The sequence below is a fragment of the Podarcis muralis genome, chromosome 13, assembly GCF_964188315.1.
Source record: "Podarcis muralis chromosome 13, rPodMur119.hap1.1, whole genome shotgun sequence".
Taxonomy (NCBI): domain Eukaryota; kingdom Metazoa; phylum Chordata; class Lepidosauria; order Squamata; family Lacertidae; genus Podarcis; species Podarcis muralis.
This window is the reverse complement of record NC_135667.1, coordinates 25,560,503-25,631,105: the sequence shown is the minus strand read 5'-3', so window position 1 is coordinate 25,631,105 and position 70,603 is coordinate 25,560,503. Positions and strand designations below refer to the sequence as shown.

At 40.5% G+C, this 70,603-nt stretch overlaps 9 protein-coding genes across 9 annotated transcripts in view; 5 read left to right on the top strand and 4 right to left on the bottom strand.

The window, feature by feature from the left end:
- Window positions 1–7,517, top strand: part of LOC114582952 (vomeronasal type-2 receptor 26-like) — a 7,638-nt gene extending 121 nt beyond the window's left edge. Inside the window, exons 1-6 of the mRNA XM_028704299.2 lie at window positions 1–22; window positions 1,013–1,301; window positions 2,565–3,374; window positions 4,169–4,381; window positions 5,575–5,701; window positions 6,613–7,517. The exon at window positions 1–22 is cut by the window's left edge and continues 121 nt beyond it. Coding sequence (XP_028560132.2) covers window positions 1–22; window positions 1,013–1,301; window positions 2,565–3,374; window positions 4,169–4,381; window positions 5,575–5,701; window positions 6,613–7,517 — 2,366 coding nt within the window. The remainder of the gene's footprint in view (window positions 23–1,012; window positions 1,302–2,564; window positions 3,375–4,168; window positions 4,382–5,574; window positions 5,702–6,612) is intronic.
- A 4,347-nt stretch (window positions 7,518–11,864) lies between these two features.
- LOC114582953 (olfactory receptor 10A2-like) lies at window positions 11,865–12,809 on the top strand. Its single transcript, XM_028704300.2, has one exon. It carries the CDS (start codon window positions 11,865–11,867, stop codon window positions 12,807–12,809), a length of 945 nt encoding a protein of 314 aa, XP_028560133.2.
- Window positions 12,810–15,523: 2,714 nt separating this feature from the next.
- On the bottom strand, window positions 15,524–16,390 carry LOC114582954 (olfactory receptor 10R2-like). Its single transcript, XM_028704301.2, has one exon. It carries the CDS (start codon window positions 16,388–16,390, stop codon window positions 15,524–15,526), a length of 867 nt encoding a protein of 288 aa, XP_028560134.2.
- A 7,318-nt stretch (window positions 16,391–23,708) lies between these two features.
- LOC114582119 (olfactory receptor 6F1-like) lies at window positions 23,709–25,593 on the top strand. Its single transcript, XM_077918252.1, has 2 exons — window positions 23,709–24,323; window positions 25,267–25,593. The coding sequence occupies exons 1-2, from the start codon at window positions 23,709–23,711 to the stop codon at window positions 25,591–25,593; spliced, it is 942 nt and encodes a 313-aa protein (XP_077774378.1).
- A 1,890-nt stretch (window positions 25,594–27,483) lies between these two features.
- On the top strand, window positions 27,484–34,356 carry LOC114582955 (vomeronasal type-2 receptor 26-like). Its single transcript, XM_077918251.1, has 7 exons — window positions 27,484–27,659; window positions 27,951–28,242; window positions 28,486–28,548; window positions 29,291–30,148; window positions 30,891–31,118; window positions 32,611–32,737; window positions 33,446–34,356. Exons 1-7 carry the CDS (start codon window positions 27,484–27,486, stop codon window positions 34,354–34,356), a joined length of 2,655 nt encoding a protein of 884 aa, XP_077774377.1.
- Window positions 34,357–37,746: 3,390 nt separating this feature from the next.
- On the bottom strand, window positions 37,747–38,646 carry LOC114582956 (vomeronasal type-2 receptor 26-like). The gene has a single exon (XM_077918250.1). The coding sequence runs from the start codon at window positions 38,644–38,646 to the stop codon at window positions 37,747–37,749; it is 900 nt and encodes a 299-aa protein (XP_077774376.1).
- A 7,286-nt stretch (window positions 38,647–45,932) lies between these two features.
- LOC114582957 (vomeronasal type-2 receptor 26-like) lies at window positions 45,933–52,804 on the bottom strand. The gene is made up of 7 exons (XM_077918249.1): window positions 52,629–52,804; window positions 52,046–52,337; window positions 51,723–51,785; window positions 50,139–50,876; window positions 49,172–49,399; window positions 47,580–47,706; window positions 45,933–46,843 (listed from the first exon to the last, which is right to left on the bottom strand). Exons 1-7 carry the CDS (start codon window positions 52,802–52,804, stop codon window positions 45,933–45,935), a joined length of 2,535 nt encoding a protein of 844 aa, XP_077774375.1.
- Window positions 52,805–54,294: 1,490 nt separating this feature from the next.
- On the bottom strand, window positions 54,295–56,918 carry LOC114582958 (olfactory receptor 6F1-like). The gene is made up of 2 exons (XM_077918248.1): window positions 56,891–56,918; window positions 54,295–55,244 (listed from the first exon to the last, which is right to left on the bottom strand). Exons 1-2 carry the CDS (start codon window positions 56,916–56,918, stop codon window positions 54,295–54,297), a joined length of 978 nt encoding a protein of 325 aa, XP_077774374.1.
- Window positions 56,919–66,690: 9,772 nt separating this feature from the next.
- LOC114582959 (vomeronasal type-2 receptor 26-like) lies at window positions 66,691–67,602 on the top strand. Its single transcript, XM_028704305.2, has one exon. It carries the CDS (start codon window positions 66,700–66,702, stop codon window positions 67,600–67,602), a length of 903 nt encoding a protein of 300 aa, XP_028560138.2. The 5' UTR covers window positions 66,691–66,699.
- The last annotated feature ends 3,001 nt before the right edge of the window (window positions 67,603–70,603 follow it).

Here is a 70,603-nt window from a genome sequence, read left to right as displayed (position 1 = left end):
ATAGCAATCATGATGGTGCTGTGTAAGATTTGTACAGTAGTTACTAGTAATCAGTTTTGCCAGATGGTATTAGATTTGTTATCAATTTAAACTGCTGAACTTCAAGAAGTGCTTTTCATATTGTATTACTGAAGTTAATGGGAAAGCTGTAGCATTAAAATTTGTTCTTGTAATAGATTTATTAAAGGTCCAGAAGCTGCCAAAGATCTTTGAAGAGCTACCCACTCAAACACATTAAACTATAGATCAAAAGCCCACCCCTTGTTTTCCTAAAGAAATGGAAGGGGAGCCTGTTCACTGTAATCCTACTACAGTGGACACTCGGGTTGTGAACATGATCCATGCAGGAAGCACGTCCGCAACCCACAGCGCTGCGTTTGCGCACGCACAGGTTGCAATTTGGCACATCTGTGCATGCGCAAAGCGCGATTTGGTGCTTCTGCACATGCGCCAAAACCCAGAAGTAACCCGTTCTGGTGGTTCCGGGTTCGGCGCGGTGCACAACCCAAAATCACGCAACCCAAAGTGTCTGTAACCCGAGGTATGACTGTATATGATAAACATAATAAGCATGGGACTGGGGTGGGAGAGAGAAAGCAGTGCAGGGTTCATGAAGAAAGTATCCTGCCCAGCCCCACTCCCCCCCATCTCAGTGTGAGAGTTCCACATCTACTGTAACAAATCTTCTGTTACAAATTTTAACTCCAGCTGATCCCAAGGACAGAGTGCTGAATTTTGGTTGCATCTGCCCCAGATTTAGAATGAAATATTCTCCTCCTTCCCCTCCATTGAACAACTCTACTCACACATGCTGTTTCAAAATACATTCCCCTGACTCACAGTTATTTTCTGATCTTAACCCTCATTTATGAAGCTAGAGTGTTTTGTTTTGTTTGGCTTTGCTTTTAGGAGCAGGAGGTCTGACAGCTCTTCTTTTATACCTGTGCTATTAATTGCAATTTATGTTCTCTCTAATTGATGTTTCTAAATCTCACTGTCGACCTCATTGCAGCGTAAAGTTGAAACGTTATCAACATGTCTTTGCCTTGATTTTTGCCATCCATGAGATCAATGACAACCCAGGGCTCCTGCCCAACATCACACTGGGGTTCGATATCTATGACAACCTATTTAACTCCATAAGAACATACAAGGTCATCCTGGATCTACTTTTCAAGCAGAGAAAGAATATGCCGAATTACAAGTGTGACAGAAAAGATGTGTTGTCTGTTATTGGGGGATTCAGTTCAGAACACTCTATGCAGATGGCCATCATCTTAAGTAACTACAAGTTTCCACAGGTATATGCATATCAATATATATATGAATGAATTCAGCAGTGTTTAGTTTGCTTTTCATTGTTAGTATGTTAGTGTTGTAAATATTGTTTTGTCGATTATAAGTACTGTAATGCTTTGTGAATGTTATAATATGACTTTTCTTGTGGTTGTTTTATCTGTTCAATCTATTTTTAAAGTGGTTCTGTTAATAGTGTTTTATAGAAGTGCTTATTTTATTTATAATTTGTCAATTGTTTTATATCATTTATGTTGCAATTGTGATGTTCTACTCTGTTACTATTTATTGTATGTAAACTGCTTTGTGACTCATGTGAGTGAAAAGCAGCATAGAAATATAATAAATGAAAATGAAATGAATGGTGTCCATTTGCTGTTCAATTATATTCTTTCAATTTTCCCTTTATTATAAATAAAATTGAAGAAAGGAGTAGTTGGTTCTCAAAAGTGCCAATTATTAATACTTATTGAAGCTGAATGTCTTTGAGAACTGCAGTTTCTTCTTCAGGAGCAATCTAGAGATAAATAAATAAAGTAAAAATCAACTATTGACATACGTACAAAATACAAATTTTGTAGAATATTCAATGCTTAGATTTATCAAATAGAGAAATGCTACCTTATTTATTTATTTATTTATTTATTTATTTATTTATTTATTTATTTATTTATTTAAAATGCAGCCTTTATTTGGGATCAGTATATAGCACTCACCCTGTGGAATGCCCTCCCATCAGATGTCAGGGAGATTAAGAACCACACAACTTTTAGAAGAAATCTTAAGGCAGCCATGTATTGGGATTTTTTTAATGTTTGATGTTTTATTAAGGTGTGTGTGTGTGTGTGTGTGTGTGTGTGTGTGTTGGAAGCCACCCAGAGTGGCTGGCACAACCCAGCCAGATTTTTTTGGGGGGGGAGTAGAAAGAAAATTATTCTTACATTTACCGGTATATGTTTATATTGGTTAGAGTAGAGCCATTTAACCAATGGACTTTCATTATTTCATTTATTTCAATAGATCTACTCTGAGTATGGCTAAAACCCATTCGTTTTACACATGAACAATAAAAAAATAAAGAAGCTAGTATGTTTATGGGACCCTACAACAAATACCTTCGGCTATTTGTCAAGAAGCATAAGAAATTCTAAATATAAGAGATAATCTCCAGATTGTTAGCTTTTGGTGCAGTTTCCTATAATGGCAGAGTGGATTTATTATTATTATTATTCTTTAGAGTTTTAAAATCATATACCTCTGTTTCTTAGCTCACTTTTGGTTCATTTGAGGCTGCAGGAAGTGGGAAAAGTGATTTCCCTTTTTTGTACTGGATGGCACCAAGGGAAACTACGTACCATATGGGGATCATCCAGCTACTCTGGCATTTCAAATGGACATGGATTGGCCTGGTTGTATCTGATGATGATGCTGGGGAAAACTTCGTGCAGAAACTGACTCCTTTGTTTGCCCAGAACAACATATGTGTTGCCTTCTTGCAAAAGGGTACAGGAAATGACCTTGCTCTTAAACATAACATTAAAAGAATTATAGTGATGGCACAAACACTTATTTTAACTCATGCCAATGTGATTATTCTTGCAATGGACTCTCTCTTATTCCATATATTAGTGTTGTCCTTAGAAGGCATTGAATTAAAGAAGAAAGTCCTAATAGGGAAGGTCTGGATCATGCCACCGCAGTGGTATTTCAGTACCTCTCCCAATGGAGAATTGATTGGCAGGGACATTTTATTTGGTGCCTTTTCTTTCTCAGTCCACACAAATGTGGTGTCAGGATTCCAGGAATTTCTTCTGAACGTAAAGTTTGATAAAACACTAAGGACATTCCTCTGTTTAGTCTGGCAATTTCTAATAAATCAATGTGAAAGCTGTAGAGGAGTGGAGAATCTGGAGGATCTTCATTCAAATGTTTTTGAGATGGATATGTCTGGTGAGAGCCACAGTATCTACAATGCGGTCTATGCTGTGGCACATGCTTTGCATGCTGCATATTTTTCCAGACAAAGAATAATGTTGGATAAAGGCAAAGTGGAACATGTGAATTTTCACCCATGGAAGGTAAATAAATCACTCTGAGGATGGAATTTGACTATACATCATGGGATAATGGGCATATTTTGAATTTTGAGAATGAGTCTTGGCCACCAGTCACAAAATGGTTTCCATGGGTATTAGAGGACATACTTTTGGGTTCAATGGCATCCACAATGGCATCCAATTTTGGCTCCCTACTCCAGGGAATGTCCTTGTGTGGTTGTCGGAAGCTGCTGAGGGTTATGTGTCTATTTTTTTCTGTTTAGCAAATTGCTGTGGGGAAATTCTCTTAAGATGTTAAGTAAAGTATTGGGGGGGGTAGAATATATTTTTCTTCCTCCTCAACGCAATGAAAAATAAATGGAGAATATGGAATTTGCTAACTATTTTGTGACATTTTAGCTGCCCTTCTATCAATTTTGGATTTGCTTTTGTAGGCCAAGGTGACTACCTTACTTTTATAAATAAAATAAAACCAAATAACTGACACCAATGAATTCAAACTGAGAGGTTGTAAGTTGATAGGGAACTGAGGAAAATATTATTTCCATGTTTATGTTAACAGTAGTTTGTAGATGTCTGAATGGATGAGAGTAAGAAGATTCACTCCAGTTGATAATAATTGTTGTAGTTTCTCCCAATCAAGTTACACAACTAATTCACATTGCTATTCCCCTTTTTTGTGGAGGTAAAATGATAGAAATCTTCTGAATTTGTACTTTGGGTCCAGTTTTAAAATGCTTGTACATTGCAGAATTGAACAGGCAGAAACAATGGGTTCCATTTTATAAAATTTATTGCATTGTCTCCAAAACTAGCTCCATCCTTTCCTGGAAAACATCCACTTTAACAATGGAGCTGCCCAAGAAGTCTTGTTTGAGAACAAAGAATTGAGCATTGGATATGATATCATCAACTGGGTCACTTTCCCCAATCAGTCCTACCAAAAAGTCAGGGTTGGAAGAGTTTCATCAGGTCAAATGTTCAGCATTATCAATGATGCCATTGTGTGGAATAGAAGATTAAAGGAGGTAGGGACATGTTCCATATCTTAATAGAATGGTGTTACTCTTGGTTATCTGCATTGCTGATGTGAAACCTTCAGTCCATCATTTGTCTTGAATGATCATAGACTGGTGCACTATATCTAGATAAGTTCAGATAAGGTGTTTCTCTGCAACAGACCATGTTGAATTCTATGCAAGGCAGGTGGCAGGGAATTGTTTTGGACCCTGGCCAGTGGTGCTGGCAGTATTTGAGTCTCTGATGACCCCGGGAGACAATCAGCACCCATGACTGACTCCTAGGGGCAGAGCTGATGGAACACTGTACTTCCTTAGTTTGTACCATGACTGTAAAAGAAGAAGAAGCCTAGACTATGATAGCTTAAGTCCTGCTGTCATTGACTGATTCTCTCTCTCTCTCTCTCTCTCTCTCTCTCTCTCTCTCACACACACACACACACACACACACACCTTTGTCACAGCAAGGCTTTATTTCATAAGCCTGACTCACATATGTCACAACTCAGCCAGGGAGGAAATTGGGCAGAGTTTCCCAAACTGGTATTGTTTGAGGCATAGAGCTGGAAAACAAATGTCACACACTTAAGTTCCTGTGGGATCCATCTGATTCTGTGCTATTAGTCACATACACTTTTGCCTGAAGGGACGCAGGTGGCACTGTGGTCTAAACCACTGAGCCTCTAGGGCTTGCTGATCGGAAGGTCAGCGGTTCAAATCTGTGCAACGGTGGTGACCTCAGCTTCTGCCAATCTAGTAGTCACAAAACATACCAGTGCAAGTAGATTAATAGGTACCACTGCAGTGGGAAGGTAAACAGCATTTGTGAGCACTCTGGCACTCATCATATTGCCCTGTTGCACCAGAAGCGGTATAGTCATGCTGGCCACATGGCCCAGAAAGCTGTCTGTGGACAAACAGCAGCCCCCTCAGCCTGAAAAGTGAGATGAGCACCGCACCCCATAATCGCTTTTGACTGGACTTAACTGTCCAGAGGTCCTTTACCTTTTACTTTTTTACCCTTTTGATAGACACACCTCCTTCCTTTCTCAATGAACTGCAGGGTAAATCAGTACAGGAATGCATTTCTTAATGCCTGTTTAACCTGGAGATAGGCCATCTGAATTGTGCATTGCTTTGTAATGATTTGTTGGGTCTCTGGACCATAATAAAGATAGATAATGATATATTTTTATGAACAGATACCACCACGGTCTACATGTGTCAAAAGCTGCCATACTGGACACAGCAAAATAGTTCAAGAAGGAAAACCAGCCTGTTGCTATGACTGCACTCCGTGCTCAGAAAGCATGATTTCTAACAAGAAGGGTATGTAGCAATATAAAGATATGCACAGGGAAATTTGTTGCATATTGCAGCATACTTTGTATGGAGCACAGCACAGCAACAAAAGGGTTAAACACTGCTCCTTGTATAGTGTATTCCTAATCCTGATCAGGAAGACCCCAAGAAATTCATGATTTTAAAGGATTGAGGGGTTAGAGCAGACTGCCTCAACCTCGGCTCTCCAGATGTTTTTGGCCTACAACTCCCATGATCCCTAGCTAGCAGGACCAGTGATCAGGGATGATGGGCATTGTAGTCTCAAAACATCTGGAGGGCTGAGGTTGAGGAAGCCTGGGTTAGAGCCATTGCTTTCAAAATAGGCATTGTTCCATCTGAGACTTCTCTCAATCTGGATATTATAAACAAAACTCCACAAACCTCTAGAGCAGGCATTTTACTGAAGTTCACAAGGCACACGTAGAGATATTTACTCACATTCGAGTGTATGATGTTCTTTTGCTTTGAATGAATGAAGTTAGGAAACTCTCCATGAAGTTCTTTATGGTGTTTTCTATGGAGTTTTTAATGGAGTTTTTTTAAGAACAAGTGAATTTGCCTCTCTTCCTGGGCTTGCAAGAACTAAACTGAACTAGGTTGTAAAGGACAGGAGGTTTTCTCCGCTCTGGGCAGAGCGAATAGAAAATAAAATACTCCTGTGCCTTAATTTCCCAGCCTACTTTGGGGAAAGGCACTACCTTTCCTTAAAGGGGCAACATTATTCCTTTTACTGATACTAATATACTGATATGCTATCACTAAATAATTGAAACGGGGGCAGGGGGGCAGAACAGATATTTCTGGGAATAAATGGACTAAAGGGAAATAAATGTGTTGAGACAATTTTGGCCAACACTAATTGTGTGCATATATTGTATATATATATTATATTGCAGATGCAGCTTATTGTATCAAGTGCCCAGAAGATCACTATCCAAATGAGAACCATGACCAGTGTATCCCTAAGATTATATCTTTCCTATCTTATCAAGAGCCCTTGGGTTTTGTTTTGGTTAGTGTTGCTCTTTCCTTTGCTGTGATCACTTGTTTTGTGTTACAAACATTTGTAAAGAATTGGAACACACCCATTGTCAAAGCCAACAACCAGAACCTCAGCTGTGTTCTTCTCATTGCCATCCTGTTGTGCTATCTTTCTTGTTTGCTCTTCATTGGCAAACCTGAGAAGGTGTCCTGCCTTCTCCGACAAATGACTTTTGGTATCATTTTCTCTGTGGCAGTTTCTTGCGTGTTGGCAAAAACAATCCTTGTAGTCCTGGCCTTCTTGGCCACAAAGCCAGGCAATAGGATGAGGACATGGCTGGGCCAAAAAGTGGCTATTTCCATTGTTCTTTCCTGCTCCCTCAAACAAGTGTGTTTTTGTATTGCATGGTTGTTGACCTCTCCACCATTCCCAGATGTTGACATGTACTCACAGACTGGGAAGATCATACTGGAATGCAATGAAGGTTCCATCACCATGTTCTACTGTGTCTTGGGCTATATTGGCTTCCTGGCCCTCTTCAGCTTCATTGTAGCTTTCTTAGCCAGAAGCTTGCCTGACACCTTCAATGAAGCCAAGTTTATCACCTTCAGCATGCTGGTGTTTTGCAGTGTTTGGATCTCCTTTATTCCTGGTTATCTGAGCACCAAGGGAAAACATATTGTGGCTGTGGAGCTTTTTGCTATCTTGGCCTCCAATACCGGGCTGTTGGCTTGCATCTTCTTCCCCAAGTGTTACACCATTGTTTTCAGGGCTGATCTCAACACAAAGAACCTGTTAACTGGAAAAAGGATTGGCTGATTTTGCATGTTAATATCTCCATTCATTCATCCAAATATGTAATTCCTGCAATCTGCTCACTTTTGTGGTATGTTGCTTTTAATCAGTTTTCTAGTGACGCAAGTGTTAATGAAGTATTAATAAAGTAGGGTTGGTAAAATAGTTGACTTTGGGATGTCAGGTTGAATGATGGAACAACACTGGAATAAGATGAAGACTCCATCATCATGTCCTACAGTCAGGTTTCTGGTCATCTGCAACTTCACTTTTGCTTTTCTAGCTGGGACATCACTTGACATGTTCATTCACACTGAGCCCCTCGTCTTAGGTATGCTGGCTTTTTCTAGTGTTTGGATTTATTTGATACCTGCTCATCTGAGCACGATAATAATATACTAATGCTATTTAAATGAGTGGGAGAGGGTAATTAGTCATTGTAGAATAGGGTGGACAGTACCAAAGATTGGAAGGATGAGACACACAAGGAAATAAAAATACAGTGGTACCTCCGGTCACGTACTTAATTTGTTCCGGAGGTCCGTTCTTAACCTGAAAGTGTTCTTAATCTGAAGCACCACTTTAGCTAATGGGGCCTCCCTCTGCTGCCGCGATTTCTGTTCTCGATTTCTGTTCTCATCCTGAAGCAAAGTTCCTAACCCAAGGTAATATTTCTGGGTTAGCGGAGTCTGCAACCTGAAGCGTATGTAACCTGAAGCGTATGTAACCCGAGGTACCACTGTAGAGAGATTTGTTCTTTCCTTCTCCCATGTAATGGATTATAGGATTGCCACCTTAATTAGTCATATTTAGGTTGAAAAGCCTCACTTATTTAAATGGAAACTGAATGCAACATAATGATTGACCTAACACCACACACTGGGAATGATTGATATAGCCATGTTTCTGAAATATAATTTCAGCACACTGTCCCTTACTCATATTAGCTCTCAAACCTCATCATTAAACTAGTTACAGACTATATTCTCTAGTGCCTTGTTATTAATATTTCTGTCTGTCTCTACAGAAATAATCTCTGGTGAATCTTGCTTTTTTTTTTTTTTTAAAGAGAGAATAAAAGATGTGCAAAAGATTAGACAGAATCTAAAAGAATTAAAGGTGTTTAGATAAAACCACCCAGACAACAGGAACAAATATCAGGAGTGTAGGTAAGGTATGAAGGAAGATTCTTAAAAGCCATTTCTGAGATGGAAAGTCATGGCTTGAGTCATATTTGAGTGAGATGGACAAATATGACAAAAGTGTGACTTAAGAATCCCTCACTCCCCCCCCCCCAAAAAAAAAATAAAATCCAGAAGATACCCAGATATAATCATTTGAATGAGACACATCAGAAGAAAAGCCCAAATGTGCAGAAGCCGGTTGAGAAAACTAGACAGAAAAGGTAAGGTTTGTTACATATCCCTTATCCACTCTCTTCACTTCAAATGCAATTGTTTCAGTCACAACCCATAACAAAATTTCATACATCATTTCATACAAGGAAACAAGGGGAAATGAATACTTAACAGCAAACACAAAAATGAATTCACACCCCATGATTAACAATTCAGCAAACTATCTTTTAAATGGCTGTTTCCAAAAGCGTAGCTGTATTAGTCCCTTGCAGCAAAACTGGCAGTCTTCTGGCACTTAAATGCCAACAGATTTTAAAAAACTTATTCCATAATAAATTTCTTGGTATTGAGTGAGGTGCCACAAGACTGTCATATTTGCATTTTTCACAATGGTGAACAGTCTACTTTGACACATAATTTTGTGATTAAACATTTCTGCATTATTGTTTAAAATACTTCTTCCTCCCATAATTAGGATTACCTGATGGAAATTTTTATGCAGCAAAATAGAACAACAATAATACAATACAATAATATTTATTACGGCCATAGGCCCATACAAGTAAAAACAACACATAAATAACAGCTTGTGTACGTGGGAAGAAAAGAAAAAAAAAAACAGCCGCTAAAACACCACAATAACACTAAAATACTATAAAATAGAATGGCATACTACGCCTTAGTTAGCTTGTAGTGCTCCTTGGCGTCGCTTTTGGGTAAGGACAGCGACCAGGAACCTTGCCACTTTCAGGGTCGTATGAGTATCCTTATCCTGCAAGATTTGGGCAAGGTGGAATTTTGGTGGGGTACCCTCTAGTTTCTGTATGATTGATCCCAACAAATTTGCCCGTGGCACATTGAACAGGGGGCAAGTGAACATGATGTGCTGGAGCGACTCCGGCGTCTCCTTATCGCATTCGCACGTGGCGGGAGCTTGGCCCTTTGAGAATCTATGTCTCAGGACGTTGGAGGGAAAAACGTTGAACCTCGCTTTGGTGAAGGCCAGTCTATGGGCAACAGTCGAAAGGGAGGAGAGGTATGATGGAACGCAGTAAGTTAATGTGATACCAATGTTCTGGGGCGAACAAACACCTCCCCCCAGCATATAGTTTCGCTGTAGATCGATGTCATCCAGTCTTTGGCGGATCAGTCTTTGAGCAGTAATTTGGTCTAGTTTTAGGGAATCTGAAGGAGAGATTCCGTAACTCAGGAGTTTGGCATGAATTCTACTAGTCCAAAGGCTAGAGAATTCATCTCGCCATAAGCATTGGACAAGGTAGTGGTTTGGTAATCTATGCCACAATGATAACCAATAATTGAAGACTTGCTTCCACAGGCAAGTTTCTAAGGATGCGATCTTCAGTTCTAGTCGCATGGCTGCGTTACTTACGCACAGGGGGAGCATTAGGAGCCGACGCAGGAATTGATTTTGCAGTGTCTCAAGAGGAGCAAGGTCTGTCATCACGGCCCAAAGCGGGGCAGCATAGGCCAGCACGGCAACCACTTTTGCCTTGAACACCTTTAGGGCCGAGGGAACATGCAAAGCTCCATCCGAAAAAAAGAATCGGAGGAGCGCATATGACAGAGTTTTAGCCTTGTTAAGTAGGTGTTGAATTTGAGCTTTCCACCCCAAATTGTGTTGAAAAATAACTCCTAGGTATTGAAATTTTAGGACTTGCTCAATTTTTGCTCCGCCAAGCTTCCATTCGTATAATCTCCGGCTTCTGGAGAAAATCAGGATCTTGGATTTAGCATGGTTGATGGTTAATTGGTTGAGTTGACAATACGTGGCAAAGATCTTCAAAGCTCTGGTTAGTCCAACACGTGTATAAGATAGAATTACCGCGTCGTCCGCATATAAAAGGAGAGGGCAGCGGTAGTCCGCAAGTCTAGGCGCGTGTGTACTTGGAGATGAGTTAACTAGGGATGCTCGCATGTCGCTGATGAATAGGTTGAATAGACAGGGAGCCAATATACATCCTTGGCGCACTCCCTTGTTTATTGGTATCGAATTAGTGAGGTCGCCCGCAGGAGTAAGTCTCACTCTAGCAAGGTTACCTTCGTGGAGCTGACTTATAAGCCATAGGAGTCTTCTATCAATGCCCTGTTTCGCAAGTTTCTCCCATAGAATATTTCTAGGAACGCTGTCAAAGGCTGCCTTTAGGTCTAAGAAGGCAGCGCAGAGGTAGCCCCGGGGGGGAGAGGAGTACTTTCGTGCCAGATGGTAAAGAACTATCGCATGATCGGTTGTAGAGCGTTTAATTCTGAACCCTGCTTGTTCGTGGCCAATCTGATTAGTCTCATCTACCCATCGCAGTAGTTTAGTCAGCAAAAAGCTGGCATAAATTTTCCCTATGATCGAAAGGAGGCTGATGTTACGGTAGTTTTCCGGCTCCATTGGAGAACCTTTTTTATGAATTGGTACTATAATGGCCTCCTTCCATATTTTGGGGATGAGGCCAGAAGCGTTGATTGCATCGAAGGTTTTGGCCAAGATGCCAGCCCACCATTTTGGGTGTAGTTTAATGGCTTCAGCAGGGATCAGATCGGGCCCTGGGGCTTTACCCGGTTTCAGCTGAGCTATTAGCTTGGCTATTTCGTCAGGATCAGTGGAGGGCCAAATAGGTAGGTGGGTAAACAGATGCGTCAGGTGGTCGGAGGGAGCATCTGCCTGTGAGAAGCATTTCTTCAGGAACAGTTCCCATGTCGGTGCAGGGATGACTGCCCTTGGGTATTTCCTCACCCTTCTGTTGATCAAAGACCAGAATTCCCTGGATCTGTGTGATTTTGAAGCAGTAATCAAAGCCTGCCATCGATTGTGTTGCCACTCACGTTTGGCAATTTTCTGCGTGCGTTTGTAAACTAGCTTGGCTTGTGCATAACTAGCTGGCAGAGTAACTGCATCAGAGGTCTTATATACATTATATATAGCACGGAGGCGCTGTCTTGCTTGTTTACACTGAGAATTATACCAGGGGGCACCGTAAGTATATTCATTTCGATTTAATGTTTGATGAATCTATTAATTCTCCATGGATTTGGGGACCTCCAGGAACTTCAGTTTTTTGTTTTTCCACTGTTTTTAGGAATTTATGGAATAACAATGGTCGGGAATTTTCTTATTTTAATATCTGTATCAGTTGATAAGAAACTTCACACTCCCATGTATTTCTTTATTGGCAATTTATCATTCTTGGAACTCTGGTATACCTCAAACATTACCCCCAAAATGTTGGTGGATTTACTGAGAAAGGACAAGACCATTTCATTGACAGGCTGCATCATACAGCTATACATTTTCTGTGCCCTGGGAACTGTTGAATGCTTTCTCCTGTTGCTCATGTCATATGATCGTTATCTTGCCATCTGTAATCCACTGCACTATGCCAAATCAATGAATTGGAATTGTTGCCTTAAATTAACTGCTGGAACATGGTTATGGGGCTTCCTGTTAGCTGCTGGGCTGAACATCATTGTATCCACGTCTTTAACACTTTGTGGCCCCAATCAGGTTGATCATTTCTTTTGTGACTTGACACCCTTGTTGAAGTTGTCCTGTTCTGATATCCACCTAGCAGAAGTGGCCATCTTTGTAGCATGCTTTGCTGTGTCATTAGTTCCTTTTCTTCTAACCATCACATCATACGTCTCTATCATACTGACCATTTTCAAAATTCCATCATCATCTGGAAAGAAGAAAGCCTTTTCCACTTGTAGCTCTCATCTAATTGTAGTAAGCTCCTTCTATGGGACTCTGGGTATCACATATGCAGTCTCTATAGGGACACAGTCAGTAGAATTAAACAAAATACTTTCCTTGTTGTATACTGTTCTGACTCCTATGTTTAATCCCATTGTATACAGTCTGAGGAATAAGGAGGTTAAAGAAACACTAAGAATGTTGTTGAGTAAAGCTTTGGCTTTCATAAACTGGTCAAATGCTATGCAGCAATATTGATAATATTTCCCCCCAAAAATGTTGAGGTTGGATTTGCTATAAGTAAACTGCAGCAAAAGGCAGCAATATAGGGCTTAAGACACTGTATGCCAGCACCACAGGACACATTATACTACAGATGTGGTAAAATCTTCCAATTCCTTCTAGTCTACATAAATACTTTACCCTTCCTTAAACATTCTTGAGACACACTTTCTGAGAAGGGAACTTGCAAATCTGCTTTGAAAATCCCATTACCTGCAATCTTGTGACCCAAGTCTGGAAGCTCCCTGATAAATTCTCATAGTCCTATTGAAATTCTGCGCTCGTATTTTCATTATTTCAAATTATAATGCACTCATCATGATAAATATTTCTAGGTCAATTTACAAGGTGTTGGCGCAACACTAGCTTTTCAACAGCGGTGGTGCTGCTGCTGCTGACCAGCAGGGTGGAGAGTGAGGTGACAAGGTCTGCAGGGTATGGTTGAAGTGATGTGAGCACAGGGTTGGCCCCACCTGTGCGCCTGCATCATGCTAACCTCTTTGCACCCCTTTTGCTCCTGGTAAGTGGCAGCAACAACACTGCTGGAAAGCCAGCATTACAGCTCCATCCTCCTGACTCTTCCTTTCTTTCTCACACGATGTATCTAAAATAGCAAGTTTGAATTTTTATGTATAAACTTTGTAATTTATTTTGACATACCAAGAGAAATGAATAACAAGCTTATCTTCCCAATGGATGTGTTTGGGATATGGTATACATTGCAGAGCTCTTGATTTACTGGTTTTTGTTTTAAGTAATTACCACCTTTTGTTTCTTTGATGTATACACTATTGTTTTGACAGCAATAAGATTCTATTTCTTTTTATGTGTTTTAAAATTTAATAAAGCTCCCCTCCTCTCTTCTCCCCCAACCTTATACGGTACACAACATAAATGTCTCACATCAAATGTAACTGATTTGTAGAAATTACTCTATGACCTGAAAATAGAGACAATACAGTACTTTTGTAACCCAGGAAAATCTTTAATAAAGCTTAAATAAATAAATACAAAGAATAAAGATTAATTTGAGACACAGGAGCCTTTGCATTTAACTCAAAACATCTGTAGGCAGGATAATGTATTGAAAGCCACAGAGAGGTCAGTGACACGCTCCTTCCATTGGCTTGAATAAGCTTCTTCCTTTACATAACTGTAATTATCATAGGTTTGCAGCCATCATGAGAAGATAAAAGCTGTTTCCATGCATTTGTCCGAACACACAAAGGGTTAAAATAGAGATGAGGCAGGGGTGCACATACAAGGTCTGTAAAGTATAATGAATTAATTGACACTGGAATAAGAATGGCTCTATGTATTGCCGAAAGGTTTAACATTGGAAAATTCCATTGGAGTATAGCCAGCAAGAAGAGCTCTCTAAGCTGCCTAAATGGGTTGATAATTCGGTATTGTTATTGTTCTCTGGTAGCTCTGTTGTGGTGGTTTTAACCTTAGATCATATGAGAGGTATTGAGTTGTAAATTGGAAGGGTGGTGGCTGAATCTTTGATCTCAGGTTCTGTGGAAGTAAGGGTGTATAAATAACCCCTCCAGTGCGTGAATACAGCTCCAGGAAAAATGGAGACTGTAAGGAGAGACAGACCTCTGATTTTAGATCTGTTTGAAGTATTTCATATTTTATTTCTAAGAGCCTGTGCTGGACTTGCACAATATATTCTATGGAAATATTTGGATGCATCTTTGATGTTTTTGTTGTTTTGAAGCAAGTTCTGCAAGTAAAGCTTTAATTAAACTCACGAACCTTGACAATGTTTTATTTTAAAAAGGAGTGAGTTTTTATGCACCCTGTCACTTCAAACTGTTCAATATTAATATTTGAAATAAAGCCACCACCCAGAGTACCCTGACTGCTCTTTGGCCCATCAATACTTTATATTGATCTGATATATGCTCAGCTTGTTAATTCCCCCAGGTTTGAAAGCTCTTCACACTGTTATGCAGCTGTCCCATATGTTGCTTGCAAGAATCTGAAATTGCCAGATGCACAGAATATTCAAATAAAGAATTACCCCACTGGATGGATCATGAACAGTTTTCTTTGACTTTTCCGTGGGTCTGTAAGCAGGGGCAGTCTCCTTCCATCTCCTCCATTTCTTTCCATGCCTCTCCCCACCAATGGTAAGTTTTTTGTACCTTCAGTTTCCAACTGCTTAAGAGCAGACATGGTTCCATGCTGTCTGAGACCCAATATTTCCTGAGATGTGGAACAATATTCACTTAGGAATATCCTCATCCAGAGATCCATAATGAATGCACGAGAAAGCACAAAAATCCATGGAATGGACAAAAAGATGCGCAATTTCAGGGCTGGGATGTGGGCTGTGTCCACTCTCCACATATTGGCTATCAATGGGAATGACTAAACTCTGAATACAGCTGATAACACATTCACATCACACTGAAAGTATATGACGCTTCAATGTTTATACCTTATTCACAGATTGGATGTGTGTGTCTCTCTCTCTCTCTCTCTCTCTCTCTCTCTGTGTGTGTGTGTGTGTGTGTGTGTGTGTGTGTAGGTGGTACATATGCACATAAGTATGTTTCAGAAGAATCTGTACATTTTTTATAAAAAAAACCCCAATATCAGATATGGAAACAATAATTTTTAAATACAAATTTACAGTGATCTGTGCTTCTCCACATTCACATGGTATGGCAACATTCTCTTCACTCAAGTGGCAATATAGGCTTTCTAGTCAAAAGCTTCCTCAATGCATTCTGGACATCCTTGTTCCTCAGACTGTATATAATAGGATTAACCATTGGTGTCCCCACTGTATAGAGCATAGAAAAGACTTTGCTTAAGTTGGGATACCAAGTTGTTGTAGGTACACCATACACCACCATCAGTGTCCCATAGAACACTGTAACCACAATGAGATGTGAGGAGCAGGTGGAAAAGGCTTTCTGTTTGCTTTTGGCAGATGGGATCTTGAGGATGGTGGAGACGATTTTATAGTATGATATAATAGTGAGAAGGAAAGGAGAGAAGGTTACAAGGATGGAGATAAGAAAAGAGGGGAGCCTCACTTTTTGTGTGTCTCCACAGGCAAGTTTGATGACAGGGGCCAAATCACAGAAAAAATGATTGATCTCATTAGAAGCACAGAAAGGCAACATAGAAACCATTATTATGGTGAGCACTGGGGTCAGAAACCCACCAATCCACGACCCTATTGCTAGCTGAATGCACACTCTGAAGCTCATTAAGTTTCCATAATGCAGTGGTTGGCATATGGCTACATAGCGATCATAGGACATTGCTGCTAGAAGAAAACACTCAGTAACTGCCAAAGAGCCAAAGGTGTAAAACTGGAGGAGACAAGCTGAGAAGGAAATGGCCTCATGGGCAGTCAGTAATGTTTTCAGCATCTTTGGAACCACACTGGTGGTGTACCATATTTCTAAGAAAGAGAGGTTTCCTAGGAAGAAGTACATAGCTGTATGAAGGCTGTGGTCAGTCAACACAACTGCCATGATAATTATATTCCCTGTTAATATTACTATATAGACTGCAAGGAATACCACAAACATAGGGATCCTTAGCTCATGAAGGTTTCCTAGTCCCAGCAGAATGAATTCTGTGATCAGTGTATGATTAGGGCTTCCATTTCCATCTGGAAAGAGAAACACACGGGGTATGGAGGAAAGGAAGACCAACAGAACAAGAAATTAGTTCAGCATAATTTGAATAATTTGATTTGCTATAAATCATATAGTGTCTTAGCAAATCCCTTAGATTGTACGATCACATGCAGCCATGGGAAAACTCCTTGCTAGGTGCCAGACTACATCAGCCATGCACATAAATACACACATAGGAAACTCACAACTTCCACCCCATACTGGGCTACCTCCAAATGCAATGCTTTAATTATCTCTTATGAGTGTATGACACTCATTCATTTTCATGGTGACCAGAGCTGAAGGAACATCCATGGTGTGAAGCAAGTGTCTAGGGCTGTCACCTCTGAACTATGTATTGAATCCCCAATCACTAATGATGCTTTTTGGCATAATATAAGCAGCCTTCTAGGTGTGTCAGAAAGGAGAATCAGGGGAATCAGACTAGATGAGCTTCAGCAGGAATTTTTTCAAGGTCTGTCATTTGGTTCACACAGAGTTTTAGCCAATTAAATTCTACAGAGTGGACTCACTGATATACAGTGGTACCTCAGGTTAAGTACTTAATTCGTTCTGGACGTCCGTTCTTAACCTGAAACTGTTCTTAACCTGAAGCACCACTTTAGCTAATGGAGCCTCTTGCTGCTGCCGGGCCGCCGGAGCACGATTTCTGTTCTCATCCTGAAGCAAAGTTCTTAACCTGAAGCACTATTTCTGGGTTAGCGGAGTCTGTAACCTGACGTGTATGTAACCTGAAGCATATGTAACCCGAGGTACCACTGTAGATCTAAATTTGTCATGTCTATTAATTTAAAGGAGTGTAGTTGAAGTATGACCAGCACTGGCTACAATCTAAAGTCTCATGTGATTCCATCTTCCTCAAAACAATCTGAAAGAAATAAGTAGCTTTATGCTATTTTCTACATATAGTCTCAACTGTTCTGCCTGCTCAGCTTCATTTTGTTCTACTGCTCTACATTCTTAAATGCAGCTGTGTCAGTGATTGCTCCTGAGAAACATATGTTGGCTCACCATGTGCCCTTTTATTTTATGCTGAGCACAACATAGTCACAAAAATCTATCATAATTTCTATGACAATCAGCTGCAAAGGCACAGATAGGATTCAATGGTAAATTTCACAAAATTTTGTCTGGCCATGTAGAGAAGGGGAAGCCAATGTGGTGTCAACCCTATGTTGGACTGGCCATACTGGCAAGGGCCAATGGAAGTTGTTGTCCAACATCTGGAGGCCACTAATTGGCTACCCCTCATCTCTTTTCCCACAATTTTTACAAGAAAGATAGGAATAAATTGTTAAAATAATTTGCGAAACATTATAATACAGTGGTACCTCGGGTTACATACGCTTCAGGTTACATACACTTCAGGTTACAGACTCCGCTAACCCAGAAATAGTACCTCGGGTTAAGAACTTCGCTTCAGGATGAGAACAGAAATCGTGCTCCGGCGGCGCGGCAGCAGCAGGAGGGCCCATTAGCTAAAGTGGTGCTTCAGGTTAAGAACAGTTTCAGGTTAAGAACGCACCTCCGGAACGAATTAAGTACGTAACCAGAGGTACCACTGTACCATGCTCCCTCATTCAAAGAGGAACTGGACCCTGTGATGGAAATATGGGGAACCTGTAGTTCTGCATAGATTTCTGGACTCCAACTCACATTAACCCAGCCAGCATGGCCAGAAATCAGGGATGATCAGAGTTGCATTCTAGCAAACATCTGGATGGCTAAATTGTCATTAATTCTACTCAATATTGATCTAGAATATATTCCAATGTATAGTTAGCAGAGTAAAAACTTAAACACGTTGCAGGATTCCACCAAAAATAGACCAGATTAATTAATTAATTAATATTTCATCCAGCAGAGCTTTACTGCTACTGAAGGTAAATGAGCACAATGTTCACAAATCCAATACATTCAGAATTGGCACTGCCCATAAGAAATCCAGTTGCAGCAGACTTAACTTAAACTTACAATAACTTACAAGTGTAAACTTTAATACTAAGCATACTATGTACAGAACACCACACCAGAATGAAAAGCGATAGAAAGAGAAAGTGAAACCCAGGCTTCTTCTGGCCTATTTTTATAGTCGGCATGAGATAACAGAATCAGTTTAAGCCAGCTGTACTCAGCTTCTCTAAAGGAATAACCCAAACATCTTGAACCTTCTGCTTGTTTCTTTCACACAGAGAAGCTTCCAGAACCCTTCAGATCTCTACATATCAGATCAATACTTTGAGTAAATCCATTGAAGGAATGGGGACATAAGTTAGATTTCAGTAGGTCTACTTTAAGCTTAGGTCTGGATGCAATTCAGAGTTGCTGTTTAAATGTGCTTTCAGGGAAGGAAGGAAGAATAAATTTTATTTTACCTTTCAAAATATTGCCTCCAAAATGCATCTTGAATCTCCGTCTTGACAATTATCACAGAGTATCTTATTTCTTTCTCTTCCTGATACTTAGAATATAGTCTTTAGAATATAACCGAAAACCTGTTTTGATGTAAGAAGCGGGAAAAGCAGTTCGCTCAGTATTTTATGTGGAGGAAATGGGAGCAGTGATGTGACATCCTGGCAAACCAATAAATGAGGTGCATGCATCACCAATTAAAAGCAAATTATATTTGGCAGTGCTGTATTGACTTGATTGCAGCAACAATAGGGACTACTTTGAATCACCAGTATATATACACTTGGGAATATTTAATTATGAGTCAGCTCAAAGCCTAAGTTACTGAAAAACAAGGGAGGGTATAATCAATATTTGATATTGGGGAAACCCAGCCAGATGGGTGGGGTATAAAATTATTATTATTATTATTATTATTATTATTATTATTATTATTATTATTATTATTATTATTGATATTTTGCCCACTTCTTGGGTTGGATCAGTAAAAAAATAAGTTAATTACTTAAACTTAAGTAATTAAGTAAACATCCAACCATCTGTAGCCACTTGGGAAGAAAAAATGGCCCTTTGAGCTTTTGCCCTCTGTAATAAATTCTGTGTAAACATGTGGTGAAATACATTAAAAATAATACATATACAATATGGTGAATGCCACAATGGTTTCAAACCCCTAACTATGAAATTTTAATGTATTCAATCTGTCAAAAAGATTGGTGCTTATTTTGACTTTTTATGTGGTTTGTTTCTATGGAGCAGATCCTCAGTGCAGGCTCGCATGGTTTAATATTGAAATTGCCCTATAAACCTAGTACATTTTCTATCTTGTCCAGGACATAAGAGAACAACTGGCATCCTCTACCTAACAGTTGCAGAAAAGGTGAAACACTTAACCAGATTGCCCTGGCAAATATGAAGGTTATCAACTCCCTTAAGGAGGAACTCAACTTCAAACAATGGAGCTAATTTGGGGGTAAATTTATGATTTGGGAGCCATAAATAAGAACATAAGAAAAGCCTGTTCTCAGAACTACAGAGATAAGAACTTGACTTGTCTCCCCACAAACAGTAGTGTCTTTCCCTTTTCAACTCAATCTTATCTCAGAAAGCATGACAGAGTAAGGTGTAAGGAACACTTTTGCACCTATGCAAGCCCCTTCATTTATCATACAGGAATAAGTGAGGCCCCCAAAAGATATTTAAATTATAGTTTCTTACAATGGCAAATTAGCAACACACATTTGCTCCAACTCTTTCCTCAGCACTCTCAGTATCTGTAGATTTTTAATGCTAGATACATCCACTACATTTGCATATCTCTAGGAGAATTAAGATTTCTTTAGAATAGAATATTTGAATGTAACAATGACTGGGCTCTGCCTACATACAATTAATTTGTAACTGGCTAGTCAGGTTGTGCATTTAGTTCTGTTTTTCTTTTCCTTGTAATAAATAAAATTGCTGCTTGTGTGGAAGTATATAAATGTGGAGAACTCCATACTTAGGATTCCCATCTTCAGGTATCCCTACTGAATGAATGGTAATCAAGGTGAAGGAAGACCCAGTCAGCTGCCCATTCTGCCTCAGTGCTGGCCAGTGGGGTGTATCCTCAGCCTGCTCAGACTTAGGGAGATAGCATATCTGCTCCTTCTGCATCAATCACACTTGTGGGTGAGGTGGTGGTGGGTCGTCCTTTTAAGGGCTGGGGGATGCCTCCTTCCCGCTTCTTTTCCTAGCAGCACCGCCCTCCCCCCATCTCTCAGTGTGACTTATTCGTTGCTTCAGGGCCATGTAGGAATCTTTGGCACATCCACCTCTCGGTGGGTTGGTTTTTTCACCTACTACTTATTGAATAGCTGGGTCATGGGCATTAGTTGGTCTGCTGTACTGTTAATTAAGTTAATCTGGTATTTTATTCATTCGTTTTTGGCAGGAAGGAGAGTCGTTGTGTTCCAGCCTGGTCACCCGCTTAAGGGAGGTGCCACAGAAAGAATGTAGTTGGTCAAGGTAGCCTTGGATTCAAAAAGGTTGAAAACTTCTTCCCTAGTGGTTACAATTTGTTCACGTTTGCTCCTGTACCAATAGTGTTTTCCCTCTGCAAGGATTTTTAATAGTGCACCAGGGAATTATATGCAATTCAAACAAATTGGATGTTCAAGATGTATTAAAATGTCCACTTCAATGGGACTGAATTATACCTTAAGTGACAGATTGCTCAGAATTGCTCCTAGATACTTGGTCTGTCCTTCAAATCCCTTTGTGTATTCCTAGACTCTCTATGTTGAAGGATCTGTGGGAACGCAGCACAGCTTAAGTTATCTAAGGGATTTCTTTTTCCTCCATAGGTGTTTAAGATTTGATAGGGGTATATTTTCAAAGCTGAGGTGAAATCTGAAAGGAGCCGTGGCTTTTAATAAGATAAATATTTCTTATTCAACTACATGAATTTCAGTTACAAACAGCTGTGCAGGACAACATCCTTACCTGAATTTTTAACTGGGTGAGTAGAAAGAATAAGACAGCCAATTAGTCGTTGAAAATAGTAACAGTGGAAGAATAGTATATATTGTAAGTAAATTGATACAAAGAGAGCAGTAGATAGTTGGTAAGTGGCTCTATTTTCCAGTGTGTTTCAGAATATAAACTTTGAGAGAATTCAACTTTATGTATTCTCCTGAAGCAGTTCCAGCTTCCTGATAAGGCAATGGGCCATGAAAGGGAACAAAGGATGTGGATCTGTACGAGACAGCAAATGGGGCCCCTTCTCCATTTAGAAAGACAAAGTATTTGATTAGAAGTAATGTGAGCTAGAAGTGATGTGAATGTGAATGGCATAAACCCCTCCATTGTAATCTCAAGTAGTGTGTGTGTGTGTGTGTGTGTGTGTGTGACTACTGCATTAAAAATAAATTAGTGAAATTGAACATATAATTTTGTGATGGATAAGTAAAGAGTACGTTATGAAAGTCAGTTTGTATATACTGTATAAGTGTTCAGCTTCATCATATTATGGCAGGAACACATTTTGCCCTCCCTCCAATACTACTTTATAGTAATTTAAACAATGGGAAATTTTTTATTGTAGAATATCATCCACATGTTTTCTTTATTTTTCAAGACCTTTTAAGATTTTGTTTTTAAGTTCCTGTGGCATGGTTGGTGGTTTTATTGTACACATTTTGGTTGTGTGCTGTGTGTAGTGTTTTGTAGTGTGTTTGTTTGTGTGTTTGGATGGGCAGTGATCTCACTTTCATGATACTTTGTGTTTTAAAGCTTATAGGTTTTATTTATTGTTCTATACTTTGTTTTATTGTTTTACTTTGTGGACAACATCATATATGTGATGATGTACCTCATAAAGAGAATGAAAAATGATATTCTTTCCTTCTTTTTAGAGGCATATGCCTAATGTTGAAATCATTGTTGACAGAGGCTTTTAAAAAATCAAATTCTAATTTAACTTTATTTAATCTATCAATTGGAAGGAGAAGGCACGTAGCCTGATTTACTCCATGCAGCTCAATACTTCAGTGGTTTGGCATGCCTATTGGCAGGTGCAGCTGGTTTGCTGGCTATCACCATTCCTAGATTGGAATAACCTAGGATCAATAATCCCTGCCGCAGTAACCTCCCAAGCAGAGTATTGTGACTCACTCCATATGGGACTGCCCTTGAAGATAGTCCAGAAGATGCAACTGGTAGAGCAAGCAGCCACTAGTGTCCTAAGCAACCAAACACCTCAAGAGTACTTTCCCCCTGTTTCAGCCTTCCAATGACTAAGGTCCAATGGGAAGGCTATTCTTGTTGTCCCACTAAAGGTTTAGGCTCACGATATAGTAACATGGAACAAAACCTTGTCTATAGTGATAACCCACTTAGGGAACACACACAATAGTGGTCTGTTTGATGATATCAATAGAAAAAGGTAGATAAAGTGAGGTCTAAACAGAAGTCTAAGCAAGTAATAAATAAATCAGTGAGGGTACTGGGTGAGCCTCCATTTGGAAAGTATTTTTTTAGCAGATAGCCACAATGAAGAAGGATCTTTTCACCTTACAAGATAGTGAGAGTCAGTGATATTGTTCTAGAAAAAGAGGTGCTGGAATTCACTATGAATGCCTCCCTCATTCTCTTCAAATGGCTATGATGATCTTAATACTATTATGTATATAGTACATTAACTGATTGACCCCATGAAATAATAATATATTCATATATACATCCGAAACTCAGCTCCTGGATGCTGTTCTGGTACAATCAACATTTCTTCCCACAGAGGGGCTTAATCATGGAGCTGTACCATGAAGACATTGCAGTATACAATCAACAGTTTAGAGAAATGGGCATATCTGTCTCTATATACATATCTCCCAAGGGAAGAACAGAAAGAGGCCCTGCAGCGTTCTATTTGCAAATGGAGTTGATGTTGCTTCTATCAAATACATGAGTGATTGTAAAGAAAAAGACTACTTTTGGAATTTATTTGTTTGCTTGTTTATATTCCTCATTGTGAAGTAGTTGCCTTTGGTGATATATTTCTGTGTGACTTTGCATCTTGCTATTATATCACTATCCTCTGTTTTCTTTGTTGCGGAACTCAGTTCGGGCAAGTTCCAGCTTTAAAAAAGCCCTAGTCAGAGTATTTGGGGGGAAAGTCCTGACAGATAACAGGTTGATGGGAAAGGTGCATGGGCAGGTTCACGTTGGAGATATATATATCCAATATTGTATCATTTCCTGGTGGATAATGAATCTGTTAATTTGGCTATTTGTTTGAGCAGTTAAAAGAAGATTGATGGGAAATACAAATGAAGGATCGCAAAATGGAACAAAAGTGATGGAATTCATCCTTCTTGGCTTCCCGGGATCTCAGTATTTACAGATGTCCATCTTCATGCTCTTTCTTATCATGTATGTGATGTCACTGTTGGGAAATGTGGCCATCATCATTCTGGTAATAGCAAATCGTCGTCTCCATACTCCCATGTATTTCTTCCTATGTAATCTCTCCTTCCTAGAAATATGGTACACAACAGCTTCTATCCCTAAGACTCTTGCCATCTTTCTGGGGAGGAGCAGAAGCATCTCTTTCACTGGCTGCATCCTTCAGATGTACTTTGTGTTTGCCTTTGGATGCACAAAATACTTCCTGCTGTCTGTCATGGCGTATGACCGATATTTGGCCATATGTGATCCCCTGCACTATAGCACCATCATGGACAACCAGCTCTCCAGGAAGCTGGCAGCTGGCTCCTGGCTATGTGGTTTCCTCATTATTTTTATACCGGCCTTTCTAATCACAAGATTGTCTTTCTGTGGGCCCAGTGTAATCAATCACTTCTATTGCAACATTGATTCCTGGATAGTTCTTTCCTGTAGCAATACCTATGACATTGAGATGGCAGCTTTTGTAATACAGTGGTGCCTCGCAAGACGAAATTAATTCGTTCCGCAAGTCTCTTCGTCTTGCGGTTTTTTCGTCTTGCGATGCACGGTTTCCCATAGGAATGCATTGAAAATCAATTAATGCGTTCCTAGGGAAACCGCCTTCTGAAGGCTGGGGGGGGGGGACAAGGGCTTTTCTTCCCACCCCCAGCATTTTAAAAAACCCCGGGACAGCGGAGGACTTCTCCGCTGTCCGGGCGATCTTAAAATGCTGGCGGGCGGCATTTTAAAATCGCCCCGGGACAGCGGAGGACTTCTCCGCTGTCCGGGGCGATTTAAAAGCCCCTGGGAAGGCAGGCAGGGGGGACAAAGACTTTCGCCCCCCGCCCGCCTTCAGAAGGTGTTCCCGCCCCCCCACCCCGCTTCGGAAGCAGCATTCCGAAGCGGGGTGGCTGGGGCAGGTGTTCCCGCCCCCCGCCCGGCTTCGCAGCAGCGCTACGAAGCCCGGCGGCTGGGGCAGGTGTTCCCGCCCCCCCACCCCGCTTCGGAGCAGCGTTCCGAAGCGGGGTGGCTGGGGCAGGTGTTCCCGCCCCCCGCCCGGCTTCGCAGCAGCGCTACGAAGCCCGGCGGCTGGGGCAGGTGTTCCCGCCCCCCACCCCGCTTCGGAGCAGCGTTCCGAAGCGGGGTGGCTGGGGCAGGTGTTCCCGCCCCCCCACCCCGGCTTCGCAGCAGCGCTACGAAGCCCGGCGGCTGGGGCAGGTGTTCCCGCCCCCCCACCCCGCTTCAGAGCACCGGGAGAAGCGATCTCCCCGCCGCCCCTTGCTTCAAAAGAGAAGACCTGCTGTCCCCGGGGCAAGCTTCGTTTTGCGAAGCAAGCCCATAGGGAAATTCGTCTTGCGAGGCAACTCGAAAACGAAAAAACCTTTCGTTTTGTGAGTTTTTCTTCTCGCGAGGCGTTCATCTTGCAGGGTACCACTGTATCCATCATTGTCATATTGGGCTCCTGTCTGATCACCTTTCTTTCCTACATATGCATTATCACCACTATCCTACACATCCCTTCTGTGCAAGGTCAACAAAAAGCCTTCTCTACATGCTCGTCCCATCTTGCTGTAGTGCTCATTTGGTATGGCTCCACAATCTTTCTTTTTGTCAAACCTTCTAAACGGACATCCCTAGAAATGACCAAAATTGTCAACATCTTGAACACAATTGTTACTCCATTGCTGAATCCATTCATCTACACACTACGAAATAAAGAAGTGAAGGATGCAATCAGAAGTTCATTGCATTAGGCTTACGGTCCCAATTGCATTAATGGAGGCATCCCCCACAACAGCTGGTGATCGTCGGTGAATGAAAAACAAGGATGACAGAGGGTAAATCATCCTTGCAAACTCCCCACAGGGACAGGGGAAATGAGTTTCACTCATAGTTCATCTTGGTACCTGGCTTTTGCGTGGAATATGGGAGGTGGGGAGGCACTGAGTGCAAAAGCACTTTGCCTGGCGATAACCCTCCTATGCCGCCATTAAGAAGCAGAGGTTCTCCATTTAATTGGATCTTTAATTGGCTTTAAAGTACAGGCGCGTGATGCAAAAGGATTGCAAAAACATACTGCCAAATATACCAGCTACATGGATCAAAGGTTTGAATTGAGATAAGATTTTCTTTGGCATGAGAGTCAGATGGGGAAAAGGAAGCCACAGTTTGTTTGTTCTAAGTTTATTTTAAATATTCACGATTCGGCAACCTGGAATAGAAAATAAAAATATATTTACAAGTGGGAAAGGGACATTGGAGTAATGTTGATATTAACAAGCAAAAATAGAAAGTGTGTGTGGTTTGAAATCAAGCAAGGAGGGGAGGGGTAGCTCAAGTATGACTATTGGGGGTGTATTGGAAAACACACACACACACACACACACACACACACACACACACACATATATATATATATATATATATAGTTCATTGCATTGAGGTTCAAGAGAAACATTTATTATATGATGGAGTGGACCACCTAACACAGCATTAGTTACTATGGCTAGGATTTGAAACTGAGGCTCCATGACTTCATTTTGACTAGAGGTACTGGAGGGCAAAACAAGGATTTTCCCCATACAAGAACATGCTTTGTACTCTACTTTTTCTTAATCTGTGAGTTGAATAACAATGCAAGAAGCATTATCAGAACATTGAGTGTGTGAGGGAGAGAAAAGCATTGTGTGGAGAGGGATCATATACTATTTCTGGTGGTTGATTGGTTTGTTGGTTTCCCTTGGGTAATTCCAAACTCTACTCTCCCTTGCTGTGCTGTAGAACAGCAGATTTGTCATCATCTTCCAGGGCACAAGATGCTCCTTGCTATCGGAAGTTGAAGAAGCAGTAACTAAGCTTCCAAGTTTTACTGCTGTTTGTCATTAGTATGTTATAGTGGAATTTGAAGATGTGGGATGATAATAGAGATGGCATTTTGTTTTCCTTTAATGGTATTTTCTCCTTTATATGTTTTACGAGTCTTGTACAACTTTGCGATCATAGATAAGCTCTTGGAATTCAACAGAGCTTACTCCCAAGTAAGTATTGTGCATAGATTGTAGTCATGACACATAGCTGATCAGGGATATAGATCCAGGTCTCCTCAAACAATTTCCAAGATGCTAACAACCCCACACTACATGTTGGAGTCCTAATTGGCTACAGGGTTTGTTATGATGAGCTCCTAACTTCAAAATTCACCACTACACCATTGGTCCATTATTATCTAACCCAAGGGAATTAAAAAGTGACAGTACTGAATATGTGACAAACACATTTTCTCCAGCATTTCCACTGGGAACACCTAGCACTTATGAATAACTACTTTCCTGTTTGATTATTAAGAGGACTATAATTAAAGCTGCTGCTTCTCAAAAATCCTTGTGGATGTTCAGTGATAACTGTCAAAGGATACTATAAATCAAATCAGAATAGATAGAGTCTGGGATCCACAAGTCTGAGTTTGGAGATACCAAATTGAAGCCTCTTAGGAAACTAAATTACCATTCAAAGTAGACAATTTTCATCTTGTAGATGCTGCTCATAGTATTGCCAGAAAAATAGTGGCTTCTGTGTAGAATGAAGATTGTATTGTATTAAGGATGGTTATTTTAGTAATCTTTCTGCTGGAACTATTTCCTGACATGGTATGTCAGGCTCACATAGCAAAATGCAGGCTCCAAGGTCCTCATCGTCCACTTCACATCTATCATCAGCCAGGAGATTTCATCATTGGTGGCATTGTTTCCCATGGTGGCTTCTTATCCACTTCAGCAACATTCATGGAGGAACCTCCACCTGTACTGCCTGAAGAACTTGTGTAAGAACTCAGCCTCTCATGATCAATCTCAGAGCAGCACCTTCAGAACAATGGCTGATGCTGCAAATGTCAACTCAGTTATCTTTGATTTAAATATAACATACTGATCTGAAAACTCACATGAATCAGCTGTGGAAAAAATGAATATTTTAGTTCTTGGTAGGGGTGTATAGCAGTCTAGTAGCGCAGTAGTAAACTTAACTGAATTCCATATGATTAACTTCTGAGTACATATTTAAATGTTCCAAGTGTTGAAGATGTGTCTGAAACAATCTGCAACTCTCATTCTAGGGTGGTGCCCAAGGTTTACCAGCACATCCTGGCGTTGGCATTTGCAGTCAAGGAGATCAATGGATGCTCCCACATTTTACCCAATATCACTTTGGGCTTCCACATCTATGACAGCTATACTAATGCAAGGAAAACGTATCTTGCCACACTGATACTTTTATCCAAGCTGGAGAAATGTGTCCCCAACTATGTATGTGATACTGAAAATAATCTGACAGGAGTTATTGGGGGACTCGACTCTGAAATCTCCTTTTATGTGGCAACCATTTTGGATATCTATAAGATTCCACAGGTAGGACACTTATGTGCAACACCTCTATTAGATTGCAAAGAGGAAAAGAAGAGTCTAGGTCTACAGCACCAATTCAGGGTATAGGTCCCCCACTCCAGAAAGGATCCTGTTAGGAGAGGGAGCTCTCTACTATCCACCCTTTCATTTCTACTATGCTCTTTAATGACAACATTGCTTTGCAGTAAATTTGCATGGGAGGGGAGAATAATCCATTCTCTATTTTAACCCCCCTCCCCTTTCCAGGAGACTGATATCCCAAAGTCCACTGGTGGGATAATGGACTTCTCCCTTACCACCTGTGTTTGGGTATGCAGCATTTTCTACTTAGCAAAGAAGGCATGCACATTCAGTGTGTGTGGGGGGGGGGAGGTTTCAGGATTCAAATACACAGGTAACTGGCACTAAAATCCTTCTCCCTCCTCATCACACCATCCACCAAAAGTAATGGGTTTGGGGAAGATTAAACACATAATGAAGTTGTGTTAAGTAGCAGAAACAATCAATATTTGCTGGAAAGGAATAATAGTAGTGAACAGCTGGTTCACAATTTAAATATTGTTTCATAAAAGAAGTGTGAGGTATCGTGGAAAAAGGAGGCAAAAATCTCAGTTTTGCTCTGGGCTGGGATCTGTGCATCATGAATTAGAAAAAAGAAGCTCTAGAAAAATAAATTCGGAACTTACATTTCTGAGATAGCTACCGGTAAATAATATCTAATGCACAGGTAGCTAATCCTCTTATTGGGGCCTGATGTGCCCCTCCCATCAATTTTATTCAACCCACAAAACCTACCAAAGTCAGCAATGACACACACAAAATCTAAATAAATAAATAAATAAATCAGTGCCTGCCCCCACTCATCAGATCAAATGTTTAACAAGCAGGAATGGGAAATTATCCCAGTTTTCAGCTCATATGAATGTGTCTATTTTGAATAAATGAAAGACAGCATGCGGCCAACAGAATTCATCATATAATGTACATAAATAGTTTGAAATAACTCTGGAAATTATATTTTGTCTCGTCTCTTCCTCCATTCCCTCTTTAGCTCGTTTATGGCTCAGCTCCAGTGATGAATGATAAAACCCCAGGGCTTTCCTTCTACCAGTTGACAGCCCAGGAAAGCCTTCAATATGAGGGAATTATCTCTTTGCTTCTGCATTTCAAGTGGACATGGATTGGGGTCACTGCAATGGACAATACCAATGGGGAAAGATTTGTGCATACAGTACTTCAATTGTTTTCTAAAAATGGCATCTGTTTTGCCTTCATAGAAAGAATTCCCATTTTTAGTTTCCTCTCTGAAATTAAAGACATGCTACAACAGGGGGCAAAAATACATGATAAAATAATGAGCAGCAAGGCTAATGTAGTGGTGGCCAATGGAGACTTTTATTCTATGGCAATTTTTAAATGGCTTCCATACCTATCAGAACATGATATGACAAATGATGTAAAAAGTAAAGTTTGGATAACAACAGCTGAGATTGAATTCACTTCATTTGTCTATCAAAGAAACTGGGATTCGGGACTATTCAATGGTGCTATAGCCTTTGAAATTCACTCCCGTGACCCATCTGGATTTCATCAATATGTTGAGCACAGAAACCCTTCCAACACAGATGGGGATGGCTTTATCAGGGACTTCTGGCAACAGGCTTTTGATTGTGTATTCCCAGATATCACTGCAGACCAGGTGGAGGGGAACATTTGCACAGGAGAAGAGAAGCTGGAGAACCTTCCAGGGTCATTTTTTGAAATGAGTATGACAGGGCACAGTTACAGTATCCACAGTGCTGTCTATGCCATGGCCCATGCGTTACATGCTATGTCCACATCCAGACCCAGACACATAGGAATGGCATATGGAGGGAGAGTGAAGAATCAGAATCAACTGTTTTGGCAGGTAATGGGTTGAAATTCCTCAACTTGGAAGAGCACTGTTATTCCTTCATAATGTATGGGTTTCCAAAATACTGTCAACTTGCTCTTTCCTCTCAGGGTTCAGGCATATGGAATACGAGGAGGAACTGAATCTATAATTTTGTGGACAGATGATGGCTGTGTCTTTGTTTCTCTGAGGAAAGAGCAATGATGGCTGTCTCCATGTTTGAGCAGAACCCCCCCCCCCCCGCCCCAACACGTACATGAAAGCATTTGCTTGGAGATGTTTTGTGGCCCATTGGGACCTCATTTCACTAAGAGTCAGGAAGCAGTGGTAACAGTCAACAGAGCTGAGCAGCATTCTTGCTATTCCAGTTGTTACAGCAAACCTGCGAATAGCTGTGTAGCTGTGTAGCTGCTATATATGTATAGGCATCCAGAGGAGTAGAAGCAAATGTGATATTCTTGACAATAAATAATTATCTTTCATGTGCATTCCTTTGGCGGTGAAACACCATTGACAGCCTGCAATTTTTTTCTCAGAGCAGGGGGTCACACACCCTGAGGGATGGAGCAGGGGGAGAGAGGACTGACAGAAAGAATGAAAGAAAAACATTTATGTGGGAGAAAATTGGTTGGCTCTCTACATGCTTGTCCCTGACTCCACTCACTGTAGGTTCTGGCCTCAGAGGAAAAAGGATTGCTCAGCCCTGTATTAGAGTGCAGCCTTTTCTAAACACTTGTCTTTTCTGTTTACAATTTAGCTCCACCACATTCTGAGACGTATCTCATTTAATAACACTGAAGGAGATGTGGTATCCTTCAACAAGAATGGGGAGATAGCATCTAGCTTGGATATTATCAATTGGATTATATTCTCCAATCAATCCCTTCGTAGAGTCAGAGTCGGAAAGATGGATCCTGGAGCGCCTTCAGATCAAGCATTCACCATTGATATAGAAGTAATAACTTGGCACAGCTGGTTTAACCAGGTAGAATCCAAGTCACAGGCATTTAGCAAAAGGTCTAATAATAAAGGAGCCCTGATGTTCTATCCTGATCTTTAAAACTGATTTCATTTGATGATGAACACTTGCAAAATTCTTGTTTTATTTTGAAAGGAGGATATAGCGTGGACCAAGAAAAGGATAAAAAATGAAGATAGGATAAAATGTGACTGAATGGCGGAGGAAAAAGGACATGGGCGAATGGGTGGAGGTGTTTCCTGAACCACCCACATAACTGGAAGTACATTGCACTGGTGCAAACAGTCCCCAGAGCAATGCTAGATAGTCCAAAAGGTCAAATACTGGTCCCAGTCAAATACAACAAGCAAAGTCCAGAGTCAAACAGTAAGGCCAGGTTCCCGCCTCGGCAAGAGATCCAGGTTAGGAAAGCCTAGAGTCATCTGAGTGCCCACAAACTTCCTCCCAGAACTAACAAGCCTCATGGTGTCCACCTGGTCAATTAGTGAGCTGGGCTGTGTTCCCTTGCTTGCCTCAGTCTTCTAGAGTGTGTTTCCCACTGTTCCTGACGCCTCACAGCCCGCTGTGTCCATAGAGATGGAGGCACCTCTGGTTCTAATGATGTGTCCTTTTCCCCTGGCTCCCATGGACTGTCAGCTGCCCCTTGAACATACCCTACTACTGTCCTGTGAGTACCTCCTAAGTCCCCAACCTCTCTTGACCAATCATCAATTTGTACCAGTTGTGGCTAACACTCCTTGCCAGGATCCTCTTCCCCTTCCCAGGTGTCCTGATATATCATGTCAAGAAGGCAACAGGGGATGAAATGGGGCCAGAGGTAGAAACTGAGAGTTGACAACAGGAAGTATAGAGGAGACGACTAAAGTTGATATGGGAGTTGTAGAAGAGAAAAAGGGAAGGGTGGTAGTGAAGGTGGAGATAGTTAAAGAAGGGAAGGACAGGGATGAGGCGAAGAGCCTGGTGCAGAAGTCATAGTACACAGTGGTATTTACTGCCATTCTCCTTATTTATTTAAATATTACTTTTGTATACTGTCTATAAAACTGAGTTATCTTCCCACTGTTATTGATGCATATTTTTATGAATAGCTCAGTTCAGTTCCTTTAAAAAAAACAAAACTGGTTTGATGAACATGTTTACTTAATATGCATATTTTCCCTCAGAATACATAATTAATTACATATTTTGATCGAAAAAACACAATATGTTGGATAATTAACTTCACATTCTGATGGTATGGATCAGGACATTTTGTATTAGAATATTCAGAGACTGAATTCATCAAATGTCCCCAAATGAGTTCCTCCACCTCAGATAGTAGCTGTTGAGAATAGGGTTGGCAATTGCTTCTACAGTGTCCAGTGCTCTCAAGGGAGCCAATTCATACTCTACTGTAATGCTGTGTCACTTTAGTAACACAAAGCTGGATCCAGCACCTGAGGAATTCCAAACGTGTTGTTTTTATGATTATCATTTGTCACTTTCATTTATGAATTAGGCCCGTCCTCTTTCGGCCTGTACTGAAAGTTGCCAACCAGGATTTAGCAAGAAAGTGAAAGAAGGGAAGCCATTTTGCTGTTATGACTGCATCCTATGTCCGGAGGGCAAAATTTCAAACCAGGAAGGTAAGAGACATAGATAATTGCACAGTCAATTATAGCTATGGCTAACAAGCTACTTTCAAAGGGGCTGTTATTGGTAAGAGTCTGATGCTGGGCTGACCAGAGCCAATAATCACACCAGGGTGGGGGGGGATATTGTATTCAGACTGCAATAATATGGTACTGGGGAATGGATTCCAAAGCCTATATACCTCATGGGTGCCCAGGAATGATTTTTATGCATGTTGCTTACATCAAGCCATCAGGAAGGTATATCATGTTACATGCTGATTGGTTACAAAGCATTGATGTATACATTGTCGTTGAATCAAGGTATTTGTACACTATTCAGCTTTTTCTACTTGTTCTTCAGTTCCATGGTAATATCATCTATCTTCTGCTGCTGCTTCCCTATTCTGAAATCTAAGGGCAGGTTTCCCGCTCCCTCTTTCTCACAAAACTTAGAATATGGTCAATTTTGCACCAGCCACTACTCCCACATCACAGTCATGCATACTTCACCTGGCTTACCACATCCTTTCCATTGCAGTCCATTATCATATTATAGCACCAAATAGCTCCAAAGCAATTAAACAAGTCCCCACAACAATTCAAAGTATTTTCCAATTTGAATAGATCCATTTCTTTTTCTGAGTGTGAGGGAAAGGCATGAAATGTTTCTGAGACTGATAGCATACATGTGAGCTAAGGTTAATACTTTTCTTTTCCCAGATATGAATGACTGCACTAAATGCTCAGATGAAAACTATCCAAGCAAGGAACGAAATATATGCATTCCCAAAAGCATCAGCTTCTTGTCGTATGAAGAACCTTTAGGCATCAGTTTAGCTATAGTTGCTCTTTCTTTTGCTTTCATCACAACTCTGGTACTGGGAACATTTCTGAAGAACCACAAGACTCCCATTGTCAAAGCCAACAACCAGAATATCACCTATACTCTCCTTGTCACTCTCTTGTTATGCTTTCTTTGTGCTTTACTGTTCATTGGCCAACCAAAAAAGATGACATGTCTCCTGCAACAAGCTGCTTTTGGCATCATCTTTTCAGTGGCTGTTTCCTGTGTACTGGCAAAAACTGTCACTGTGGTTCTGGCTTTCATGGCCACAAAACCAGGATCCAGGATGAGAATGTGGGTGGGGAAAAGGCTGACCAACTCCATTGTCATTTCCTGTTCCCTCATTCAAGCAGGCATCTGTACACTGTGGTTGGCAATCTCTCCCCCATTCCCAGATGTTGACAAACACTCAATGCCTGAGGAAATTATACTAGAATGTAATGTGGGGACTGTGATTATGTTTTACTGTGTCCTTAGTTACATGGGCCTTCTAGCAATAATTAGTTTCACAGTGGCTTTCCTTGCCAGGAAATTGCCAGACATTTTCAATGAAGCAAAGTTTATCACTTTCAGCATGTTGGTATTTTGCAGTGTTTGGTTGTCCTTTGTTCCATCCTACCTGAGTACCAAGGGGAAATATACAGTAGCTGTGGAGATCTTCTCTATCTTAGCCTCCAGTGCTGGTCTATTAGGTTGCATCTTTTCCCCCAAATGTTATATTATTTTGTTGAGGCCTGAGCTGAATAATAGGGAACAGATAATAAGCATTAACAAAATGAAGAATTAAATATCTGTGTTTTGCTGTATGCTATGTAGGGAAAACACCTCACTTTATTACCAGCTTTTATTTACACTGCTGATTCAACGTATTCACTGCTGATTCAACCCTAGCTTTATTTCTCATTTTAAATAAATGAAGCAGTAGTTCTAGTGGAATAATCACGTGTGTTTGTTTGGTAACTGTCAGGGGACTGCTATTGGAACAGGGAAGGGAAGGAGAGGGGCAGTTGGGTTACAGGGAACCTCCCAAAATCTTGCGAAGCAGTTCCTCTTTGTGATGGCCTGGGATTCGGAGTCGGATGCTGAACCTGAGGAATCCTAGCCTGCACAGGATTCCCCAGAGCCAGCTGAGCCAGGGCTGGGGCATGAGCCTGAAGGGTCCTCACCTGTGCTAGATCCTCAGGTGCAGGCACCAGCTGAGTCTGCTCTGGCTCCTGAGGTGATGGAGGACCCATTACCTGCTGGTGCTCCACTCTCAGCCCCGTCAGAGGAAGCTGAGGTTGCCTGTGGGTTAGATAACCCTCCAGCCTCTCTGGGGTTGTAGAGGCTTAGGGCAGAGAGGCGGAGGGAACTAAGTTCCCACAGGAGGAGTGCTGACCTTCAGGCCAGGAGAGGTGAGTCATCTGAGGATCGGGGCCACCCTATGCCTCAGGGCAGATAAATGCCAGCCAGCCCCACTCCCAAGTTGCAGAAGCAACATTGTTGGTCGCCAGTTCCTGCCTGAACCCTGCCCTGCTCCCGGCCTCAGCTTTTACAGACTGCCTCCATATTGCTCCTTTGACCTTGGACTGGACTTGGACCTCACCTCTTGATCTACCCATGGGACCAGCACACTCTTCCTGTGGTGGGGAAAGGCACACCTCCAGTGGGGAAGAGGGGAAGGGACCAGAGGATGCTGCTGGGAGCCTTAGCACCACTCCTGGTCAAGCCAGCCAGGAGGGAAGCACGCCTCTTCCGTCGCCCACCCTGCGCAGAGGTGTAAAACGCACATAAGGAAGGAAAAGGCTGGGGGTGACTAAGCTATTATGTTGGGGGAGGACCCGGAAACGACCACTCCTGGATTTTGCTAGTGATTGAGGCAGACATGAACTTGTGGTTCTGCACTGTAAATAGTCTTGCACCAAAATAAAACCAGTAAAATAGTCCTGACTGGTTACTCACAAGCAACCACCATTGCCATCTGACAGTAACTGAAGCATTTTAAGCTTCCTTTTTCATCAACAAGGCTCCTAGAGTAGCTAGCAAATATCAACAGTAATAAAGTTCTTTTTTTATATAAGATATTTATTGAGATTTTACAAAAAATAGACAAGAGTTTACAAATAAAAATAAAAATAAAAATACAGAAAAGAAAAATACAATAATCGAAAAAGTAAAAACACATAATTAAAAGAAAAGAAAAAAATATGAAAAAAATAGATCCATTTTTATGCCTTTTGCTTCATTTACTAGTTTCCTTGACTTCCACCCGCCTCCCCTTTTTGTATTCCCATTTACCTAATCAATTCAGCAAATTCTCTGGCTTCTCCTCAGATCGTATAAATCTTTCGCCTTTTACAACAGTAATAAAGTTCTTGTCCTTAGGTTGTACATTATATTTTAAAAACACTCTCAAAGCTTCACTTGAACTTTGTGTATTCATATATATATATATATATATAGAGAGAGAGAGAGAGAGATAAAGATAAAAGGACCCCTGGCCATTAGGTCCAGTTGTGGCTGACTCCGGGGTTGTGGCGCTCATCTCGCTTTACTGGCCGAGCGAGCCGGCGTACAGCTTCCAGGTCATGTGGTCAGCATGACTAAGCCGCTTCTGGCGAACCTGAGCAGCGCACGGAAACGCCGTTTGCCTTCCCGCTGGAGCGGTACCTATTTATCTGCTTGCACTTTGACGTTCTTTCGAACTGCTAGGTTGGCAGGAGCAGGGACTGAGCAACGGGAGCTCACCCCGTCGTGGGGATTCGAACCGCCAACATTCTGATCGGCAAGTCCTAGGCTCTGTGGTTTAACCCACAGTGCCACCCGAGTCCCATATCTATATATCTATATCTACGGTATATCTTCATGGTTATGTGTACTCTTGATTTTATTGGGACAGTCACACTTGATCCTGTTTATACTGTTTCAGAATTTAACCCCTACAATATTTTATTGCTGATCCATACTTGTCCTCTTATTATTTCTGGATTTCTTTTCTTGGTCTTGATCATCCCATCCCCAAATATCCTTTGCCATGGGAAATGGATTCAGGAACCAACAGAGTGTTGGGTGAGATACTCTCCATTGGGAGAGTGGTTTGTTAGCAGAGAATCACAATGAAAAAAGCTCTTTCCACAGCAGCTACCTGCCTTAAAAGGTAGTGAGTATATTTTGGTCACGCGGGTGGCGCTGTGGGTAAAAGCCTCAGCGCCTAGGGCTTGCCGATCGAAAGGTCGGCGGTTTGAATCCCCGCGGCGGGGTGCGCTCCCGTTGCTCGGTCCCAGCGCCTGCCAACCTAGCAGTTCGAAAGCCCCCCCGGGTGCAAGTAGATAAATAGGGACCGCTTTCTAGCGGGAAGGTAAACGGTGTTTCCGTGTGCGGCTCTGGCTCGCCAGAGCAGCGATGTCACGCTGGCCACGTGACCCGGAAGTGTCTCCGGACAGCGCTGGCCCCCGGCCTCTTGAGTGAGATGGGCGCACAACCCCAGAGTCTGGCAAGACTGGCCCGTACGGGCAGGGGTACCTTTACCTTTACCTATATTTTGGCCAAAAGGCCTTGCACATAGCACATTGATGGGACAGTGTAGGGACAGGTTTACACTCAATATACAGAGTTGGAAGGAACCTTGGGGGTGGAATTAACTATCCATAAACCAGTGGGCATTCTGGTTGATTAGTAGATACATATCCTATGCCCAAACCTGCAAAAAATCATCAATAAAGTTGTGGCCTTATTTGATCCCAGCACAGTCCTTGGACGTATTTTATGTATCCACTGTGTGTTCACCAAACCCCTCATGGCTTCATTGCGCCTGGGCTCACAATTTAAATGCAGATTGATTTCCCTTCTTTGTATATATCAACAGGGAGGGCCTCTTCATAGCTAGTTTCTCATTCTCATTATTTGTTATGGCAGGGGTATCTGAATGCCATTTGCTACTCAGGAAAGCAAGTTTGTAATATGATGCTATTATTTTATTCTCCAACTCTATCATTACTTTCCCCCTGTTACTAGCTTTTCATGTCTACATGTTCTTGTATAACAACAACAACAACAGATTAGTATTGTGAATCAGGTTAATATAAAGCTGATGAAGACGAGAGAAATTTTAAAAATCTACTTAACACACAAATACAAAACACACACACTTGCAAACCTCTCGATTAAAATGTATAGCAAAGAACTTAAATTCAGTGCTTTATTCTTTTCTTCTTGTTAGCATTTCCCTGTTGTTCAAGTCAGGTCTTAACACAACAATATAACAAATTGGGGAAAAAATGCAACCTAACAATCCAGCACTAGAGGCTAAGATACAAAAGATCTCCACTGCTACCATATATTTGCCTTTAGTGCTCAAGTAACTTGGAACAAAAGATAACCAAACACTACAAAAGACCAACATGCTGAAAGTTATAAACTTGGCTTCATTGAAACTGTCAGGTAACTTCCTGGCAAGAAAAGCCACTGTGAAACTGACAGCTGCCAGGAAGCCCATGTAGCCAACAGCAGAGTAAAACATAGTCACAGAGCCCTCGTTACACTCTAATATAATTTCTTCAGTCAGGGAATGCATGTCAACATCTGGGAATGGGGGAGATGTTGCCAGCCACACAGCACATATGCCTGCTTGAATAAGGGGGCAGGAAAGAACAATTGAGTTGGTCAGTCTTTTCCCCACATACTTCCTCATCCTGGAACCTGGTTTGGTGGCCATGAAAGCCAGAACCACAGTAATGGTCTTTGCCAGCACACAAGAAACAGCCACTGAAAAGATGATGCCAAAAGCAGTTTGTCGGAGGAGACATGTCACCATCTTAGGTTGGCCAATGAACAATAAAGCACAAAGGAAACAGAGCAGGAGGGAGATGAGGAGAGTATAGGTGAGGTTTCGGTTGTTGGCTTTGACGATGGGAGTGTTCCGGTTCTTCAGAATTATTCCCAGCACCAGTGCTGTGATCAAACCAAAGGAAAGAGCAAGGAAGGCTAAAGTAATGCCCAAAGGCTCTCCAAAAGACAAGAAGCTTATATCCTTGGGAATGCATGTATCTTGCCTCTTGCTAGGATAGTTTTCATCTAAGCATTTATTACAGTCACTCATATCTGGAAAAAGAAAGATGTATTCTGAGTTCACATAGTTGCCATCTATATCAACAGCACGATGTAACTGCTACCCTTGGACAGAGCTGTTCAAATAAGATGATAGAGGAAGCATTGATATGATAAAAAGTGTTCAGGGGTGAGTATCACTGCTTAAGGTCTGCATGGATCTAAAGAAGCATCATAGTGTGGGACGATGCAGGGATAAAAATGATGGTAAACTATTTGGGATCATGTGTGCTAAATCTGGGAGTGATGTCATAACTCAGTAGCATTTACATCCGATGCAGACTGACACAGGCCATAATATCAACCTGCTTGTTACCTTCCGAATCATATATGCAAATATAAAGAGTAATTCCCAAAGCTTGCAATATACTCCTCAGATTCATATATCTGAATAGCCAGAGCCTTATTGTGCTTTGCTAGTCAGTGGCCACCATTTTGGGGCATGAACCATGCAGAGAGGAAAGGGGAGCTAGATTGAACAAATCAGAGAGCAGGAGAGATGAGACAAAATCAGTTTTTCCTTTGTCTCTCTTTATCTGGTTGGCTGCAGCCATCATAACAGCAAACCATTGTGGAAGGCAGAAAGAGATCACTGATTCCTGTAAGTATCAATGGAAATCATGGACTCATTGGTCAAATGCTTGCCCAATGTATGATTTCCAGGGAACCCTTGTGGGTGTTAAGTAGGACCGGCATTTACGCTAAAATTTCTTACATTTACTGCATTTCAATGGAAACTAAGTGCAAATAACTGAGTGGATCCAGCTTTCTATGTTTATCTCTTACCCTCCTTGTTTGTCATCTTCCCCTCTGGACACGGGATGCAATCATAGCAGCAAAATGGCTCCCCTTCCTTCACTTTCTTGTAAGAACCAGGTTTGCAACTCTCAGTACATACAGAAAGAGGCTGAGCCTAATCCATAAATGAAAGAGCAGAATGATAATGAAGAGAACAGTGTCTGGTGAATCCTTCAGGTTCTGGGTCCACTTGTTTGGGGAGAGATAGAAAATACCTAGTATGATATACAATATATAGATAAAGCAGTTTTAGGGCTACACCCATTCCCAGTTCCAGCATCCGCTACCATAGGAGGATAGCCACGTTTAGGAATGTTTGATAAATTCAGTCTTTGTGAATCCCAGTACAATATGTTTGATCAGCATCTAGTGGACCAATCCATATGTTTTGAGCTTCCTCAAACATTGCAGCACAGTTAAAACAGATTAAAACAGGAATTTAAATATGCTTTCTGAATATTTATCTGAATATTTATCTGAATTCTGAATATTTATCTTAATTCATATTAAAATGTTTTTTATTTTAAAAAATCAGATTTATGAGGAAATGGACCTATGGCTTAAAATATGCATATGTGACAAAAACTGGCAAGAGAAATTAGTTCCATGGGTAGTATACAAATGTAGTTAATAACTGAAAAATTAAAAACAATACAATTAAAAGCAGAAAGAGTGGCTGGTGGGGAGGGCTATCAAATATCAGTCATTCTGGCAATGCTTTCACTGTTGCTTATTGGAAGGGAGAGTGGGATATGGTGGAAAAGTTACCCCAACCAACACATACCCTTTGCCAGTGCACTTACAGTGCATTGACCTTTCTGCTGTATTTCCCCTCCTATCCCACCCAGTAATGCAGTTGCATTGCTGTTGGGAGGCCAGGTATGCTGTGTCACCCTTCCCTGACAACCACTCCTGTAAGAATGATATATTCCATATCTCCTGCTCAAGCCCCTTCACCACTTCTATTTTTTTCTCCTCTTCTATTGCTGCTCTAAAAACAACCTGATCATGTCTGCTCTCAGCTGGTCTTTTTATTCTTCACCCCTTTATTGCACATCAACCTGGATAGAATTCATAAATAGTAATCTTCTTTCAATCAAAAATCTTTTTTGTGGGTATGCATGATTGCCACAGTGAAAGCAGTTTTCACCATAAGGAGAGATTATCAGTGCTCAAACAATCCCAGAAAACATTTGAAGTAGCTGACAGTTGGGCTGTACCTGGTTAAATAAGCTGGGCCACATTATGACATCCTCATAAATGGTAAATGCTTGATCTGGAGAACCCTGTGGATCCATCCTTCCAACTCTCACTCTCTGAAAGGATTGATTGGATAATATAACATAGTTGATAATATCCAAGCCAAATAGCACCTCCCCATTTTGGTTGAAGGAAATCTCATCCTCTGCAGTGTTGTTAAATGAGACACTTCTCAGAAATTGGTGGAGCTAGATTGGAAAAAGAAAATCAGTAGTTTCAGAAAAAAGGTAGAGACGGTGAAACTTGTTTCCAGGAAAGCATTTTGATACATAGGAAAACTCTTAAACCTCATCAATGGTGAGTGCAGATCGCAGTGCCGATGGAGCATGGTAATTATGTCAGATGGGAGTAGAGTCATAGCCCAAAATGGACAGAATCAACTGATTTTCTCACACAACATCTTTTCTTGTTCTTTTACAACCACCACCTTCCTTCTCGGGAGTGATGTGGGAACACTTTCTCTGAGGAAGGATTTGGAGGATGGGGGCTGCTAAGGGAATGGGGCAGGTGCCTCCAGCCATTATCGTCTCCTGGTTGTTATTAGTTTGGCATCTCAGCTGGCTTTGTGGGATCTTCCATGCAAACACTTTGTCATGAAAAACAGGATGCTTTCTGCATGAACGATCCCATGACCATATTGTCTCCGAAAAGTGCCACCTTTGTACAGCCAGAATTTGCAGGCATCACAATATGCCACAAATCAATCAGACTACCATAACTATAATTCTCCCCCCCCCCCTTTGTGTGGGATGTCATGATTCAGCACTGGTTTTCTCATCCTCTTTGTAAAACTAAGCTGCAAAGAGCAGGCTAGAAGCATGGAGGAAGACCAGATGTCCGGAGAAAGTGACACCCAATGTGTTCTGCTCTGCCACTTGAGGATCTTCAACTCCTTACCTTCCAGAACTTGTGGTTCTGATTCTTCTGCCTCATTTGGTGCACCATTGCTCTCTGCTCATGCTTGACTGTAGACATCTCATGTAAAGCATGGGCCACAGCATAAACAGCGTTGTAAATACAGTAACTATGGCCTGTCATGCTGTTTTCAAAAAAATCTGCAGGAAGGCTCTCCAGCTTCTCTTCCCCAGTGCAAGCATTCCCTTCCACCTTGCCAGCCATGTAATCTGGGAATTTACAGCCAAAGGCCTGTTCCCAGAAGTGCTTAATAAAACCGTCTCCATCTGTAATGAATGGGTTTCTGCTCTTAACATATAGATTAAATCCTTCTGGGTCATTCAAGTGAATTGTGAAAGCAATAGAGCCATGGAACATTTCTGAATTCCAATTCCGCTGAAATGCAAATGAAGTGAATTCAATCTGGGCTGTTGTTATCCATACTTTGCCATTCATGTTCAGTGTCATCTGCTCATGTTCTGATAGAAAGGGAAGCCATCTAAACAATACCATGGAATAAGATTCTCCATAGACCACCACTACATTAGCTTTACTGCCCATAATGTTATCATGTATTTTTGCTCCCTGTTGTACCATGCCATAACTTTCACTGTCATAACTATATTTGGGGAATCTTTCTAGAAAGGCAAAGCAAACACCACTCTTTGCAAACATTGGAAGCACAGTTTGCACAAATCTTTCTCCATTGTCATTATCAACCACAATGACCCCAATCCATGTCCACCTGAAATGTAGAAGCAAAGAGAGAATTCCTGCAAACTGGTGGTGTTCCTGGGGGGCCACCTGGTAGAAGAAAAGTCCTGAGGTCTTGTCATTCACCACTGGAGCAGGGCCATAGGTGAGCTAAAGAGAGATTGGAGAAAATGTGAAAGCTATTATAAATTATACAACAGATTAAACTAGTTATAGCCATTCACATATGTTACTATAGGGATTTTTAGAAGAACCCTGAAAGGCATTTGAACTTTACAATTGCATGGAAAACAGGCTCTGGAATTTGGGATTGGGTGAGGATGTACACTCTTGTATTTATTTATTTCAGGATCTTGGAGAAAGACTATATTTTAAATGGGCTTGAGAAAATGGTCTAGGTCATCAGCTTTCAGAGAGCATTTGTTATCACATATGCCATGACATTATGCATGGTCTTCATGCGCTGAGCATCCTTTGTCTTTTGTACCTGGGGTCTGCCAGGGCCTTGCCCTCTTAGGAGAGATGGAAGAGGCTGCCTGCCAGGCAGGGGACCCAAACTGAAGTATGTCAAGAAAATTGGTTTCATCCAAGAGTCAGACATGAATCTCACTTATATTGCTAGAGCATTGTTTTCCAATTATAATGTCTTCCCTCTTTCATGAATGAATTGTAAGAAGGCTTTTTATTAGCCTGGGTATAAGAGAGAGGGAGAGAAAGAATAATTGTTGATCTGATTATTTCTAATGTGTCTAATTCTCCTTCCAACACACAAAATAAAATCTGGAAAGAGCACGAAAGTATGAAAATGGCATTGGATTCTCATACTCCAAATGAAAACAGACAAGAGTTTCCTACCTGTGGAATTTTATGAATATGCAAAATAGTTGCCACATGAAGGGAGATTTCAGAGTCAAGCCCACCAATGACAGCTGTCAGATTATTCTGGATGTCACATATATAATTGGGGACAAATTTCTCCAGGGTTGATAAAAGTAGCATTGTGGCATGATACGTCTTCTTTGCATTGTCATTACTGTCATAGATGTGGAAGCCCAAGGTGTGATTGGGTAAGATGTGAGGGTTTTCATTGATCTCCTTTATTGCAAATACCAAGGCCAGGATGTGCTGGTAAGCCTTAGGCACCACCCTAGAACAAGAGTTGCAATCTGTGTCAAAATACTTCATACTGGTAAGCCCCTTATATTTTAACTCAGAAGTTAATGAGTTTGCATTCAGTGGGATTTACTCCAATGAAAGTGATTGTGTATTAAGTGCTGCAACTTCTGGAGGCTCTAGAGAAGAATCCTCCAAGTAAAGCAATGTCGTCAATGATTAACTCTCATGACTGATTATGCATATGAGATGGATAATGTGGGTACTGCACTCTGAATTTAACAATATGTGGTTCAGTAGGGTTTATTCCCTGAGAAATGGGAATAAGATTTTCAGGAAGTTAAAATGACCATAAATGGTCTGGGTTGTTTTGTTTTTTTTAATTGTTTTACTTAAAAAAAAACCAACCAACTATTTAAAGGTGGTATTTCATATACACAAAATAGATATTCCTTTCAATGAAGCATTATTTATTCACCTGTGGAGAAATGGGAGATTATTTTCTTCATTATTACTTTAAAAACATTAATTTAAAAGCACACACCTCTCCATTTTCTGTCAGAAATGGATCATATCATTCAAAGGGAGCTGTTTCCAAATAAGCGTGCATATGTTTGCAGCCTCAGCGGGTGTTTTGAGGCTGATAATTCAAGTGACATGAGAAATATAACTAAAAACCCAAACAATAAATATGTTCTTACAGAAGCTCTTCAGGCAGCGCGGGTGGCGGATCTTCAGTGAAGGTTGTTTGACTGGAGTAGAAACCACCATGAGTAACTATGCCACCAATAATAAAATCTCCTGACTGATGATATATGTGAACTGGATGGTGTGGATCCTGCACCCTGCATTTTGCCACATGAGAATTGCATATCTTGTTAGGAAACATTGCCAGCAGCAACACTACCAAATCCGCCATCCTTAGAACAAGAGGAAATCTTCCTTATGCACAAATATTTCCCTATTCTCTTCTGCAACACTCTCATTACTTTTACACTGTCTCTCTTGAGTCTAGGAGCATCCAATATCAGACAAGTGGATACCATACCTTTTAAATGGTACTGGGTATGCTTATATCATCTTCCACAGGTTTTGCTGTGAGTTTTGCCAGTGTTCACTTCAACTCCATAGGGGCTTTGGGAAGCAGCAGAATTAATTACAGTACTTTTGATCATGAAACAGGAAGATAATTATTAAGTCAGAATGGGAGATTCCCTGTAGAACTGCTGCTACATTTCCAGTAGTATCAATTTGAATTCTCTTCTTTTAGATAATGTGGTAACAAGGGTGTAGTAGTGAATTCTGATGTTAGGCACTGATTTTAACAGCTGCTGTAGCCAAAAGGGACTCCCTAATGGAGAGTGGTATACATATAATGTTGAAATTAGGCTGTGGAGACCTGGGTTCACATCACCAATAAGCCATAAGGCATTACTAAAATACTGTTCATAATAGTTGTCTGGGAGTAAGGTCCACTGAATCCGGTGGCTCTTATCTCATCATAGTTCACAAATTTCAACATATAAAGCATAATTATTATTTTTAAAAAGATATTTAGTGAGCTAAAATGTGATCTTAAGGTTTTATTTAAAAATACAAACTAGTTGTTATTTTTTAAAAAACCTTACCCCACAAACTGCTAGTATAAAGGAGAAATACATTCAAAGGAAATGACACATTCATTGCTTGATTGTTATCCTTATGTTTTGACGTCCACTTTGCTGCTCCCTCACAAGGAACAGTAAAAGCTGAAAGGCTCATTATATTCTCATTATCAGAGAGACTCTGCTGTTACCTTTGTACTGTAGCAGATGATGATATCATTTGTGTTCTGAAACACACCCACACAGAGCTGACCTCTGTTCGTTCCTAAACCTATTCCCCATGACAAAGGATATCTGGGGATGGGATGATCAAGACTAAGAAATGAAAACCAGAAATAATAAGAGGACAAGTGTGGATCAGCAACAAAATATTGTAGGGCTTAAATTGTGAAACAGTATGAACAGGATCAAGTGTGACTGTCCCAATAAAATCAAGAGAAACATGACCATGAATACACAAGGTTTAAGTGAAGCTTTGAGAGTGTTTTTAAAATATAATGTACATACTGTAAATCTAAGGGCAAGGAATTTCTTGTTGCTGATCTTTGCTAGCTACTCTGGGAAACTTGTTGATGAAAAAGGAAGCTTAAAATGCTCCAGTTACTAAACACACGCGATTATTCCACTAGAACTAATGCTTTATGTAACAAGAAATAAAGCTAGGGCTCAACAACTTTGTCTGGATTTTCACTTTGGGGAATATGGCAACCCTAATAAAGCAGTGATTTTTCTCTCACACATGCACCTGTGCAACTATCAATATATTCAAAGGGCAGGGCCTTCATCCTTCATATTTATGGTGGTAGTGGTTAGAAGTTGAATCAGCAGTGGTAAACAAAAGCTGGTAATAAAGTGAGGTGTTTTCCCTACATAGCATACAGCAAAACACAGATATTTAATTCTTCATTTTGTTAATGCTTATTATCTGTTCCCTATTATTCAGCTCAGGCCTCAACAAAATAATATAACATTTGGGGGAAAAGATGCAACCTAATAGACCAGCACTGGAGGCTAAGATAGAGAAGATCTCCACAGCTACTGTATATTTCCCCTTCGTACTCAGGTAGGATGGAACAAAGGACAACCAAACACTGCAAAATACCAACATGCTGAAAGTGATAAACTTTGCTTCATTGAAAATGTCTGGCAATTTCCTGGCAAGGAAAGCCACTGTGAAACTAATTATTGCTAGAAGACCCATGTAACTAAGGACACAGTAAAACATAATCACAGTCCCCACATTACATTCTAGTATAATTTCCTCAGGCATTGAATGCTTGTCAACATCTGGGAATGGGGGAGAGATTGCCAACCACAGTGTACAGATGGCTGCTTGAATAAGGGAGCAGGAAATGACAATGGAGTTGGCCAGCCTTCTCCCCACCCACATTCTCATCCTGGATCCTGGTTTTGTGGCCGTGAAAGCCAGAATCACAGTGACAGTTTTTGCCAGTACACAGGAAACAGCCACTGAAAAGATGATGCCAAAAGCAGCTTGTTGCAGGAGACATGTCATCTTTTTTGGTTGGCCAATGAACAGTAAAGCACAAAGAAAGCATAACAAGAGAGTGACAAGGAGAGTATAGGTGATATTCTGGTTGTTGGCTTTGACAATGGGAGTCTTGTGGTTCTTCAGAAATGTTCCCAGTACCAGAGTTGTGATGAAAGCAAAAGAAAGAGCAACTATAGCTAAACTGATGCCTAAAGGTTCTTCATACGACAAGAAGCTGATGCTTTTGGGAATGCATATATTTCGTTCCTTGCTTGGATAGTTTTCATCTGAGCATTTAGTGCAGTCATTCATATCTGGGAAAAGAAAAGTATTAACCTTAGCTCACATGTATGCTATCAGTCTCAGAAACATTTCATGCCTTTCCCTCACACTCAGAAAAAGAAATGGATCTATTCAAATTGGAAAATACTTTGAATTGTTGTGGGGACTTGTTTATTTGCTTTGGAGCTATTTGGTGCTAGAATATGATATTGGGCTACAATGGCAAGGATGTGGTAACCCAGGTGAGGTATGCATGACTGTGATGTGGGAGTAGTGGCTGGTGCAAAATTGACCATATTCTAAGTTTTGTGAGAAAGAGGGAGCGGGAAACCTGCCCTTAGATTTCAGAATAGGGAAGCAGCAGCAGAAGATATTACCATGGAACTGAAGAACAAGTAGAAAAAGCTGAATAGTGTGCAAATACCTTGATTCAACGACAATGTATACATCAATGCTTTGTAACCAATCAGCATGTAACATGATATACCTTCCTGATGGCTTGATGTAAGCAACATGCATAAAAATCATTCCTGGGCACCCATGAGGTATATAGGCTTTGGAATCCATTCCCCAGTACCATATTACTGCAGTCTGAATACAATATCCCCCCCCCCCCGGTGTGATTATTGGCTCTGGTCAGTCCAGCACCAGACTCTTATCAATAACAGCCCCTTTGAAAGTAGATTGTTAGCCATAGCTACATTTAGATCCCCATCATGTATGAGGAAACTAAGTGCAATTGACTGTGCAATTATCTATGTCTCTTACCTTCCTGGTTTGAAATCTTGCCCTCTGGACATAGGATGCAGTCATAACAGCAAAATGGCTTCCCTTCTTTCACTTTCTTGCTAGATCCTGGTTGGCAACTTTCAGTGCAGGCCGAAAAAGGAGAGGCCTAATTCATAAATGATAAACAGAATAAGCAGAATGATAAACAGAAAATAAGGTGTTTGGAATCCCTCAGGTGCTGGACCCAGCTTTGTGTTACTAAAGTGACACAGCATTTCAGTAGGGTATGAATTGGCTCCCTTGAGGGCTCTGGACACTGTAGAAGTAATTGCCAACCGTAGTCTCAACAGTTACTATCTGAGGTGGAGGAAATCATTTGGGGACATTTGATGAATTCAGTCCCTATATATTCTAATAAAAAACGTCCTGATCCATACCATCAGAATATGAAGTTAACTATCCAACATATTGTGTTTCTTTGATCAAAATATGTAATTAAATATGTATTCTGAGGGAAAATATGCATATTAAGTAAACACGTTCATCGAACCAGTTTTGTTTTTTAAAAGGAACTGAACTGAGCTATTCATAAAAATATGCATCAACAACAGTGGGAAGATAGTTGTACAGACAATATACAAAAGTAATATGTAAATAAATAAGGAGAATGGCAGTAAATACTATGACTTCTGCACCAGGCTCTTGACCTCATCCCTGTCCTTCCCTTCCTTCACTATCTCCACCTTCACTACCACGCTTCCCTTTTTATCTTCTACAACTCCCATATCAACTTTAGTTGTCTCCTCTATACTTCCTGTTGTCAACTCTCAGTTTCTCCCTCTGGCCTCATTTCATCCCCTGTTGCCTTCTTGTCATGATATATCAGGACACTGAGGAAGGGGAAGAGGATCCTGGCAAGGAGTGTTAGCCACAACTGGTACAAATTGATGATTGGGCAGGAGAGGTTGGGGACTCAGGAGGTACTCACAGGACAGTAGTAGGGGATGTTCAAGGGGCAGCTGACAGTCCATAGGAGCCAGGGGAAAAGGACACATCATTAGAACCAAAGGTACTTCCATCTCTATGGACACAGCGGGCTGTGAGGCATCAGGAACAGTGGGAAACACACTCTAGAAGACTGAGGCAGGCAAGGGAACACAGCCCAGCTCACTAATTGACCAGGTGGACACCATGAGGCTTGTTCTGGGAGGAGGTTTGTGGGCACTCAGATGACTCTAGGCTTTCCTACCCTGGTTCTCTTGCCGAGGTGGGAACCTGGATTTACTGTTTGACTCTGGACTTTGCTTGTTGTATTGGACTGGGACCAGTATTTGACCTTTTGGACTATCTAGCATTGCTCTGGGGACTGTTTGCACCAGTGCAATGTACTTCCAGTTATGTGGACACTCCTCACCCATTCACCCATGTCCTTTTTCCTCCCCCTTTCAGTCACATTTTATCCTATCTTCATTTTTTATCCTTTCTTGCTCCACACTATATCCTCATTGGTCCACTTGTATTTCACAAGTTTTCATCGTTGTCAAATGAAATCAGTTTTAAATTTCTGGATAGAACATCAGGGCTCCTTTATTATTAGACCTTTTGCTAAATGCCTGTGACTTGGATTCTACCTGGTTAAACCAGCTGTGCCAAGTTATTACTTCTTTATCAATGGTGAATGCTTGATCTGAAGGCGCTCCAGGATCTATCCTTCCGACTCTGACTCTATGAAGGGATTGATTGGAGAATATAATCCAATTGATAATATCCAAGCTAGATGCTACCTCCCCATTCTTGTTGAAGGATACCACATCTCCTGCAGTGTTATTAAATGAGATAGTTCTCAGAATGTGGTGGAGCTAAATTGAAAACAGAAAAGACAAGTATTTAGAAAAGGCTGCACTCTAATACAGGGCTGAGCAATCCTTTTTCCTCTGACGTCAGAACCTACAGTGAGTGGAGTCAGGGACAAGCATGTAGAGAGCCAACCAATTTTTTTCCACATAAATGTTTTTCTCTCATTCTTTCTGTCAGGCCTCTCTCTCCCTGTTACATCCCTCAGGCAGAACAGTGGTGTGTGACCCCCTGCTCTGACGAAAAATTTGCAGGCTGTCAAGGGTGTTTCACAGCCAAAGGAATGCACATGACAGATAATTATTTATTGTCAAGAATATCACATTTGCTTCTACTCCTCTGGATGCCTATACGTATATAGCAGCTACACAGCTACACAGCTATTCACAGATTTGCTATAACAACTGGAATAGCAAGAATGCTGCTCATCTCTGCTGACTGTTTTCACTGCATCCTGACTGTTAGTGAAATGGTGTCTCAATGGGCCACAAAACATCTCCAAGGAAATGCTTCATCATGTACAGGGGGGTTTCTGCTCAAACAAGGAGACAGCCATCATTGCTCTTTCCTCAGAGAAACAAAGACACAGCCATCATCTGTCCACAAAATTATAGATTCAGTTCCTCCTCATATTCCATATGCCTGAACCCTGAGAGGAAAGAGCAAGCTGACAGTATTTAGGAAACCCATACATTGTGAAGGAATAACAGTGCTCTTCCAAGTTGAGGAATTTCAACCCATTACCTGCCAAAACAGTTGATTCTGATTCTTCACTCTCCCTCCATATGTCATTCCTATGTGTCTGGGTCTGGATGTGGACATAGCATGTAACGCATGGGCCATGGCATAGACAGCACTGTGGATGCTGTAACTGTGCCCTGTCATACTCATTTCGAAAAATGACCCTGGAAGGTTCTCCAGCTTCTCTTCTCCTGTGCAAATGTTCCCCTCCACCTGGTGTGCAGTGATATCTGGGAACACACAATCAAAAGCCTGTTGCCAGAAGTCCCTTATAAAACCATCCGCATCTGTGTTGGAAGGGTTTCTGTGCTCAACATATTGATGAAATCCAAGTGGGTCACGGAAGTGAATTTCAAAGGCTATAGCACCATTGAATAGTCGCGAATCCCAGTTTCTTTGATAGACAAATGAACTGAATTCAATCTCAGCTGTTGTTATCCAAACTTTACTTTTTACATTATTTGTCATATCGTGTTCTGATAGGTATGGAAGCCATTTTAAAAATGCCATGGAGTAAGATTCTCCATAATTCACCACTACATTAGCCTTGCTGCTCATTATTTTATCATGCATTTTTGCCCCCTGTTGTAGCATGTCATTAATTTCAGAGATGAAACTGAAATTGGGAATTCTTTCTATGAAGGCAAAACAGATGCCATTTTGAGAAAACAATTGAAGTACTGTATGAACAAATCTTTCCCCATTGTCATTGTCCACTGCAATGACCCCAATCCATGTCCACTTGAAATGCAGAAGCAAAGAGATAATTCCCTCATATTGAAGGCTTTACTGGGCTGTCAACTGGTAGAAGGAAAGCCCTGGGGTTTTATCATTCATCACTGGAGCAGAGCCATAAATGAGCTAAAGAGGGAATGGAGGAAGGGATGAGACAAAATATAATTTCCCGAGTTATTTCAAACTATTTATGTACATTGTATGATGAATTCTGTTGGCTGCATGCTGTCTTTCATTTATACAAAATAGACACATTCATATGAGCTGAAAACTGGGATAATTTTCCATTCCTGCGGTTAAACATTTGATCTGATGAGTGGGACAGGCACTGTGTCATTTATTTATTTATTTATTTATTTATTTATTTATTTAGATTGCTGACTTTGGTAGGTCTTGTGGATTGAATAAAATTGATGGGAGGGGCACATCAGGCCCCAATAATACCCGTGCATAAGTTTTTAGATTTGTCAGTATTGTAAGTTGGGGATTTATTTTTCCAGAGCTTCTCCTTTCTTATTCATGATGCACAGACCCCAGCCCAGAGCAAAACTGAAATTTCTGCCTCCTTTTCACATGATTCCTCACACTTCTTTTATGAAACCACATTTCAATTGTGAACCAGCTGTTCACTACTATTACTCCTTTCCAGCAAAGCTTGATTGTTTCTGCTACTTAACACAACTTCATTATGTGTTTAATCTTCCCCAAACCCATTACTTTTGAGGGATGGTGTGTTGAGGAGGGAGAAGGATTTTAGTGCCAATTACCTGTGTATTTGAATCCTGAAACCTCCCCCCACACACACACACTGAATGCACATGCCTTCTTCGCTAAGTAGAAAATGCTGCATACCCAAACATAGGTGGTAAGGGAGAAGCCCATTATCCCACCAGTGGACCTTGGGATATCAGTCTCCTGGAAAGGGGAGGGGGTTGAAATAGAGAATGAATTATTCTCCCCTCCCATGCTAGTTTACTGCAAAGCAATGTTGTCATTAATGTGCATAGTAGAAATGAAAGGGTGGATAGTAGAAAGTTCCCTCTCCTACAAGGAATGCTTGGGATAAAAGGGTCCTTTCTGGAATGGGGGACCTACACCCTGAATTGGTGCTGGGCACCTAGCCTCTTCTTTTCCTCTTTGCAATCTAATAGAGGTGTTGCACATAAGTGTCCTACCTGTGGAATCTTATAGATATCCAAAATGGTTGCCACATAAAAGGAGATTTCAGAGTTGAGTCCCCCAATAACCCCAGTCAGATTATTTTCAGTATCACATACATAGTTGGGGACACATTTCTCCAGCTTGGATAAAAGTATCAGTGTGGCAAGATACGTCTTCCTTGCATTAGTATAGCTGTCATAGATGTGGAAGCCCAAGGTGATATTGGGTAAAATGTGGGAGCATCCATTGATCTCCTTGACTGCAAATGCCAACGCCAGGATGTGCTGGTAAACCTTGGGCACCACCCTAGAATGAGAGTTGCAGATTGTTTCAGAAGCATCTTCAACACTTGGAACATTTAAATATGTACTCAGAAGTTAATCATATTGAATTCAGTTGAGTTTACTACTGCGCTACTAGACTGCTATACACCCCTACCGAGAACTAAACTATTCCTTTTTTCCACAGCTGATTCATGTGAGTTTTCAGATCAGTATGTTATATTTAAATCAAAGATAACTGAGTTGACATTTGCAGCATCAGCCATTGTTCTGAAGCTGCTGCTCTGAGATTGATCATGAGAGGCTGAGTTCTTACACAAGTTCTTCAGGCAGTACAGGTGGAGGTTCCTCCATGAATGTTGCTGAAGTGGATAAGAAGCCACCATGGGAAACAATGCCACCGATGATGAAATCTCCTGGCTGATGATAGATGTGAAGTGGACGATGAGGACCTTGGAGCCTGCATTTTGCTATGTGAGCCTGACATACCATGTCAGGAAATAGTTCCAGCAGAAAGATTACTAAAACAACCATCCTTAATACAATACAATCTTCATTCTACACAGAAACCACTATTTTCCTGGCAATATTATGAGCAGCATCTCCAAGATGAAAATTGTCTACTTTGGTAATTTAGTTTCCTAAAAGGCTTCAATTTGGGCGTCTCAAACTTAGACATTTGGATACCAGACCCTATCTATTCTGATTTGATTTATAGTATCCTTTGACAGTTATCACTGAACATCCACAAGGATTTTTGAGAAGCAGCAGCTTTAATTATAGTCCTCTTAATAATCAAACAGGAAAGTAGTTATTCATTAAGTGCTAGGTATTCCCAGTGGAAATGCTGGAGAAAATGTGTTTGTCACATATTCAGAACTGTCACTTTTTAATTCCCTTTGGTTAGATAATAAGGGACCAGTGTTGTAGTGGTGAATTTTGAAGTTAGGAGCTCATCATAACAAACCCTCTAGCCAACTGGGACTCCAAAATGTAATGTGGTGTAGGTAGCATCTTGGAAATTGTTGGAGGAGACCTGGATCTATCTCCATGATCAACCATGTGTCATGACTACAATCCTATGTACTTGGGAGTAAGCTCTGTTGAATTCCATGAGCTTATCTCTGATCGCAAAGTTGTACAAGACTCGTAAAACATATAAAGGAGAAAATACCATTAAAGGAAAACCAAATACCGTCTCTACTTTATTATCATCCCACATCTTCAAATTCCACTATAACATACTAATGACAAACAACAGTAAAACTTGGAAGCTTAGTTACTGCTTCGTCAACTTCCAAAAGGAAGGAGCATCTTGTGCCCTGGAAGATGATGACAAATCTGCTGTTCTACAGCACAGCAAGGGAGAGTAGAGTTTGAAATTACCCAAGGGAAACCAACAAACCAATCAACCAATCAAGAAATAGTATATGACAATTTTTTTATTAAAAAAATATTTAAAGATCCCTCTCCACACAATGCTCTTCTCTCCCTCACAAAGCCAACATTCTGATAATACTTCTTGCATTCTTGTTCAACCCACAGATTAATAAAAAGTTGACACTTCTAGACTGAGAGTAAAATGCACGTGCTTTGTAGGGTAAAGATCCTTGTTTTGACTTCCAGTACCTGTCTTCAAAATGAAGTCAGGAAACCTCAGTTTCAAATCCTTGCTATAGTAACTAATGCTGGGTTAGGTGGTCCACTCCATCACATACAACTCATCACACTCAAGTTGCATGAAGGGCTGCCTATAAGGATCACTTATGAGCATTATAGATTACCATTGGCTGTAAAACAAGCGAAATGAGATAACTCAACCTTTCAAAAAGTAGATTTTGTAAAGAAATAAATGGTGCTTATATAAGTATGTTGAAAATATCCTACATACCTATATCTGCCAAATATGGTAGACATCATTTTAAAATACAAATTAGCAGATACTTTGTTGTTCCCCACATTCAAAGGGTGTGTCAAAGTTTTCATTCACATGCCAGTGCAGGATTTCTAGTCAACAGTTTCCTCAATGCATTCTGGACATCCTTGTTCCTCAGGCTGTATATAATAGGATTGACCATTGGTGTCCCAACTATATAGAGCACAGAAAAGACTTTGCTTAAGTTGGGATACCAAGTTGTTGTAGGTACACCATACACCACCATCAGTGTCCCATAGAACACTGTAACCACAATGAGATGTGAGGAGCAGGTGGAAAAGGCTTTTTGTTTGCTTTTGGCAGATGGGATCTTGAGGATGGTGGAGATGATTTTACAGTATGACAGAATGGTAAGAAGGAATGGAGAGAAGGATACAAGAGAAGCAATAAGGAAAGAAAGGATTCTCACCAGTCGTGTGTCTCCACAGGCAAGTTTAACCACAGGTGCCAAATCACAGAAGAAATGATCAATCTTATTAGAGGCACAGAAAGGCAGCACAGAAACCATTGGCATGGTGACAAATAAGGAAATAAACCCACCAACCCATGACCCTATCGCTAGCTGAACGCACACTCTGAAGTTCATTAAGTTTCCATAATGCAGTGGTTGGCATATGGCTACATAGCGATCATAGGACATTGCTGCTAGAAGAAAACACTCGGTAACTGCCAGTGAGCCAAAGATGTAAAACTGGAGGAGACAAGCTGAGAAGGAAATGGCCTCATGGGCAGTCAGTAATGTTTTCAGCATCTTCGGAACCACACTAGTGGTGTACCATATTTCCAAGAAAGAGAGGTTTCCCAGGAAGAAGTACATGGGGGTATGAAGGCTGTGGTCAGTTAACACAACCGCTGTGATCATTATATTCCCCATTAATGTTGCTATGTAGACCACAAGAAATATTACAAATGTAGGCATTCTTAGCTCATGAAGGTTCCCAAATCCCAGGAGAATAAATTCTGTGATCACTGTTTGATTAGGGCTTGCATTTCCACCTGAAAAACAGACACACGGTTGATGAGGAAGAGGAAGACAAGCAGAGCAGGGTATCTGTTTAACAGAATCTGAATAATTTGACTCCCTATAATCAAATGGAATGTACAATCATATTGAGCAATACGAAAACTTCTTTCCAGTTAACTCTCTTCATAAGCCATTTGCACATTTAGTTATGTAGGAATCTCACCTCCATTGTTCTTCGGGTGAGTGGCAGCTGGGCTGCTTCCAAGAAGTATTTCCTAGTATAAATTTTGCACATTTGTACATTCTGCAAAATTTTAATATTTGAATACGTAGAGCAGGGGTAGCCAACATGGTGCTTTTTGCTGTTGTTGGATCACAACTCCCATCCTGACCACTGACCATCCTGGCAGAGGATGATCGGAAAATAGCTACCCCTAATATAGAGGCGTGTAATCTTTGATTCCTCAAACTTTCCCAGAACCTTTGGACAAAATTCATAGACTCATAGAACTGTACAGCTGGATAGTATCCCAAGGGCAATGTAGTCCAGCCCCTCACAATGCAGGAATCTCAACTAAAGCATCCATGACAGATGGTCACCCAACCTCTGCTTAAAAATCTCAAATGAAAGAAAGTCTACCACTTTCCGAGAGAGTCTGTTCCTGTATCAAACAGCTCTTGCCATTAGAAAGTTATTCCTTATATTTAGTCGGAATCTCCTTTTTTGTGACTTGAAGCCATTGGTTCTGGTCCTACTCTGTGGAGCAGGAGAGCTTCTCCACCTTCCATGTGGCAACCTTTGAGATATATGAGGATGGCTATCATATCTCCTCTCTGTCTCCTCTTTTCCAGGTTAAACATATCCAACTCCCTCAACCATTCCTCATAAGGCTTGGTTTCCAGACCCTTGATCTTCTTAGTTGCCCTCCTCTGCACATGTTCTAATTGTTATATTTCTAAAACCAAGTCTCTGGTGCTCTGTCATACAAAGGGAAACTAGACCTGATTGTTCAGGGAACCTGCTGCTCTCCTGATGTTGTGGATCCACTCACAGTGACCCCTTCCCAGGGAGCAAGAGCTAACCTTTGAAGGTGAACAAAGCAGGCAAGATTTCAATGGCTCTACTTAGCATGACTAATGGAACAATCCTATGCACAGGAAGCTTGTGTGAAGCAAGCCCAGTGTAAACTGAACTGGCAAAAAGTACATCAGATCCAAACTCTGTTCAGGGGCAGGCTACTTCTGGCTAAGCCAGCCTAAATATGACAGGAGGGAAAGACGCCTTTAAAATGTGTTTTGAGTTATACCCCCCATCTTGTTGGCTTATTGTACACCAGGTCTCCAGGACACATGACTGAGCTGAAAGGGTTTGAAATCCAACCTAAGTCTCCCTCCCCTCTATTCCCCCCCTCATCTGTTTTAGAGCTTATACCAATTTAAGATTCTCCAGGCTCAACTCAGATGGCTGGATCCCAGCTCAGATGAGATAAGGATGGGGAGATAAGCTGGTGTAGTCTGGGTGTTCTGGGAACCTCCCAGCTCAATCAGAGATCTGCTGGATCCTAACTCCACTCATGCTGGTGGATTTTGCTGTAGAATTGAGTCTGGATCCAACTCAAAGTTTGTCTTTTTAAAATATTTAAAGGAAAGGCAGCTAAATAAATGAATTTTGTTTTACCTTTCAACACATTGTCTTCTAAATGCATCTTGCAGGTCTTGGCTATGTATCTATCATAGATTATAGGTTATTTCAGATTCATATATATATATCCCCGTTGGGGAAAACTAGTTCTCGTGGTGCTTTATTCTGAGAGAGTAGCTAAAATGATGCGTCCTTGGCAAACCAATAAATAAGCAAATTGTTGAACTAATTAGTAGCAAAATATTTATATTTAGCAGTGCCATAATAATTTGATTGCATGAACAATAGGGATTAATTTGTATCACTAGCCTATTTCCAGTTGGGAATATTTATTTATGAGTCAGGTCAAAGTTCTGGTAGCTAAAAAATAAGGGAGAACAAAACGGATCCCCCCCTTCTTTTTTTGAAATGGCACAGTCAACATTGTGACAATCAGAGAGCATAATTGCCTTTAAATCTGTAGCTATGCATTTTTAACGAATGGTATTTGTATATAAGCATGAAGAAGACATATTGGAATGTTGTTATTCTTATATCTGCATTTGATAAAAGCAGACACACACATCAACAACCTAGAATTCACTAGAAGATTTATTTATATTAGTAGTTTAATATTAAATAATTTAAACTTATTTATTATAGTAACAGGGCACAGCTGTTGCACTACTTCACAACAGCCTTGGCAGACATATAAAATATGTGAGAATGGTATGATTTTTGTAGAGTTATATTAATATTTTAAATGCACCCCCATTTTAGCTTCTTTTCAGCTTATATCCTACGTTTGTAGTTCTTCTGTGAAGTATAAGATACAGTAGTCACTTATATTATTTACGTCTACTATCCATCAACATGTGATCCATACAACATGTATTTTTAATCTTTTGTTGGAAGCTGCCCAGAGTGGCTGGGAAAACCCAGCCAGATGGGCGGGTTAGAAATAAATTATTATTATTATTATTATTATTATTATTATTATTATTATTATTATTATTATTACCAACTCCTAGAGGCCATGGGGGCTTCAGCCCCCACAATAAATATTTAAGGGGCCAGGGCCCCACAAAGTTGATGGGCATTCCCATTCAAATGGTGTGTCTGTACTGTGTCATGTGATCAATTTTGCAGGGCGGGGCTTACCTGGGCCCCCACAATATTTCATTCAAGTCGGCACACCTGATGTGATCTGCTATTTCTATGCTGTCGTGTTTGCTTTATTGATTTATAAACTAAGTGCAAAATTACTAAAGCACATTTTAAAGGAGACAAGATTGAATTTTTGGGCTCCTTTAGGAGGATGGGTAGTATATACATTTAATACACAAATAAATAAATTCCTCTGTTTCCAGACTGAGGCATAGCTGTCAACCTTTCCTTTTTTTGCGGGAAATTCCCTTATTCCAGTGCCATTTCCCACTGCTTCCCACTGCTACCCTGGATTGTTAGATATATTGTAGACTGTCCCCAGGACAGGTGAGGCTGCTGATCCCTTATTTTCAAATCTGAAAGTTGACAGCTATAGACTGAGGCCTTGTTTTTCTGGTGTCTGATCCTTCCTGTAAGTCCCCAGAAACATTTACATTCTATAATTTCCTATCAAACTAGGTGCATGAGGAAACACCCTTTTCAGATGTGGCAAACATGTTTTCTTGTGCAATTTCTCAGGGAATTTCCAATTTTGAATTCTTGATGCCATTCATTATCATGAGGAGTGCAATTAGTTGCTGCATGTCAAAAATAAAAAGCAACGAACAAGCCAAAATGTCATCTGTGTAGTTGTAGTTACATTTATTATCATGATGAGTATTATAATTAACTGCTGCTTGCCGAAACAAAAACAAAAAAAGGAACTTAGTTGTGGTTTCTGTTAATTAAATTAACAATATATACCATGAAGGATGCCATAAGTATATCCTCTAGCACTTAGAGGGTGGGCTAGCAACTAAAATGAGGCATTTATTCATCAGAATGATCCTCAGGTCTTTCTATTTGCAATTGCAGACTTAAGGACTGTTTGAACATTCAGATTAGGCCATTGTAATCTTGCAGGCTGTTGGGACTGTTTTATAGACTTCAACAGGAGAATCTGCATGTAGATGGAAAAATTGAACTTGTGCTGGGGATAATGGTTCTCTTGGTGTTATGGATGCTCATTCTGCTCCCTCACATAGCATGCAAGGCTCACACTGTTAAATGCAGGGTCTGGTATCCACACCCTCCATTCCACAAGTATCATCAATCAGGAGACCTCCTCATTGGTGCTGTTGTTTCCCATGGTGGCTTCATCTCCTTCTCACCAGATTTCACGATAGAACCTCCACAGCCACTGATGGAAGATTTTTTGTAAGGGTTTAATTTTTTTACTTAATATTGGCTTCATTTATCTTAGAAGTAGAATGATTGGTGGTAAGCAAGTCTTGGGCTGATTGTCATCTGATGCCTTTTTAAAATGTCTTGTGGGAGGGGGGATTATTAGGTTGTCTTTGGTTTTGGTTTTATTATGTGTTCTGTGTTTTTTTTAATATGGTGATTATATGTGCATATTGATGATGATAAATTGTAGAATATCCTTCTGATATAAAATGTAACTCTCATTCTAGAGTATTGCCTAAGAATTACCAGCATATTGTGGCCTTGGTCTTCGCAGTGAAGGAGATTAATGAAAACTCTCAGATCTTACCCAATGTTACCTTGGGCTTCCACATCTATGACAACTATTACAATTCTATGTGGACCTACCATTCTACAATGCTGCTCATGTACAGTTTGGAGAGATTTTCCCCAAACTACAACTGTGATCTACGTAATAAGCTAACTGCAGTAATTGGTGGTCTGGATTCCCAAATTTCTTCTAATATGGCCATTTTCTTGGATATGCACAAGATTCCACAGGTAAGATATGCAAATAAGAGTATGACAAGTTTACAATTCCTTCACAACTCCTTAGTCATAGTTGGGTGCAATGGATGCTTTTGAAGGCAACAAATGAATCTTATCTTACATGTTAGTGTCATCTGTGGGAGAGGGGTGTTATTGTTTTATTTTGTTTTTCTTCTCATTTTTATTGTGCATTTTATGTTTTGTACATTTTTATGCAGTGAACCACCCTGAGAGCTTCAGATGAAGGGTGGTACACAAATTTAAATCAACATCATCCTCATCATTTTTAGGTGCTAGCCCTATTCTTTGGATGAGAGCAAGTTTGCTACTCTCTTTCTCTTTTATTAAGGAAATCATGGGAGTCTTCCTTCTGGAAGAAGTGACTAAGCAGGATTTCACATGGTACAAGGGGTCAATCAGATTGGGAAGTGCATCCTCATTTTAATGGCAGTGCCACCCACAACCTCTTATTTTTTAAATCTTCATGCCATCTACCTTTCCAATGTTTGGCAATATGGGACTAGGCATTTGACTATACAGGGTGTAAACTGCAATTTCTGGGATATTTTAAAATCAATGTTAGGGGTTTTTTTTTGCTTCTTTTTGCCTACTCCACGTTACCCTCTACTGATACAGATGAGCTTTATGAATTTCTCTGTTTCATTTCCTAAACTGGTAAGTGGATTTGATCATCATCAAGCATCCAATGTTTCTATGCTTAGGTATGAGCACTCCTTTCACTGCCAACCAGCTTAGAAGGCTGTTTGGTATGGTGCCCTGTCTGGCCTTCTGGATGCCCCCTGTGTAACATGTACCAACAGCGGTGGGGTATACCAGTCAAGTCACAAACTCCCAGGGATCCCATTTAATGAGAGATGGGAAACTGCTTCAACCCATGCGATTAAACTGATGGAGTTCAGCTGGGGTAGTTTTGCAGAGTTTGGTGTTTTCACCAGTCTGCAAAGATTCAACCTGACTGCACTTAATTATGTTTGGTTATATTTAATAAATATAACCAAAACTGGCCTCCTGATTCTTCCTTCTGGTGTGCAGGAAAACACAGTCTGTATGGCCCGTTCATAACCTATAAATGCCACATTCTCACTGACTTTGAGTTCAAAGTACTTAATTACTTTGTTTTCCCCTCAGAATATTTACTGTGAATTGATTCATGAATCTCAAGGAGATTCTTCAGGACTACATATTATCATAATGCACCCCACTCTGTAAATAGCCCTAGGAAAAAGGTAATTTAGGAAGCTTCCAAACCAGCTGTTTATTGAGCAGTGATTATTGTATATTTGCAGAAAACCTGCATGGAGCTTATATAGTATATCTCATCCTTCTTAATTTCACGGAATAAAGTTCTGATCATTATTCTAAAAATGCATCACTTGCAGACAGATCATAAAACAACTTTAAATTTGAGACACCTTCATACAGTTCACTAACTTTGCAAGTAAAATGGCTGTCAGAGTAGAAATGACATGTGCCAATAGTGCCAATTTCTCTAGCACTAATGGGTAATGAATGGGAGTTTAAATCACCAAAAGTGATTTTTTTATCTTCAACCTCATCTTTACATTTATCCTTAGCTAACATACAGCCCTGCTCTGGAGACGAACTATAAAACCCCAGGCCTTTTCTTCTACCAGATGGTCCCTAAGGAAGACCTTCAGTATGATGGGATTCTCCATCTGCTTCTGCACTTCAGGTGGACGTGGATTGGGACCGTTGTTATGGATACTGACAATGGAGAAAGATTTGTGCAAACTGTGCTTCCAACGTTTCCCCAGAAAGGTGTCTGTCTTGCCTTCATAGAAAGAATCCCCATTCCAACTTTTATCCCAGAGGTTAACAGCATGGTGGATCGTGGGAAAGAAATAAATGATAAAATAAGAAACAGCAAAGCCAACGTAATTGTGGCTTGTGGGGAATCTTATTCCTTGCCATTTTTCAGATGGTTGTCATTTCTGTCAGGTGTAGACCACATGGCAAAGAAACCCAAAGGCAAAGTGTGGATAACAACAGCCCAGATAGAGCTCAATTCATTCTCCTATCAAAGGAATTGGGATATGGAAACTTTCAGTGGTGCAATAGCCTTCTCATATCAGTACAATGATGTGCCAGGATTTCACCAGTTCGCTGAGGGCAGAAACCCTTTCAGCACTTCTAGAGATGGTTTCATCAGGGACTTCTGGCAACATGCTTTTGATTGTGCATTTCCAAATACAACAGTGGGTGAGGTGACTGAGAAAATTTGCACAGGAGAGGAGAAGCTGGTGGACCTTCCGTCCATCTATTTTGAAATGAGCATGACTGGCCATAGCTACAGTGTCTACAATGCTGTTTATGCTGTAGCTCATGCATTACATGCCATGTCTTCTTCAAGACTGAAAAACATAGCAATCCTGGATGAAGGGGATCTGAAGCTTCAGAATCAACCATATTGGAAGGTACTTAGCTAAACATCCTCATGGGGTGTAGTTAAACTAATTTGAGAAGTAAGCTGTCTCCCTATACTCTTTCAGTACTTATGGTTATATCTTCCTTAGTCTTTCTGAAAGCTAGAACCATCATATTTAATTCAACCATCAAGCTATCTCTACTTTCTTATTCGTTGTGTATGTGCTGAACCCTAAAATCTTTGTAACCAGTACAGAAATCCACATTTTGAAGCTACGTCTTTTATAATCTTAGGAAAGTTTGCTCCTGCATCTGGCTGCAAAAGTGGTCCAGGCAGGATTGCTTTTGTGCGGGGACAGAAAGACTGGCATGCAGCCACTCCAGTTTCTGATACTAGAAAATTTCAGCAAGGGGGGGGGCAGAGGTATTTAAGGTGATGTTTTCTGCCTTTTTGTCCTCTTTCTTTCTGAGCACAGGATCCAACCTGCCCTCCCAGTGTGAGTTTAACTGGTTGCCTTATTTGGGGGGAAGAATAATTTTTGTCCTTTTCTGTGATTGGCTTACAGAGGCATTCCCCCCCTCCTATTCCATACTGTCATGCCAAGCTGCCACAGTTAGTGGTGTATAGTGGATATTTATGTTGATAGGTTATGTTGATGATGGGTGGGAAAGGTAGAGACTTAAACATGTGGTGAGTAGGGTCTGGAACCTGTGTCACTCTTGAGGGGGCATGAATGGGTTTCTTAAAAAGCTCAATAACTTTGCAAAACAAATTAACAAATGCCGGAATTATGAGACAAATGCAATTTCATGACCCAACTGCATCATTTTCTAAACCTTTATATTTTCAATCTAGCTCCATCACTTTCTGAGACATATCTCATTTAACAACAGTGCTGGACAGAAGATTTCCTTTGACCAAGATGGGAAGTTAGTAGCTGGATTTGATATCATCAACTATTTATGTGGTTCAAATATATCTAAAGTAAAGATTGGAAAGGTTGATCCTAGGGCCCCTTCAAAACAAGTATTAACCATCAATGAGAATGCCATCACATGGGCCAACTGGTTTAACCAGGTAGGATCCAGTTAATAGCAGTTACCAGCTACTACTTGTTCCTTGAAGTACTGGATGTCAGTAATGATACACAAAATTAATTTCCTGAGGTATTGCTCAAATGAAGATACTTTATATAAATTTGTAAAAGTTTATATACTTCATAACATTATGCTTGGCATGGAGAAAATGGATAGAGAGCAGTTTTTCCACCTCTCACATAACACTGGAACCCGTGGATGAAAATGAAGACAGATAAAAGAAAGTAATTCACACAGTGCATACTTAGACTATGGAACTTATTCCCACAGGATGGCCACCAACTTGGATGGTTTCAAAGAGGATTGGACAAATTCTTGGAGGTTCAGGCTAAGAATGGCTATTAGTTATGATGACTATGTTCTGCCTCCACAGTCTGAGGCATCTGAATAGTATGGGGTGGAGCGAAAGGTGTTCCTGTTCTCAGGTCCCCTTGCAGGTTTCCTACAGGTCATTGTGTGAACAGATGCTAGACTAGATGGGCCATTAGCCTGATCCAGCAGGCTCTTCTTATGTTCCTATGCTTTTACTTGCAAAATTTGCTTCACTGATGTTTCTTGTTCCTTCTTCTCAAACACATTTCAAAACATCTCCCCGTCTTTTGTTTAACCACTTAAAATATAAAGAGAGCAAACTCAGAGTTCAGAGGTAAAAAATACAGTGAGTTTGTAGATAGAACAATAGAATCATGGAATTGTACAGTTGGAAGGGACCACGAGGGTCATCTAGTTTAACACCCTGCAATGCAGGAATCTTTTGCCCGATGTGGGTTTGAACCTATGACTCTGAGATTAAGCATCTCATGTTGTACTGACTGAGCTATCCACAAGGGCGATTAAAAGTTACATCGTGAGTCAAAAACTGTAAACAAATATGCTAGAATTAAACCGATTTCAACTCATATTTTCATTATTTATCTTAACAATTCTATCAGGTAATATTCAATAATCCAAACATGAAGCAAAACTCATTTAACTCTGAACTGATACATTAAGCACTAGGTGGCATTATAACCAATATATATATATATTGCTCTAATATACATGAAATCTCGTCTACGCCCACATTCCTGGTACTTTTTACAACTTTTTACTACTTTCCAGCATATTTCCAGCATATTCCAGTCCATTGGTGTAGAAGAAGGACACCACTAGTGGTAATAGTTGAAAGACTGGACAGAGATGGGTAGAACAAGATGAATTCCAAATGCTAATCCTAATTTTCCAGTTTGATAGTGATAATTGGGCATGCATTTGTGGGACTGGAGTCACATAACATGTCCCAAGACTTCAAAAGCATGTTAGCATATGATGGAACCATGCATTACTAGCAGCCATTCTGGTTCTTAAAGATAAATCTGAAAATGAAAAGTTCACCTCAAAGCTTTAAAGGTCATCAAAGGAAAGATTATTGGTTTTTGTCCTATTTGCTTTATGAATTAGACACAACCTATTTCTGAATGCGTGGAAAGATGCCGTCCAGGTTCTAGCAAGAAAGTGAAGGAAGGGAAGCCATTTTGCTGCTACGATTGCATCTCATGTCCAGAAGGAAAGATTTCACATGAGGAGGGTAAGGCTTATATTGTATAGGTTTATTAATAAAATGAATGCAGTCTAGAAGGATAGGTTTGTAAAGACCACTTTATGTAGAGATAGATAGATTTTCTATGTTGCACTTCACCATATGGCTACAGGGCCATGTAGAATATAATGAAATATGTCAATACACACCTCTAGAAATCAGTTAAAATATTAATGCAAAATAAACTCACCATAAACTAACAGTGGATAACCTAATTAAAGGTGCAACAAATTGAACTAAATCTCCCCCCCCCAAAAAAAAAAACACCTAGAAGAATAGTCATAAACTCATTCCACTTTTTTAAAAAAATGTTGGCTTATTTTGGTAGGGGTGGGTGCTGCACAGGACAGCACTGAAAAGGTATGAATCAATATATGTTATTTAAATATATGTGCAATAATTCGACCTTGTGTCTGGCAAGGCCCACCACCACAAGGTCTGGTGAGACTTGCTGCCACCACAAGATTCTGTTAGGGTTGGTGATGCCGCGAGGCCCAGCAAAACCACTGGCATACTTCTGGAAGCCTGTGCCACACTGGAAGTGCACTGGAAGTGTGGCCTGGATCCTGAAGCATGTCAGTGGCCACAGCATGTTTCTAGGCCTTGGCAGAGGCCCTGTAGATGTGGTGGTGGAGGAAGCAGGAAATCACAGATTGACATAAGAAGCTGGGGCAGCTTCTGTCAATCAGTGTCATCCCATACAAATTGGGACTTTTGGTGGATGTGTCATGTTGGTCTCCTACTAAAAGTGAACCAGAAAATATTACCCTTGGGTCTGGAAAAAACCATACTTTCTTCTGCTGTTTTTCTTGAACATGATAACATCATAATCTAGTTTGTTTGTTTGTTTACACAAAGTAACTTGAAACAACTTACAACAGAATGCCACCTCTACACTTGAGTGGGGGCAAATTGCCCACACTACATTTCCCCCAGGAAAGGAGATTTAAGTGGTCTCTTCCTGGAGAGGAATTGTGGGTGGCCAACCTTAATGTGTGGAGCAATCATAGAGAGGGGGAGCAGGCTTTTAAGCTTTGATCCTCCCTGAATGCTGCAGACTTCTCTTTGGAGAGCTCCACCCCCTGCTCCTTCCCAATGCAATGTAGGCTTGGGTTAGGTGGTCATTTCGGAGCTGAATAGGAATTTGGGAGTGAGCCCATAATTCACCTTGATATTTCTCTATTTTGCCTACTTCGTACTCTTTAATTTAGTTTAATTGTCTATTAGTCCAGAGAGAAAATACAAGTCAAGAGAGGTGGGATAAATAACTGAGGAAGTATTGGGTTAAGGACACTCTTGAGTCACTTTATGCTGCCTTGATTGGGGTCATTGGGTGTGCCCTTTAGGCTGGCATGCACACTGGGGTGAATGCTAACCTGATGGGGCCAGTGTGTACTTCTCGGGTCACCTACCAAAGGTTATTAGAGTTTTCTTTCCAATCTTTTGCTCCAAGGTGACAGGTGTCTCCTATAAACATACATAGGAAGTGACATGTTTCCTTCTGTCTTAGGAAACTTTTCCGTTCAAACTATATTTTGGTTTTGCTAGCTTTAATTTGGTTTTTAGATATATAATCTCAGATAATTCTGTGTCCCGAGTCTTCCTTTGGGTATATAGACAAATACATAACCCCCCCCCTTAAAATCAGCATTAAACTATGAGTAAAATCTAAAATGTACGCACCATGACTATGGAGCTGGCTAAGTAGATCACTGTCCTTAGTCATGAACAATATTTGGTGCTTTGTTCCAGTTGTATGCAACTATCACAGAGAAATCATTACTTGAAGAGTGATGTACATTTAATACCTCTGAGAGGAACAGATATAGATATGTTTATGGGATAAATATAAGATTGACAGAGACTCATTTCTTTTTCAGACATGGGTGACTGCTTTAAGTGCCCAGGTGAACATTATCCAAACAAAAACCAGGATGCATGTATCCCCAAGGAAATAAATTTCTTGTCTTATGAAGAACTATTGGGGGCCAGTTTAGCCTCCTTTTCTCTCTTCTCTTCAATTTTCACAGCTCTGGTACTAGGAATCTTTATAAAGCACCATGACACTCCCATTGTCAAAGCCAACAACCGGGACTTGACCTACACTCTCCTCCTCTCCCTCCTGCTCTGCTTTCTTTCTGCCTTGCTATTCATTGGTGAACCTCAGAAGGTGACATGTCTCCTTCGGCAAACTGCTTTTGCCATCATCTTCTCAGTGGCTGTTTCTTCAGTGTTGGCAAAGACTATCACTGTGGTTCTGGCTTTTATGGCCACCAGACCAGGATCAATAATGAGAAAATGGGTGGGAAAAGGACTGGCTTACTCTGTTGTCTTTTTCTGCTCCTTTATTCAAGCAGGCATCTGTACTGTGTGGCTGGCAACTTATCCCCCATTCCCAGATGTTGACATGCACTCAATGACAGAAGAAATCATACTAGAATGCAATGAGGGGTCTGTGGCAATGTTCTACTCAGTCATTGGCTACATGGGCTTCCTGGCCATGGTCAGTTTCACAGTAGCTTTCTTTGCCAGGAAGTTACCTAACAGTTTCAATGAAGCCAAGTTCATCACTTTTAGCATGTTGGTCTTCTGCAGTGTTTGGTTATCCTTCATTCCTTCTTATATGAGCACCAAAGGAAAATACATGGTGGCTGTGGAGGTTTTCTGTATCTTAGCATCCAGTGCTGGGTTGCTGGGCTGTATCTTTTCCCCAAAATGTTATCTAATTTTGTTGAGGCCAGAGCTGAACAATAGGGAACAGCTAATAAGACAAAATATTTGTTGAATGTGTCCATGGATTCTTCTGCAGTTCCCAGCACAATATGTGTATGTTCTAGAATAGCTCTAGATTTTTTCCTTGCAGCATTTGTTGTATGTAAATTTTCTTTGCAGCTCTCCAAGCACACTCTAGCAGTTTGTTAGTAGATCTCGTCATATGTGCATCCATGCCCATGAACCCATATCTGATATGCATAAGACCTTTATTCTTTTTAGCGCGTGTTGTTGTTTCCTTTATTGTGGGTTATGGCTTGTTCCAGTAGTTGTATAGAAGGCATGGGTGATGAACCTCTTTCCTCCTGAGAGTCATATTTCATTCTGGACAACCTTCTGAGAGGCATGTATCAGTCCCTCTCTTTCCATCCAAGGAATGAAGAAGCACTGTCAAACTTCAAGGAAACATTTCAGACAGGTAAAACCACCCAAGGAATGTGTAAAGCAGCACTGGTATATGATCTGGCCAAGGGAAAGCCTTAATAGAGAGATGTGGAAGGATCACCCTTAGCCCTCAGGTCTGAGGTGCACCACCCCTGTTCTAAGCAGTCATCCATAATTTGTAACAGCCAGGTGAACTTTGCTTGCCTTTTGTGCTCATTGTCATCAAAGATGAATAATACAATTCATAGGATCTCCAAATCTTCACTAGCAAGGACGTTTCTTGGACAACCCATTTGGCTGTAATTTATATTGTAATAGTTGCTTATTGAGCCAATAAACTAAATTCCAATATCTGACAAAGCTGGCATGCTTTTTGGTAACCTCTTCTTAATCTGAAACCAAGGTAGCAAGATGCAGCCATCAGTCAATAGTGGTGTATTTCCCCTTCCTATTCCCTGGCTAAGTTTCACCGCCAGATATAGCCAAAGCATCTACAGTTCTAAAACTGAACTATAGGCAGTTTGAAATAAATCTAAATATTTTCATCCAGAAATGCCTGTGCCTGTATGTGCATGGTTACACTGCTGGTATACTGTAAATGAGAGAATGAGTATGTATACCCTCTACTTCTGCAGTTGCCTTTTTGCCTGTCTATAAAACAATAGACAGGGTGATGATACAATGACTACTGGAACTGAAACAAGAGAATAGCACGAACAGTAGTGCAGTAAATAAAGAGTTCACTTGTAATTGCTCAAGATAAAATCTATTTTGGAAAGAGAAGAAATGAACTCTGAACCACTGATATATTACAAGTACAAGTGAACTCTTTATTTACTGTGTTTGTTATTGTTTAAGATAAAACCGATTTGGGAAAGAAACTACTTTTGTCATTTTTATGGATGTTTATGGTTTGTTTACAGATTATTGCCTAAATAGCATGTTTTATTTATGTATGGAAGTGATTTTACCTTATGCTGGTCTAGGACCGTAATAAAGATTTGGAATTTGCAATATACAGTTTGTGTATGTTACTTTAAGTAATGGATGCATTTATATGAACACTTATTTGTACACATTGCTTAGCTGGAGAGCTATAATGTGTGTGTGTGTATATATATATATATATCTGGAGAAATGTGAATTTAAAATAGTGGCTATGTTTTAATTTGTGCATTGTTTTGGAAAGCGCAAATTTTGCAAATTTGCCTTAAAATGTGATGTAAAGATCTTCTCCAGTCAGGCACTCTAGGGCGTGTGAATCCTTATACTAAAAAATATTCTCTACTCAGGTATTTAAAAGCTCAAGTGTACATTCCTAGTCAGATAAGTGGAAAGAAAACTTCTATTCAGATGTGATAAACATGTTTTCTTTTGCAATTCCACAAGGAATTCCCACATTTGAGTTCATATCACACTTCCCTTTATGTATAAAAGCTATAATTAATTTCTAAAACCCACTGCACAATTACAGTTTCCCCTTAGAGAGCTAATAACACAAACCGAGGATGGCACAAAAATGCCCTCTAGCAGTCACAGGTATGATGAGGGACTTTACCACTTTACTTATACTTTATATCTTGGACTAATTCAAGCATATCATCAGCCTGAGTATCCAAGTCAAGTCATCATAACCACAGAGAATATCATGATAACGATGCAGAGGGAAATATAGGAGAATCTGGACTCAGAGTGAAAGGTGGTGATCAATATGATAGTATCAGTTGTATTCCTGCTAATACTGCTTTCTCATATTGCATCTGAGGATCACTATGCTAAATGCAGAGTCCATGCTCCATACCCTCCACTTCAAAAATATCATCGATCAGGCAACATCATAATTGGTGGGATTGTTTCTCACAGTTTCATCAGTGTTAATTCAGTAGCCTTCACAACAGAACCTCCAACACCTTCATTTGAAGATCTTTTGTAAGAAGCTAATTCTTTCTAACTTTTCATTGTTTTGTTTTGTTACTTGGTCTTAGTCTTAGAAGCTGCAGTCTCATTAAAAATGTTTTCTTAGACTGTAGAAAAAGCTAATACATTTAAGGGAAAGCAGCAGAAAGAAGTAAATTCCACATGGCAAAACAAAAAATTGTTTACCCCCAAGAGAGTTCTGAGCCTCCACATTGAAGGAAGGGAGTTAGCTTTTCGCAGATTGAATCAACTGTATTCATTTTGTCCACCTGGAAGAAGATGCACTGGTAAAATAGTTCTCCCACCATTGTAACAGTATTGGTCCAAATATGTCTCTTCAAATATGACTACTACTGTTACTATTATTGTTAAAATTTGATGATGGGAGATTCTATCATTTGTTACATTTCTTTTGAAGTTAAGGTAAAAAAAAGAGCAGGAAGAAATTTTAGCTCTTCTTTCCTTTACAAACTCCATCTCACTCATCTCTACCCCATGGTTCCTTTCTTTCATCATATACATGTTGTCTCCACTTGCACTTTTGTTGTGCTTTTGATTTCTTCTGATATTTCTGTTATTTGGCTTCAAACACAGCAGTATTTATTTGTTTCATTTTACTTTTATTAGCATCGCATACAAACATCCAAAACAAATCAATACAGAATTACCACTTCCCCAGTGGCACAAAACATTTGCTAAAAGAAAGGAGAAAG

Bases quoted from the DNA above. Each gene is read 5' to 3' on its own strand.
- LOC114582954 (XM_028704301.2), bottom strand. From the start codon at position 16,390: ATGTTTGTGGTATTCCTTGCAGTCTATATAGTAATATTAACAGGGAAT.
- LOC114582119 (XM_077918252.1), top strand. From the start codon at position 23,709: ATGGGAAATACAAATGAAGGATCGCAAAATGGAACAAAAGTGATGGAA. The intron at 24,324-25,266 runs GTAATACAGTGG...TTCATCTTGCAG, and splicing joins ACATTGAGATGGCAGCTTTT to GGTACCACTGTATCCATCAT.
- LOC114582958 (XM_077918248.1), bottom strand. From the start codon at position 56,918: ATGCATTTAGAAGACAATGTGTTGAAAG. The intron at 55,245-56,890 runs GTAAAACAAAAT...TCTGTTTTTCAG, and splicing joins AGAAGACAATGTGTTGAAAG to GTGGAAATGCAAGCCCTAAT.
- LOC114582957 (XM_077918249.1), bottom strand. From the start codon at position 52,804: ATGGTATGTCAGGCTCACATAGCAAAATGCAGGCTCCAAGGTCCTCAT. The intron at 51,786-52,045 runs GTAGGACACTTA...TCCCCTTTCCAG, and splicing joins ATATCTATAAGATTCCACAG to GAGACTGATATCCCAAGGTC. The intron at 47,707-49,171 runs GTAGAATCCAAG...TTTATGAATTAG, and splicing joins GGCACAGCTGGTTTAACCAG to GCCTCTCCTTTTTCGGCCTG.
- LOC114582956 (XM_077918250.1), bottom strand. From the start codon at position 38,646: ATGAGTGACTGTAATAAATGCTTAGATGAAAACTATCCTAGCAAGAGG.
- LOC114582955 (XM_077918251.1), top strand. From the start codon at position 27,484: ATGGTATGTCAGGCTCACATAGCAAAATGCAGGCTCCAAGGTCCTCAT. The intron at 28,243-28,485 runs GTAGGACACTTA...TCCCCTTTCCAG, and splicing joins ATATCTATAAGATTCCACAG to GAGACTGATATCCCAAAGTC. The intron at 32,738-33,445 runs GTAAGAGACATA...TTCTTTTCCCAG, and splicing joins CAAAATTTCAAACCAGGAAG to ATATGAATGACTGCACTAAA.
- LOC114582959 (XM_028704305.2), top strand. From the start codon at position 66,700: ATGGGTGACTGCTTTAAGTGCCCAGGTGAACATTATCCAAACAAAAAC.
- LOC114582953 (XM_028704300.2), top strand. From the start codon at position 11,865: ATGAATCTATTAATTCTCCATGGATTTGGGGACCTCCAGGAACTTCAG.